The sequence below is a fragment of the Crocodylus siamensis genome, chromosome 12 (genome assembly GCF_052110815.1).
Source record: "Crocodylus siamensis isolate JL-2025a chromosome 12, ASM5211081v1, whole genome shotgun sequence".
In the NCBI taxonomy this organism is placed as follows: Eukaryota; Metazoa; Chordata; order Crocodylia; family Crocodylidae; genus Crocodylus; species Crocodylus siamensis.
The window spans coordinates 29,069,630-29,141,718 of NC_143406.1; positions in this window are offsets into that span (position 1 = coordinate 29,069,630).

Sequence of the window (72,089 nt, forward strand, 5' to 3'; positions counted from 1 at the left end):
ACATATCTTGCTGGTTTGCTCGCATTGAAAGAAGTCCAAGAAACAAAGACTGGGTGGAGAATCTGTTTTAAATCTGAATTTCCTTGCTCTAGTAGTTGAAGCCCAACTTTTCATATTATTTGGTGCAGGTGTTTGTAAGTTAATTATTCATTGTATCAGCTTCATATTTTATGGATTATTCTGCATCAGTCCTGGTAGTTGCCTTATGCATTATGCATGCACCTGAATCTGTTCTGGCAATAGGCATAAAAGACACAAAGGATGTCCCTCACCTGTGTACCTCTGATTAAAAATAAGCCTTTTTGGCCCTGAGATTGAACTGAATTCTAAAGATGTCCTTCTTTGTCCCAAAACAGCAATTTAACAGCCCAAGCAAAAAATAGAATTTCTTTCCGTAGCACACTCCCAAACTCTCTTGCTTCAAGTTATCCTGAAACAATTTTTCTTACAAACCTCATCCTTCTCCATCCAAATAGTACATTACAGCTATGCTGTCTTATAAATAATTTTTACAGGCAAAGCACTTTTAAAAATATGTGTTTGATTATCTCAAAGTTTTGTTAGGCTTTCAGTTTTCAGGACAAAGCATTTTGTAATATTTTGCAACTTTAGTGTAAAAGAAGCCAGAGAAGCCAAGGACATAATTGGTTCTCATTCCTATAAAGCTACTCATGGTATACAAAACATGATAAATAGTTGGTAAATTTAAACTTGTACTTCAAGTGGGGGATTTTTTTTAAGTACTAATTGGCTAATTATACTATAGACTATCTTAGAAATCCTACACTCCTTTGTTCTCATTTAAAATGTAAATTCACAGTCAGATACTCAGTTCTGATGGGCCCTATTTTTTAACAGGCTTCCAGAACAAAAAGTCCTAAAGTCATACTAACCAAGAACAAACCCAAAGTGGAGCAGTGATGACAGTGGCATGAGTAGGCATAGCAAGGGTGCTGTTCCACTGCAGCCCCTCTTGACTGGTAGACACAATCACTTGGGAATTGTTACTATAGAGGTAAGATCAAAATAACCTGATCAAAATAATCTAATTTACACCAGGGAGTGAACTGGCCCCTGTGTGCACACTGGAGCATACAGTGACTTCTGTCACACCATTTGACTTTGCATTTGCCACATGCAGCTCACTCAGAGGGGTTAGAGCATCTAATGCTTTTATTTATGAACAGAACAGACTCAACTGGCTTGTGCAGCAAGGTTTGCTCAAGGCACTTGCCATGGGCTGTTTGCAAGTGTATGAAGTACAACAGTCGCTTTTACTCCTGAGTTTTTTGGATCACCACAATGCATATCTAATTTTTCCAGGCACAGAAGGAACAAGGTAGGAAATCCTGAGAAAGGAGGGCTCTTGAATGAACGTTGCGTTTCTTACTCACATTGATTTCAATTTTTTTCTTTCTTTCGTAAAGCATTCAATATTTTCTCAGTTAGTACAAAAAGTCCTTATGGGCAGAATTTGCAAAAGTGCCTAAATGACTTAGGAGGCTCAATCTCACTGACTGTCAACAGGTCTTGGGCTCCTAATTCACTTTACAAACTGAGAATTACGGTCTTTGACCAGGCATGTACTTTAGAAAATATTACTCATTTCTGTTTAATCAGGCAGTACTGGTATTCTTGCACTGCTGCAGAAGTAATGTTCTCATAGTCCCATAACAACAGAGTTTATACTCCAAAAATATTTCCAAGCACTGTATGACATTTTAAGTCCATTGTTCAGGGACAAAAACAGAGTTTACAACAGTTAATATCACACTCTAAATCAAGCTCAATTTGGGAACAGAAGATTGTCCCAAGTTCCTGCCTAATTTCTAATCCCTTTATATTGTTTCCCATAATTTTAGGTTTGTCTTTAATGAGCTGTGTCTTGCTGACAGAGTTGCATATTGGATTAGTCTTGATTGAACCTTCCTATTTGGAAACAACCAGTTGTGGCACATATCTAAATTCATTCCTGGTTATAGCATCTTCCTCATATCCAGCAACAAAATGTGTGCAGGCAATAATGCATTGTAGCCAACTCTCAGGATATTTGGTATTTTTATTAAATCCCCAGGTCCTGGAGTCACATGATTACTTGAGAATCTCAGTGTGCATTTTTTTAAAATATAATTTGTCTAGCCCTCCTTGTAGCAGTGTAAAGCTTGAAAGCAGGAATTATAAAGGCTCAAACCCCTAATTTCTTATTTTATTATTTCATGATTTTTGAATCTTTGGAGTTCGCAATCTCGGATGGTATTGAAAATAGGCGATCATTTGCTAACTGTAGCCAGCACTAGGCTAGTAGGTTTGGGCTCTGGGAAAGCTGTGTATTTAGCACATCTTTCCTGCAGCCTCTACTTCATACAGCTCTTGTCGGTGTCTTGGCAGAGAGCCCCAAAAGGTATGCATCAATGTAAACACTGCCTGCAGTTCCCCTGGTGCAATGCAGCAAAGTGAATCCATCTTGCAGAGTTCTAGGAAAGAAAAGATTTGCTTTTTTTCCTCTGTGCAAATGCTGGAAAGAGAAGAGACAAGCAGAGGTGTCTCTCCCTTCACAGCACATTCATGCAGGAATTAGAAAGATATTGGTTCTCCTTGACTTTAGGAGAATGGGCTACTGATCACAGAAGTGACCCATAGCCTCAGATGTGCACTTCTTTTGGCATCGTGGTAAGGGGCATGCCCTTTTGTGCAGCGTAGCACATGGCCTTCTAGAATCCCGAGGCACATCTGCCTGCAACTGGACTCCAGTGACAGGATACATCACAGTGTCACTGGCTCCTATCTTGGGTCCTTCCACCCTACAGACAACCAAGATTAGAATGAGTCCCAGTTTTAAAAATCCTATTAAACAGAGTCATGGGGCCCTCCCTAAACTGCATATGTGGATAGAAACTTGAAAGATTTGTCAATAATATTTCTGAAAAATGCAGCAACTATATTTTAAGGGCTAAAAGCAAAGACAGCTTAATCAGGAACTGATCTTTGAAGGGTTCTTCAATCATAAGGAAGTATGATAAAGAAAGATGTAGCAAAACATATATAAAGAGATATAAATAACAGCCTCCTGTGCGCTTAGTAATTGTTTTGCCTCCTACTTCTGCAAACCTGGGTTTAGCAGCATGCAAGAAAAGCGTGAAGTCAATTATAACTATGTGACATCACATCTTGGACCAAGAGGACACAATCAGCTTCCTGCATTGAAACTACTACTTATATTTAACATAGACTGAGCAGAATTTGTTCTGATTTTACCTCCCTTGTCTTTGGCTGAGAAGTTAGTTGTAGGCATTGTGGAACCTGACAAGCTTTCTGCAACATCCAAGAAATTCCACAGACAAGAGCTCTGAGTGTAATGCAACTTGTCACACAACTCTGAAAGGTATAAAGAAACTTGAAGTTAGCCAATACTGTCCAGCTCCATTTTTACTCCATGACCGCCTTAATATACTAAAAATACCCTGTGTGACTGTTTTACCCACGGTCCTTCACTGTTTGTAGGCTGCGACACTTCCTCAAATCAAACTAAGGAGACAAGAACGTAAAAATAAATTTACGCTTTTCCACATGGGGGAGGCATGTACAGTCATAAGGCTTGACTAAATAACCTACCAATGTGGAATCTTAGTGTTAGAAGTACCAGGTGATGTGGTTTACATCTTTTGGTGTTCGATGAACAGAAGATGAACAGATGAGAAAGCAAACGTTTTAGCTCAGCCCTGTGAAAAGGAAGGGAGGGCTGCTCTAGCGCCCCCCCAGCTTTTTAGTCTGAGCCAATGCAGGCATGTGACTGCATTTCCTCAGTCTATGCACTTGCAAATCGGTTCAACCTAGGCAGGTTAGACTAACCTGCAAAGACTGAATCAATTCAGGCTCAGGCTTTTTGAATATCTCTCCCTAGCCTAAGTGAATACTGACAACAGATTTTGGCCACCTGCAGATGGCCTAATGTTGATGGGTGTCTTGGTGCCTCTAATTTCCACAAGCTAACTTTGTCTCAAAATGTCTGAACCAAGGTTTTTTTCCCCACATTCTCTTTGAGCTGAGAAAAGTGCATTTGCCATCTGACAAACATTAAGCATAAGGAAACAGTTTTCATTATGGACCATCTCTTGTTTAAAGTATCCACAGCTCCCCAGTGCATGGGAAAGAAAGTACCATCAGCAAATAAGACTCTGGAGGAAGAAACGTTTTTCATTTGCAAAGTTAATTTTAAACAGCAGTTCCTTAGGGTCAGATTCAGTGGGGCTACTCATGTGAGTATGAACTTCTGACTTCAGTTGCACAGCAAGGGATTCATCATGTGGCCTTAAGCTACAGTTCACCTCTATAAAAGACCTTCTATAAGAAATATTTAATAAGAGGTGACAATGATTCACTGTTCTGGTATTAATAACCCCATTGATATTCTTACTGATATTAACATATAAAAACAATTTCTTTTCCATTTATTTTTTATACAACAAACCTTAGCCCATAATCACACTGTAAATCTATTTTTTTAATTTATATAACTGTAATGTAATTATAGTTGCCTACAGCATTAATTATGCCCTTTTAATTAGTTTGCTGAATGTTCTCAGTCATATCTGTAATCCAATTAGGAAGTTTTCATTTGGAACTGTACACTCATTATCATACAAAGGTGTCTGCACTATTATGGACTGATCCAAAGGATGTTTAAGTTAATGGAAAGGCTCCCATAGGTTTTGGATCAGTTCTTTAAGAAAAAAAGAGAAGAAGAGAAGAAATCACAAGATTTACCTTGTAAAAATCATATTGACTGCTCTCTGCAGCAAAGATGTGTTCTTCTAATATATGCTGCATTTCTCATATCTATATCAAGTCTTGAAAACCTAATTGTCTCATTCAAACACAAAACATATAGGCAACTAGCTTGGGAAGCAATCCCAAAATCAACAGAAGTTTTGCCATTGATTTAAGTGGAGCAAGGCTTTTATACTCATAGGACACGTCCAGACAAATGCACACATGCCTCTTGCCCTGCCTCAAACCCCTTTGAGGTGAGGCAACAGGCACGTGGCGAATTAAAACATATTCCCAGCGCTGCCACGGTTGGTCCCTCCTCCTGCCAACCCCCCCCAAGCCCCCCTGACCCCGCCACAGCCAGCCCCTCCCCCCACCAGCCCCCCCGAGCCCTCCCCAACTCCTGCCCTGGCTGGTCCCATCCCCCCAAGCACCTCCATCCCTGCCCCCTGCCCCATAGTTTAAAGAAACAAATCCCTGCTCCTGGCACTTACCAACTGCCGTGTGGCTGACTAGGGCCCCACCCGCACAGTGTGGGACAGGGTGACAGCCCCAACAGCTCCAGCCTGGGCCAAGTTTGCAGCACGGGGAGAAAATAAGACCCCTGGATATCCAGGGGTCTAAAAACCCCGAAGTTTAAAAAAGCGGGCAGGTCACAGTTCCAGACTGTGCCCTAAGGCAACCAGAGGCTGTGTCCTCCATAGAGACACTCTGGCTGCCAGAGCGACTCTGTGGTTGGCCCCTCACCAAGTGCTGAAACACATGGCCAGTCAAGCTCCACGTTTCAGCAACAGGGCACTGGTGCTGGTAAGTAAGGGGTCAGGGGTGAGAGGGGATCATGGGGGGGACCCCCGATGGCCCTGCCCACTCCCCCAGCTAACCTCTCCAAGCCTCCAACCCCTCATGTAGGCCCCCGCAGTTGGCCCCTTCCCCCACTGACCCCTGCTGTGGCTGGCCCCTCCCACCGCCAGCCCCCCTGAGCCCCCGAACTCCTGCCACAGCTGGCCCCATCCCCCCAAACCCCCCCATCCCTGCCACCCCACCCCATAGTTTAAAGAAACAAACAAAAAATCCCCCAGCACTTACCAACTGCTATGTGGCTGACTAGGGCGCCACCTGCAAAATGTGGGGCAGGGTGACAGCCCCAGTGGCCCCAGCTCAGGCCCTCCTGACCCCCACTGTTCTGTGCTGCCTGGGGAGCTTTGCCAGGAGGCTCTGGAGCCCCCCCCCCCCCACTCCTGCTTCTAAGCCCCTGCTTCTAAGGTAGGCAGAGGCTTTTTTCCCCCCTTTTTTTGTTGGAGGGCTGAACCCATTGTGTGGGGGCCATACCCCTTGTGTAGGGGCTGAACCCCCTGTTGGGGGGCTGAATCCCTTGTATGGGGGCCATCACCCTGCGGGAGGGCAGCAAATTATGTATTCATGAAACATGTATTTACAGCTCACTTTATTATGATAAGAGACTTGCTTTAACACTGTAAGATATATCAATAAAACACTGTCCAGCTGATCACTCTCTCTCTCTCTCTCTCTCTCTCTCTCTCTCTTTATAGTGGTCTTTTGTTTTATTTGTGGAGGAACATGGATTTTGGGGTATTTTACAGAGTGACTTTGGGATTTTTTTTATTAGGGATTTATCAGTTTTCCAATAGGGAACACCAGAATTCCTGACCCAAATGGGGCCAGGAGGACATGCTTTGACAGTTCAAAGCAGGCCACCACACCTGGAACATCTTCTGGGTGATGGCTGCCCAGACGGTCAGGCAGGGGGCACAAATGGCAGTAGTGCTGCACAAAGGCCAACCCTGCAATCGCAGTCCACTGGCAGCTGGCCCAGAAGGGCAGATGCCTCTACTGACTCTGCAGTCCCCATCCAAGTCTGGCAAGTGCACAGCAGGTCACAGCCAGGCAGCAGCCCCTGCTGCCAGACCCCTGCAGTGGCTAGAGGGTGCAGGGAACTCTCAGGGCTGCTTCAGCAGTCCAGCTGGCACAAGGGGTAGTGTCCAGTTCGCTGGGCCCCAGAAGCTCCTGAGAGCAAATAGCCCTGAGCTATTTGTCAGGGTGGCTTTTAATACTGATGGGGCCAGGACAGGGCAGCTTTTTATACTGTTGGGAACAGCACAGGTGCTGGCCCCAGGTTCTAGCTCCCCCTGGCTGAAGATCCAGGAGGAGCCAGGCAGGGTTATTTTGCCCCAAGTGGCACAATTTGCTCCACACCAAAGTGCATGTCCAAGCACGTGCACTAAAGCAAAAAGCCCTGGCTCAAATTTGCACTGCTTCTATTTGAGCTGCTGCAAGTACACATGCTTGCATGTGTGGATGCACCCTTTAGGCACGTCCACACCCCCCCCAACTTGCACCCCCAGGCCCTTATGGCTACCCCCACAACCCCAAGCACTGTCACTTAAAAAAAATGCCAGAAAAAAAACAGAAAAAAAATGGGAAAAAAGCCTCTGCTTACCTTAGAAGCAGGGATGTGTGTGGGGGGGAGGGGCTCCAGGGGCTCCTGACACAGCCCCCCGGGCAGCACAGGACAGTGGGGGGGCAGGAGGCTAGGGCCTCTGGGGCTGTCACCCTGCCCTGCACTGTGCAGGCGGGGCCCCACTCAGTCAGAATGCCGGTAAGTGTCAGGATTTTTGGGGGGGTTAAACTATGGGGGGCAGGGATTGGAGAGGCTTGGGGGGTTGGGGGGGAATTGGGCAAGCCAAGACAGGGGTTAGGGGCCTCAGGCGGGTTGCCAGGGTGTGTGGCCAGCTAAGGCAGGGGTCAGGGGCATCAGGGGAGCTGGTGGAGGTTGGGGCCAACCAGGGCAGGGGTCAGGGGCCTTTGGGTAGGCTGGTGGGTGTGGGGCCAGCCTGAACAGGGGATAAGGGCTTTGCGGGGGCTGGTAGGGGGTGGAGCCAGCCAGGGCAGGGGTCAGGGGGGCTGGGGGAGTTGGCAGGGCTGTCAGAGGTCACCCCCATGGTCACTTCCCCCTTCCTCCAGCCCCTGCAACCCTTTATTCACCAGCACTGGAGCCCTGGTGCCGAACACGTGGCCCAGGGTGAGGGGGTAACCATAGAGAAGCTCTGGCAGCCAAAGCATCTCTGTGGAGGACCCACCCTCCAGTTGCCTTAGGGCATGGTCCAGGACTTTTTTTAAACTTTGATGTTTTTTAGACCCTTGGATATGCAGGAGTCTAATTTTCTCCCCGTGCTACAATTTTGCAGCACAGGGAACATTTTTTTGTTCCCACATGTGCCTACTGCCCTGACTCCATGCCCATAGACTTCTTTTCCAGGACCAAGTCCCAGTGAAGCCAGTGTAAAGACTCTCATTGGTTCCAATGGATTTTAGATAGTGTTACCTGCAGTAATGGTATTTCTTTCATTAAAAATATAAGCTCTACCTCCTTATGCTAGGCAATTTCTGTTCTGGTATCTGGAACTCCCAGTATCTGATCTTTAGGATACTCTGATGAAGTCATTCCTAATCCCTCCACCAAATCAAATAGAGATGAGGGTTGGAATAAATTACATTTGAAATTATACAGTGATTTTCAGCATTGTGAAGTGCCTTGCAGACATAAACTACATAATCATTAAATATTGATATTTGCATGATTAATGTTTTGTTGTTACATTATACAAAAGAGAAAGAGAAAAAACATTGGCAGAAATAATCCACCTTGGAAAGAAGCCGTAGGTTTGTGGATATTTACACTATAATTATTATCAAAGATGTGTGGGTATTAAAAAAACCACCATCTGTTTAGAAATACACCATGTTTAGAAACACTTTACCAACATGGATTAATGTGGTTTCTGAAGGTGAGAATGCTGAATATCATTTTAGAGACACCCTAAATCACTAATTCTGATACTGTTAAAACATCATTATTATGTGGGCCATCTTTGAGAATAAATATGTTTTTAGAAGTCATGTTCCTTATTGGCCTTCCTCTAGGCATCAATGATCCATATGTTGTAAATCAATCTAGTTCCATTGCATTTAGAGATACAGCTTGCCAGCAGTCTATCCATACAACCACTTTGCACAGAAAGTACACAGGATCTTAAGGAAAAGTGACTTCTAGGTAGCTCTAGTTTAACCCCAACAATTTAAATTTTCTCCATTGGTATCTTGTTGCATTCTGTCACTTTGGGAATTACCTTTGTTAGCTCATTCCTATGAAGGCAGAAAAACACCAAGAATATTCAGCCATGAGAAAGATAAATCTTGAAAATTACCAGAGCCAGTACTTAGCTACAGCCATTAGAAAAAGTTTAGTGACTGAGTATTACATTAATTAGTAATTTACAGTAGGTAAGGATATCCTATATATTTCCAACAATGGGGTTGTCTTCTAGCTATACACCTCTGTGATGTCAAGGACGGTAGCTTCTGAAACAGCAAAAGATTCTCTTATCAGACTGATAAAATCATAAGATCATAGAAAAGTAGGGCTGAAAGAGACCATGCAAAGATATCTAGTCTAGCTACCTGTTCAATGCAGGACCATCCCTTACTAAACCATCCCAGCCAAGTGTCAGGCAAATCTGCTTTTGAAAGTTGCCAAGCACGGAGAATCCACAGCTTCTCTACGTAGCCAGTTGCAAGGCCTAACCACTCACATAATCAGAGTCATAGTCTAATCTATCTTTTTACTCCTGATTCTAACTCTTCTCAATATATGCAGTATATTCAGTTAGTTTACAGCTCAAAGAGGCAATTTATACATTTTTATAGTTGTTCTCTTTATAACAGGAGTTTTGATTGTGAAATTGTTTTTTGATTGTGTTGGATTATTTCCACTTGAATGGAGAGAAGTAGATAATTACATAGAGAACCAAACACCCTACTAGAGGCCTTCCAGGTTATTAAGAGGAAAAGAATGAAGGAAAGAGAAAAAATGAAACTCAGAATTGAAATGTATCAAAAGTATGTCAATAACAGCTGAAGGAATGTGTCTTTCTCTGATGCCTGGATTTTTCTGGCTGCACCAAGGCAGTATGTTGCAGTGAGCAGCTTGGCACAGCTGCCTTTACTCTCTTTGTACTTTTCACACAGGTTTTTTTATTTTGCTGATCTCCATTCAAAACTCACCACAGGATTCTGTGAAGTAAGAACATCCCTTTACCACAAAGGATATGTTGGCAGTTCTTTTGTGAGATGGTTACTTTGTTACAGCAAACACTTCCAAGATATGTTTCTGCTACATCCTACTTGTGAGCCCATTAAATCCAGCCTGAAATACCATCCTTAATATTCCCAAGAGTATTTTAGTGCTGCGGATCATATATACATTAAGCTCAATCAATAGGTATAGCTCAGTTCTGCTCAGGAAGGAAGGACTTTTGACTTTTTAATTACTTAATTCAGGGGTTCAGGTATACAACAATGGTGGCCGCTTACAAAGCGAAAACACAAACAACTTACTACCAAACCAAACCAAACCAACCAGCACATCACACCATGACAGACACCTTCGCTCCATTTCACGTCATGTCTTACATGCTAATTATGCGGTCGGCGTGCCAGCCCCACAGCCATAACTATACATATAAACAATTCAGACCCTGATCCATCCCATCATACACGTAACAAAACCTTCAACTTCCACACAAAAAGAAAGCAAAAAGGCAGCCTGGTGAGGGCCCAGGACGCAGCACAAGCTGGAAGTTGCAATTCGACACTGAGCCAGCCTGGTCACCCAGACCAGTCATGACATCAGAGCACGTATTTGAGACAGCTGTCCTCCACCTGGCACAGTGCTCCTTCAAGGGCCCAGTGCGTCTCAAAGGCAGGCACTGCCCGCCGGAGCACAGCATGCTCAAACTCCAGCGAGAAGCGAGCCTGCACCAGGAGGCAGAAAAGCCGCAGGGCATCATCTGAGCCAGTCCCGGCAAGCCGGTTTCGGCGGCTCTTGAAGACGGCCAACTTGGCCTGACCCAGTACAAAGTTGGCCAGGAAGACGGGGCCCTTCTCAGCCGCCTGGTACAGGTAGGAGCACACGTAGGTGGTCTCCGAAAAGCTCCTGCCCAGCGCCTGCAGCAGCGACCCAAGGGTGACAAAGAGCAGCTGCAGGCGGGGGCAGTCCAGGAAAGTGTGAAAGAGGGTCTCCTCAACACCCCCAGGGAAGAAGGGACAGGCCGTCGAGGCGGCTGGGTCCAAGTGGGATGCAAAAGTGCCAGTGGCTAGGATGCCGTGCAGCAACCGCCACTGCAGGTTGCCAGTCTTCTTGGCAATTGGCAGCTTATACAACCTGCGCCACGCCGGGTGGGCTGGTGGGGAACCTAGCAGCCCCAGGCGCCGTCGCCACGGTGTATCGAGGAAGCCCACCAGCACTTGGGCATGGCGGACATGAACCACCCAGGCGTATAAACCTCTACATGACAGAGAAGCAAAAGGACAACCCATGTCACTGTCAGGAGGCACAAGGACCATCAGCAGGGTGCCAGGGCCGCTGACCAGATCACAGGCCACGGCTGGGGTGACTGGTAATGCAGGGAAAGCCTTGCTCAGGGCATCCTCAGTGCAGGGGACCTGGCCAGCCCGGAGATGGTCCTCCAGGGCAGCTGCCGCCTCCAATGGGAGGGCAGCCCGGATGTCACACAGGAGATGGCCTACGCTATGAACGAGCGCATGCCCAGCTGGCTGTTCAAGGCCTTGGGCAAGAGCCAGGCTGACCAAGCGGGGTCAAGGAGGTGACTCAGGCGGAGAACACGCACCTGAATGAGAGCGGCCATGAGACTGGCAGAGGCCAGGCTCAGCACGGGGCGCCTCAGCGCTGGGTTGTGCACCAGGGGTTCCCCCAGCAACTGTGGGAACTGGAGGTGACGGGCCTGGGACTGGAGGTGGAAAGTGGCTTGCCAGGCTTGTACCATGCTATGGTAAAAGGCTGGAAGCACTGCCCAGTTCAAAAGCGTAAGGTCCAACAGGAAGAGTTCCCAGTCAAAGCCGAGGGCCCCCACTGTCTGCAGAAACCGGCATGCCAGGTGTTGCCAAGGTGGGCGCTCCTCGCTGTACAGGAGTTGCTGGAGGGCCTGGAGGCAGAAGGCGACCACCCTGCTCACCAGGTCAACCAAACTGTGGCCCCCCTCAGTCACAGGTAGGTAAAGGACAGGTCATAGGAGCCAGTGGCGCCCGTCCCAGAAGAAGTCAACCAGGAGGTGCTGGAGTCTCTCGAGCAGGTCCTCCAGCGGATCAAGTACGGTGCACCGATGCCACAGGGTCGCCGCCACTAGGTTGTTCATGATGAGGATGCGTCCACAGTAGGAGAGGCTGCGTAGGCGCCAGTGCCACCTTTGTAGGTGGGCCTTCACTCCTTCCTTGAGGCCGTCCCAGTTGTGAGTCATGAAGGTCGGTGGCCCCAGGAACACGCCCAGGATCTTAAGGCCCTCGTGGCACCAGGTGAGGCCCCTGGGCAAGGCCAGGGGGGTCGTAGCAATCCACTCTCCAAGCAGAAGGGCATCACTCTTGGCCCAGTTGATACGGGCCGAAGAGGCGCGTTCATAGGCTCGCTGGCAGGCTGTCAGGGCCTCCACGTCTTCCTGGGTGTTAAGGAAGATGGTCACATCGTCTGCATATGCTGAGAGCCGCAGCAGACCGGCAATGGACGGGCCCACGGCTGGTGGCAAGGCCACACCGCTCAGGTGGCGCCGCAGCGCATGCAGCAGTGGCTCAATGGCCAGGGCATAGAGCATGCCTGACAGGGGGCAGCCCTGACGGATGCCTCTGCATGCGGGGAACGGGGAACAGAGCACCCCATTCACCTCGAGCAGGCTGGAAGTGTCTCAATACAAGACCTGGAGGGCGCCGGTGAAAAGGGGCCCAAAGCCAAAGGCCTCCAGGGTCCAAAAGAGATAGGCGTGGTCCAGCCAGTCAAAGGCTTTCTCCTGGTCCAGAGAGATTAGGCCAATGTCCAGGCCAAAGAGTTCACTGCCTGTAAGTAGGTCACGCAGCAGAAACAGGTTGTCTTGGATGGTTCTGCCCGGCACGCAGTATCTCTGCTCAGGCCCAGTGACGGAGGCCAGGACAGTGCAGAGGCGAGTGGCCAGCGCTTTGGCCAGGATCTTGTAATCCACGCACAGCAGGGAGACCGGCCGCCAGTTTTTAATGCAGCCAAGGTCTCCTTTCTTGGGCAGCAGCATAAGCACTGCACGGCGGTAAGTGATCGGCAAGACCTTGTCGGCAAGACTCTCCTGGAAAACACGCAGGAGGCAGGGGCCGGGAAGAGGCCAGAAAGCCTTGTAGAACTCCGCAGGCAACCCGTTGAGGCCTGGGGCTTTGCCAGAAGCGAGGCCAGCTGCAGCTGCCGCCAGCTCCGCCAGAAACAACTCCTGCTCAAGCTCGCCGGCCTCCAGGGCACCAAGGCGTGGCAGGACCACATGGAGTTCCCACGCGGCGTCAGGGCAGGATGGCTCAGTTGCAAACAGGTCACGATAGAAAGCAACAGCATGCTTATGTACTTCACCTGGGTCAGTGATGACCTGGCCCTCAGAGGTCTTGAGGTGGTCTAAGACTTTGCTCGCTGCCTGCCGTCACTCCAGGTTGAAAAAGAAGCCGGTCGGGGCATCTGTTTCGGCCAGCTCTTGGCAGCGAGCGCGGATCCTCGCTCCACGGGCTGCACTCTCCGCCAAGTCATGCAGGCACTTCTTCCGGAACCAGAGGCTCTCGCACAGCACCACATCACTGCGGGCCACCAGCAGGGCAGCCTCGAGCTCTACCACGTCCTCCTCCAGCTCTCTGATGCAGCAGCACACTTTATTCGTGGCCAGCTGAGTGTACTGCTGGCAAAAGGCCCAGATCTGTGCCTAGCCCACTTCCCACCATAGCTTCCAGGAGGAGTATTTCGGTCTTGTGGCCTCCCAGCCCTGCCAAAAGTTGGCAAAGCAGCCTCGGGAGTAAGAGTCTTGAAGCAGGCTGAAGCTGAAGTACCAATAAGGCGCTCATGCGCAGGTTCTCCCTGGCAGGCTTAGTTCACAAAAAGCCAGGCCATCATCTGACAGGCCCGAGGGAACAATGCAGCCGCTGCGTAGGAGTGGCAGGTGTTGCCTGGTGACATAAATGCGGTGGAGGTGGCCCATAGTGAGACCACCGGCACTCATCCTGTCCCAGGTGTACTGGCGCGTGTCGGGGTGCAGGGCTCGCCAGACGTCAACGAGGCCTGCAGTCTCCAGGATGGACTGCAGCTTACGGGCTGAGGGCAGGTGAGGCTCGGGCCCCGTACGGTTGACCAGGGTATCAGTGGTACAATTAAAGTCCCCACCTACAAGAAGCAGGTCATCATCCTCGCTGACGTCGTGCAAAAGGCCGGCCAAGGTCTCAAAGAAAGTGACCCTCTCCTGGCCATCAGAAGGTGCATAGATGTTGACAAGCAGCAGATGGTGTTGCGCTAGGGTGACGCGGACTGTCAACAGGTGGCCGGGGACAACCTCTCATGCCACCACCGTGTCATGCTGTAGTTGTGACGACAGGAGAATCGCGACACCAGCGCTAAGGTTGGTGCTGTGACTCAAGAACACCTGGCCTTGCCAGGCAGCGTGCCAGGCCAACTGGTTGTGCCTTTCGGAGTGCGTCTCCTGGAGGAAAGCGACAGCCAGCCACTTCTGGTGCAGGAGCTCCAGGACAGTCTCCCACTTCACTGGATCTCAACAGCCATTGATGTTGAAAGTGCCAATAGTTGCGGCTGCCATGGGTGTGAGTATGGGAGAGGAAGAGCGAGGTAAGGCGTAGATAAAGGAGCAAGCTCCCAAGAGCAGAGCAAAGGCAGAGACAGGTCAAAAAAGAAAGGCCTATCGTGCCCTACTCTAATCCAGGGACCCCACCAGGCCCCACTCATCTCTCACCCACTAGGCGAGCTTCTCCAGATGATAGGCCATCTGCCTAGTGCCCAGATCTTGCTGCATGAGCTTGGCCGCAGCCCTGGCAGCCTTGATGAACACTTTAGGGTCCACGCACCATTGAGTGATGTGCGCCGCTATGTTCTTTTGTCCTTTCCTTTGTTTTAGAAAGGTCAAGAGCCCCCCATAGTCAGGACCGACCCAGGGGGGGCTTGCCAACATGGGCTGCACATTTCCCACAGAGGAGCAGCGGGGCCGCACACTGGCTGGGAGTGCTGCGTCCACACCCTCAATATCTAAGCCCATCAACCTCCTCTGATTGTCTAGGTCGAGGTCTGGTTCTTGAAGATCAAGCCCCACCTTCTTGGTGGGGAGAAGTCATCTCGCTCTTGAGGTCACTTGCGACACTCAGAGAGCTGGACTTCCATCTCACAAGCTTCCTCATCTGATTCAGTGGCCTGGGATGTGACCAAGAGGTCAGCAGACTCTTCTGCTGCTCCCTGGGTCAGACCTCCAGAAGCAACACACTGTGCATACGTCTTCTTGCCCCCCATCTCCGAGAGCTGGGAGATGGGCAAGGCGTTAATGACCCTTGTCTTTGCCTCCCCCACCTCCAAACTGCCCTCATCCCTGGTCAGCAGGGTCACTGACGTGACAGCCGGAGCAGGGCTGGGCTCTCCAGCAGGGGCTTCCCCATCACCACCTGAGGAAGGCCTCAGTGGGGATGGGGAGTCCTGAGGGGTCCCTTTTGCTTTCTTCTCCTTGTTGTTGTTGTTTTTCTTCTTCTGCTTTGTGGCAGATGACCCATCCTTTACAGAGGATGGGCCAGACTGTGTCTGGCCTGTCTCCCCAGAGCCAGCCACCTCAGCCAAAGCCATGGTGGAGGGCAACTTGCAGGAGGCCTGAGCCCTGTCGTCTGATGGGGCCTTAATGCCACAATCGCTGACCACCCCAGCCTCAATCGGGGAGGTCAGAGCAGGCAGGGCGGAAGCGGAAGCATCCGCCTCTCCCCCCAGTGGCGTCTCTGCACTGGTGGGGGTGGGCACCGTAGGTGGAATGAGTGGGGGGAGGTTTGGGGCCTAGCCCCAGCCCCTCCGCCGGATGACACTCCCACGCCAGAGACTTCAGCCCCCTCAGATGGAACGGGGCAGGAGGAGGCCAGGAAAGGCTCCTGGCCTCACTGGGTGGGGCCTGCATCCTGGAAGTGGATGGGCAGTCTGTTGGCATCGCTGTAGTCGCCGACGTTTTGGCCAATCCCCCCTGTGGGCATTGAGCTGTTAGGTGGGAAGAGCTCCCACACTGAAAACACGTGGTCTCCCCACAAGAAAAATAAATCACATACCTCCGCCCATTGGACAAGAGGCTCAAGGACTGGGGCAGAGACTGTGACCCCTCCCTAAAGAGCATGAAAACCTGCCTTCAAAAAGACAGGACATGCCTCAGTTTGGGGTTTTTACTCCCTATGGTCAACCGGCAAATGGGACTCGTAAGCACCCCATAGGGCTCGAGTACCCTGGCCAGGTCTCAATCGGTCACGTGCGGGGCCACATTAGAAATCACCACCCTTACTGCTAGGGTGTCTAGGGGGGTGACAAGATAATGTGCGCCCGCAATGTCCAGGCCCTCAACGCACACCCTGTGAACTAGGGTGCGATCGCTCAGGTAGATCATCGGGACCATGTTGACACGACCTACATAACGGATGGTCTGCTGTCCCAAGAGACTAGCCAGAGCATCCACACAGACCTCAACCCCAACGAAGGGAGGGGTGTGCACCCTCAACCCATAGGTAATGGGGAAGTTCTGCGAGGCATCCTCATGCCAGCTGCTGGGTGTAGGAGCAGCCATTCCTGATAGGACAGGGTTAATTCCCAACTCTAAGCAAAGCAACAACAAAAAAAGTTTATAATAACTAAAAAGGATAAGTGTACGGGAAAGCGGCCACAAAACTCTACATGGGAGGGGGCAAGGGGGTGGAGAAAAAAAAAGTAGCTGGGGTTTGAAAAAGCGGAAAAAAAAGAGAAAAACAAAAGGGGGGGGAAGGGGTAATTTAAAGCACCCCACAAAAGGCAAGCTAATGGAAGATAACTCTCCGCTACATGCAAGCAGAAAAGAAAAGAAAAGAGAGAAAGAGCAAGAAAGAGACAGTAAAAAACAAGGCTGCGAAGACAAAGAGACCGGAAGTACGGGGGGTGGGACAAGAGGAGAGAAAAGAAGGAAAAAATGCTACAAAACAGCAAGAAAAGAAAGAGAAAGCAAGATAAACAGGGGCTAGAGACCTTTAGACAGGTGGGAGTGAGAAAGAAAAGAGATAGGAAGCCGGGGAGTCTTACGCTCAGGATCGCCCCACGCGAGCCTGGTCCGGTGCATCCAAAGTGGAAGGAAGGAAGGAATCACGTGAGAAGGAATCAAAGTTAGCTGTGTAACCTCCCCCATCATGTAGTGATGCATTCCCAAGAAAGTCAGTATAGCCTCAGGGTTGTTTTACCTTGCACTTGCAGCAACCATCTCCAACTGTTCTGTAAAGAATAAATGGAAACTGGCTTCACTTTGGCTAGGGACAGAAGTTATATATACATTGGGTTAAGTGATTAGAAATTGGTTTAAAACTCTAACAGAATAGAAGTTTAGCACACATAAACCAGTTTCAAAATAGCCCAAACTAGTTTAAGATAAAACTGGTTGAATACAGTATCAGACTTAACTGATTTGGGTTAAAACAATGTATGGAACTTCTGACCCAGACCTTTGAGTCTTTCCTCAACCATACTCCTGACAAGATCTAAAAGTTGGGACGGGATACTCTAGGGTGGGAATACATAGGGTTGGGCTACATTTTCCAGATTTACATTCTCCTAAGGGGACTCTTGGAGAGCTGGCTCAGGCTAATGTGAAGAGAAGAGAGAGAAAAGAAGCCGTAGCATGGGTTGTAATTTTGGCTTCCCTTGCAGGGGCTTGCTAATCTTTATAACTGTCCCTCTAGTACAGCCTTCTAATCCTCTAGACCTCCAAGATCACTCCACATCTCCCTTTTCTCAATGCACAAGATCAACTCAGTATGTATAAACTATAACTTTTAAAACCATTTTACGTTGTCATACCAACCTAATAATATAGACACACAGACTTTTAAAAAAATATTTTAAAAGCACTTTTTTAAGAAGTCTGCTTAGTCTTCCTGACTGTGTTCTAATTTCTGTAGTGCTTCCTTCTGTAGCTGAGCTTTCCCACAGACTTCCTGGAGAAGGAGATTCATTTTTACTTTCTGACATCATGGGTGCATCCACATGTAAATATTAATGTGATGCAATAAACTCCAACACAATTCATGCCAGTGCTTATTGCTCCTGGACACAGCATTGCATGTGTTCCTGAGACCACAGCATTGAGCTGGGGTGGCGCAGACCTGGCTGGCAGGGAACCCAACTGGTCATCCTGCCACCTCAGGGCTGCTCCGTCCTGCCTCAATGTGTTGAAGAAGGGCTGCTGGGGCTCAAGGATGCTGTAGTGAGGGGTTGCCTGCCAGCAAGCCCTGCCTTGTAGCCCACTCATGCCCCAGCCAGTGCCAGTCACCATCTACGCGTGTGTTGTGGTGGAGTAAATAACTCTGTAGTAGGATAGTACTTGTATCAGGCAGTAATATCCTATGGCATAGTTAATTAGTTTACTCTGGCCTAATAGCTCTACACACGTAAACAGTGATCCTTTACTGTGGAGCCAATTAGACAACATCATAGTAATCATGTAAATGCCCCCCTGTATGTCTCTCTGTCTGATCTTTATGTTAAGGGGGAAGGTACTGAAGGAAGACCCTATGTCTCTACAGAAGGCCTTCTGGAGTTTCCATGAAGTAGGACCTAGGACTACCTATACACTTGGGGGAGGAGGGGGGGTGCATTTTAATTAAAAGGGTTCCCAGACAGCTGCTCTAGTTAAAACAGCTCAGTCATGTGTATTAACGCCCCCTCCTTGCATTTCATAAAGGGTGTGGGGACACTTTAATTAAAGCTCTTTCAATGAGGCTTAGTTAAAGCATCCCTTCACCCATTTTGAAATGCAGGGGGGGACTTAATACATGTGATGTTGAGGCAACACTGGAGCATTCTAATTAGAACGTGGAGCAGACGTGATTAACTGAGTCTGCTTCAATGTGTTCTAATTAGGCAGCCTAGGGGTCTGATTTTGAACACTTCCAAACAGTTGAGAGCTTCTGGCCAAACTTCACCCCCTGGCAGCAGCTTGAGTAGTATTTTTTTTCTATGTCTAGTACTGAAGGGTGGGGGGGTATGCTTTTCTGGGGGGGTTGTTTTGGTTTGCTTCTAAAGTTTTAATTCAGCATCTCATTTCTTAAATTCCTTCAATTCAGGCCATCTAGCATTAAGTAATATTAGTGCTATCGGTAATGGTATCCTATGTGCCCTCGCCATCAGCAGTTCAGCTAGAGAGAACTCCTTCTCTAGTTGGCAATACTAGTAGGGGAACAACCCCTGCATCACATGGGTTGATCACAGCCATCACAAGTTATGACAATTTTTCTCCTCGTCTCCAATTTTCTTTGGTACTGGCAAAACCTTCCTCGGACACCCTCCATGCAGATTGTTATCTGCTTTTTGCAGATCTCCATACCAGGATCATTTATAATCTTTTGCAAGGATTCCAGTATCTATTTTGAATTTAACAATTCAGCCACTGAGATTTATATTTGTGTACATAAAGGTGTTAGCTCTTTTTCTGGGGATAGAGTTCCCCAGACTTGTTGTCTTATGCTAATTTCCCTTTCTGAATTATTTCCAGTGTCCTTTCTTGTAGCATCTCCTACATTCTGCTTTTATTGCTGGATATGGTTGCCAGTTGTGACTTGGTGCTTTGCCAGATGCTCCATGACTTTCGCTGCCTTTACTAGTTACGCTCCTTGAACTTCTATGCATCATTTTTGCTCTGTTCATATGTTTTATCTTAGAATTGGAGAGAGGAGCCTTCCATCTGCCTTGTCTATTAACCACATCAGGATTATCTGATACAGTTTTAGGTTTACTGTTAAACCACTGTTTCTTCATTGTTTCTTTCATCTTAACTTTTGTTAAAGCTTTTGCTAGCGCGGATTCTGGATCTAACTGCAGATGTGCTGATTACTTGGTGTCCCTGATGCTCACAGCAGTCCTGGCTCTTATGAGTTCTTCTTTCACAGCTCCACAATGGCAGTGCTCTGGAAGCGTGCAAACCACAGTAATAAAAAATTTAGCTGTTTCCCCTGCTTCCTAACATCTCACATTACTTTTGGCCCTTTCATTTTGTTTATCTATAAAATAGACATCAAAAGCCTCTTTTACTTTAATCTTCTTTTTCCTCCTCAGTGAGGGAAAAGGCACACAGAATATCATCCACAGCCTCTCTTATGGCAATGATGAGGGTGTTTACCTGGAATGCTTGTGTTGCACTTAGAATCTCTCAAATCACCTGAACCAGTGAATGCCCACAGTTCAACCTCTCTCACCTGCATTATGGCCTGTATAGCTGCACTGGAATTCTAGCCTGTTTCCTCCCTGCTGCAGGCTACACAGCCTCTCTGTTTCTGTCTACCCTTTGGCCATCTGGGGACTTCCTCTCTCTTGTATAGGGGCACGGTTTCAGTCTCCAGCAACATTGTATTGTCTGTCCCTGACAAGTATTTCATGCTTACCCCCTGGGGGTGTGTTCATATGAGCATGCACATGGAGGGGCACCCATTTCCTGTGGCAAAAACAGCAGCAGCACATATTTGTGGCACTGCTTTATGCTCCAGGGCACACCTGTGCATGCACACTCCATTACATGGCAAATTGACCTGGGTGGGGTAAGGAGGCTGGGGCCAGCACCTGTGCTGGCCCTAGCAGCCTTATCTGGGGCCCTGGAGGCCTTCTGGGGGCAGCAGCATCACCGATCCAGCCACACAGAACCTGGCCAGCAACCAAAGTGTGGCTCTAGCCAGCCAGGCTCCATTTCTGGTGATATATGCTGCTGCTGCATTCACCACGCCCCTTTTTTTAGCAGCAGTTTTTTGGACACCAGATCTCCTGGTGTCAAATTTTTGTGCCATGCTGAAAATTAGCGGTGCGGCAAATGGGTGCACATGTGCTACATGTGGTTTGCAGCACCTCAAACCACAAGTGTGCACTCTCCTGGACGTGCCCTCAGAGGGCTACATACCTTTAAAAGTCTCTCTCTATTTAAGGAAAAGGACCAGATTCATTTCTGATGCCATGTAGTGTGAAGGAGTCACAAGCCATGGGTAGCTATCACGTTGGTCATAATTTGGCCTTCATTGCAGGGGCTCTCTAACCTTTATTGTTGTCCCTCTTGTACAGCCTTCTAGTCCTCTCTAATGGGTTTGGAGAGATGAATTTGAGACTTCTTTGAACAGTCACATACGAGCTACTGTAAGGGACCCGGGTTATCAGTTCAGATTCATTATAATAAACTTCCACTGTCAAGAGCAAAAATTGATTTATTCATTATTATGATGCAGCAAATTGACTAAGCCTATTATAGTAAACACCCTCTTTTAATGAACATCTTCATGGTCCTACAGAGATTGTTAAAATGAAGTGATACAATATACTGAAATATTTGACACAATATAATAATGCTAAAAAATCCACCCTTATTTTGATTCTTTGGTTCTCCTATTGTTATTAGCTTAGACATTTAGTCTTCAAAACTAGTTTGGGACTGAATGCTTTTGAAAATGCATGCTTTATTTTTAATGTGTGTTTCATACTTTTTCCTTTAAATATATTAAACTTTTAAAATCAATATGTTTCTAGGCCACCTTCAAATGAAAAATGTTTGCCTCAAGCTATAAATTATTTTTATTAGAATGGTAAACAATAATACACTGATGTGCAAAGGGAAAATACTTAGGCAAAAACTGAAAGAGTCATCCAAAACATGGATGCCTGAATTCCATAAAAATTAATATGCTACATATCTAAATGCTTACCCATTTCTGAATACCTAATAAATATATAGCATCCTTGCAGATGGACATGACACCTATAATTTTAGTTAATATTATGCTGTTAATTATTCTTAATTGATTTAATTAATTTTTTTAATTCTATTAATTATATAATCCTTGTTATAATTATAGCGCTGCTAGCTAATGGATAGACATTGCCATTAGACATAGCCCCAACCACAGGATGGTGTCCAAGTTGTCCTTTCTACCTCTATCTCCCCAGTGCCATCCATAGCTAGATGCAGGTCAGTAATTTGCTGTTTGCCTCTGTTAGCAGGAAACTAGAACTACTAATTTGATGGCAGACAAGGGCAAAGCCCATTTCCACTTCCCCTACACCTACTTTGGGCAGGCATGCAGAAGCCATGTACTCTAAATCCAGAGCCTGTTTAGGAGGTTAAAAGGGATTTTTACTTCCTGAAAGGGAAGTTCCAGACTTCCGTTACATTTCTTGGCAACTCTTGTGGATTATTTCTGGAAATGTGGAGGTGTAGCTCTAGTGCTCAAGAAGACTTATTCCAAGTCAAGACTGAGGACCTGGCTCTTTATACTGAGTAGCTGAACTACAACTATGAACTTCACAGAGCAGTCCTCATGGATAGTCTCTTCCTTGAACTACCCTATGACTTACCGGCCAGGCTGCGGCACGTTGTGGTTTGTTAACACAGACCACTGAATGTATCCTCTCTCATGCAGCCATCTGAAAGCACGGGAACACTGACCAAGGATGGTTTTCACTGAGTGATTCAAAATCATTTCTGTCTACATAATCAGCCATTGTAAACCCTGTTCTAAGCACACGCTGTTAAATGTACCCAGCTCTGCCAAAAGTGATTTAGTTTTGTGATGATGCCTGTTGGGAACTGGCCTAGATTGTATTTGCAAACATAGGACCAGTTTTGCATTTGATAAGCAGGTTTCTAAATGCAAAATAACATCCCAACAGTGACAAGGCAGTTATTTACCCACAAAAGTCCTGAGAACATGGCAATAAGATTCTCCACTGCATGACTACCATGGGACCACCCTGACAACTATTATTATCTAAGTCAAAGTATCCAATTTAAATCGCCCTATGTAATGTATGTCACTACAACATTCCAAAACCAGTAGGTCAGGCTGGTTGTATTTCCATCTGAATAATAAAACATGGACATTTCTTGGCCTTGTCTTGATAGTTATGAATTCTGCTATTGACACTGGGGCAGACTAAATGGGAACAGGCTGGAACTTCTGTAACCAGCAAATAAAAAGCAGAGAAAAGAAAGAGGTGGCAAAATCCCATTTCTTTGTAACATCAAATTGACTTTTGATGGACTGCCTGCAGGGCTAGTATAAACTAACTGTATCTCATACATTGGCATAGTCTTAGGAAAATTGATAGTGGTTTCCTATAATGGGAAAGATTCATCAATGTTCCAGAGTGGGGGGAGCTAACTGAAGAGAGTTAATACTCAGAAGGATAAGGTGCTGCAGTTTGAAAAGTTTAATGAGACTTAGCTGATCACATAGCTCCTTGGGAGACAGTATACAAGGAATGAGAAGCTGGATCCAGGAACAAGGATGTGTCTGATGCCCTTGTCACTTACTGAAATAGGGAAATCTTCTGGGGAATGATTGCTTTACGATTTTGTATTTATTGAATAAAGGAACCATACAGTCTGAAGAAAAGCTCTTTAAAGGGCTCTGGAACTTTATTTCCCTCCCCTATGTGGCAAAGTGGAGACAAAACTCTTGGTGTTACTGTCCCTGCAAGTGTCTCAGATAAGGCACTTCTTCAGTATACAGGTTAAAGCTATTCTGCATGTTTCTTCAAACCCTATATCACTAATACACATTCAGGATATGAATTATCACTACAGCTCAGTGTTACTCTGTAATACTGAAGCACGTAATTAATGAGGCACCAGATGGCATGACAATAAGGTAACATTACAAAGTTTACAAGGAATATAGCTGAAATGTCAATATAGCTCGAATGTCAACAAGTTCTGCTTAAAACCCACATCTAAATGCTCAGTAAGAATGTTTTGATTCACAACAATTAGCATTCATTCACTAACATTCATTGTTTGCAGATATGCATATTATGAAAATTATATACATGAAGGGGCATATAATTGTATTTCATTATGGAAGCCTATTTACAGTAGATACCTACTATTCACTTTAAATTGTTATTGGTACCTTGTTTAAGCTTAGTAGCTCATTACTACTGCACAGCAGCTAGTTACCACTGTGCAGTAGTTGCAGGGCACAAACTGTGATGCAACACTACTGCACAGTAATAACAAGCTACTGCACAGTCAGCTTCACCACAGAGCTGTGTGGGGATGGTAGTCATTTATTACTCTGTGGTTAATGCACAGTCTTTTATTACTTGGATATACAAGTACTAAATGACTGAGCAGAAACAGCTGCAGAGTCAGCATCTCGTGTAGATGCAGCCAGTAGGGCTGTGAGAAATGTCAACGGGTGTTTTGCTTTGAAGCTGTTTCAACGCATTTTGCGCTCAGAACAGTGAAATGAAAATGAAACAAAAGGCTTTGAAACAACTTGTTCAAAATGAAACAAGGGCATTCAAAACATTTTGAAAGTTTCAAAATGTTTCAAGTTTTGAAGTTGGGTTTGCTGCAGCTAAACAGAAACGGAGAGGCAGAGGGGGGAAAGACTGCTCTGGTATTGACATCTAGCTCCCTGCTTGTTTCCTGAGCTCTCTTATCACTTACCCCAGCTCTCTGATCATCTTCCGAGCTCTTCCCAGGGGCACGGCCCCCAATCTGCATGTGGGGTTTGAAACTGCAGTGGCAGCCTGCTGAAACCCAGTGCACAGATCCTGGGGCCCACTCCCCACAGGAGGAGCTGGGGGAAGCAATCAGAGAGCTGGGGGAACGCTCAGGTCCCTGATCATTCTCCCAGTTTCCAGTTGGATTCCTCAGCTCCCCAGTCTTTCCCCCAGCTCTCTGATCACTTCTCCCAGCTCTTCCAGGGGGTACAAGCCCCCGGATGATGCAGGACGACAGCAGGCTGCAGCTGATGGCTGGGACCAGCACTGGGCACAGCCCATGCCAAGTGCTGGGAAGACTGGTGCCGACACTGGCCTGTGCTGGCAGCAGCAGTATGCTGTCATCCTGCGTGCAGCTCTGGGGGCCCGCACCCTCCAGGAGGGCTACAGGGCTGTGCAAGACTCCTCCCGGGGGGCACAGGCCCCTGGATCTGTGCGCGGGATGACAGCAGGCTGCCGCTGCCAGCTGGGACCGGAACTGGGCGCAACCCATGCCAAACACCAGGAAGAGTGGTTTTGCCGCTGGCCCAGCTGGTAGCAGCAGCATGCTGTCATCCTGCATGCAGCTTTGGGGGCCCATGCCCCCTGCGAGGGCTGTGGGGCTGTGCCAGACTCCTCCTGGGGGTGCAGGCCCCCAGATCTGCGCTCAGGATGAAAGCAGGGTGCTGCTGCCAGCTGGAGCCAGTGCCAGCAGTGGTTTCTTCCTGGCACTTGACGCGAGCTGTGCGGGAAAAACTAGTGCTGCCACTGACCTCAGATGGCAGCATGCTGTCATCTTGAGTGCAGTTCTGGGGGCTTGCACCCCCCGGGAGGGCTGCATGGCTGTGCCAGATTCCTCCAGGGGCGTGCAGGCCCCTGGGCCAGCAGCAACACCCGAGTTTGCTTGGCACAGCCCACACCAAGCACCGGGAAGAACCCAGTGCCGGCGCTGACCCTAGCTGGAGCAGCAGCCTGCCTTCATCCCTTGCGCAGATCCAGGTGCCCGTGCCCTGGAGGAGTCTCGCACAGCCCTGTAGTCCTCCCAGGGGGGCATGGGCCCCCAGATCTGTGCACAGGATGACAGCATGCTGCCACTGCTACTGGGGCCAGCAGCTGCACCAGTCTTTCCTGTGCTTGGCATGGGTTGCGCCCAGTGCCAACCAGCAGTGGCAGGTTGCTGTCATCCTGCATGCAGATCCAGGGGCCTGCGCCCTGCAGAAAGAGTCCAGCACAGCCCTCTCGGGGGGGGGCAGCCCTCTCAGGGGGTGCGGGCCCTCAGACCTCCGCACGGGATGACAGCAGGCTGTCGCTGCCAGCATTTTGCTTTGAACAATTTGAGGTGCCATTTCCTAGAAAGCCATACACTTATTTCCTTGAAACTTAGTAGGCTTCATGCCCTCAGCAGGGGCTACCACCCCGGTAATTTTCTTCTGAATCAGGCAAGAAATGACAAACTTATAAGCATTTTCATGATTCCTCATTATAGCCTATGGGTGAAACGTTAAAACGAATCAAAGCAGCATCAAAACAATGAAACAGTTTTGACAAAATTAAATGGGACAGTGCTTTGAAACAGCAAAACAAAACACTGTCCCTTCTAAATGGTGAAATGGAAGTCGAAAAGAAATGGTGCTGTTTTGCAAAGCCCTAGCAGCCAGTGTTACTATACTTTTTTTATAACAAAGAACATAATCAGACATCACAGCTGTGGGAAGCTGGTATATAATCATTAATTTAGCTTGTAACTTCTTATAGAAAGTTCAGAGTATGATAGAGTGATATGTGGACCAGAACTTACTTTCTTCTTTTTAGGTGACTATAATTTTATCCAATGAAAACCTGCTTTTGGACAAAATAAGAGTTTTTAAAGAAAATATTCATTCTGGCCACTTGTTTCATGTTTAACAAAATATTTTCTGTTTTTATATTTCCTAAATGCCTCCCAAAATCACATTTTGGATTTTCATTTAAAAAAAAGTGGGGAGTGCAGTGTAAATTGCAAGGCCTTTGAAAAAAATGACCTTAGTGTGTTAATTTTTAATTCTGCATAAAGAAAATATATCTATATATAATGAACCAACAATTCTAGGGATTACCAGGATTATATAATCAAATTAAAGCACTTTCACACAGCTCAGGTACAACAACAACAGTGGTAGGCATTTTCACATTTCAAAAGGTTTTAAAATATGTATTTTCAATTGGAAATTTTACATTTTACTACATGGGCCAATCACCAGAAGTATCTTAAAAACAGAATATAAATTTTAAAACAACCTATACATTTCTAGAGCAGAGATACAATTCTGGCTTAATTACATCTTGTAAATTGTGGTAATTTTTTATAGACATTTAATCTCATTCTATTAAATATTACATGGTGTAAAAGTTATTTCTTTAGAGCCCTATTTAGTTTATGCATGAAATTGATGCATGTATGGCAAGCTACATTAAAAAGACCGTGCAAAGTCAAGCAATTGAAAGATTTACAGTAGCCCAGGCAATCTTTTTTCTTCCTTTTTGTATGTGTAACCTGGATCCCTGCAAGGATCCTAAAACACAAGAGAATATGATTACATAGGTAAGAAGCACATCACATCTATTTGGAGGAAGATTAACATGGTACAGGCACCTGTAAATCTGATATCTCCTTACTTTAGAGGGTTTGACATTACACCAGAAACACTATTCTTTTAATGAATTTTTCCTTAGGATATTGTGAAAGGTAACCAGTAACTTTAAGATCTATTATGTGCAACTGTAATAAGCCACAAGTCATTTCTCTAAGGTCCTCTGACCCTTTGAAAGTGGTGGAGCCTACCCCACGTGGTGACTTCTGAGGATGGAAGGCCATGTGTTGGGACTGGGCAAGATCCCAGCTGTTCCATCTACACCAGCGGTTTTAAAGCTTCCTGAAGTCACAGAAAACATTCATATCATTTCTGCCACAGAAACCCTACTCCTGGCTCTACAAGCCACATGAGCTGACATAGAGTCATGAGACCCAGCCCAGCAATCATGGTGCACTGCCTCCCAGCCCACTCTGCTAGTACCCCTCAACCCCCTGTGGAACCTCGTCATACACAGAATGCAGTTTGAAAACCACTGATCTACACCATCATTACAGTTGCTCAAACAATTCCCATTGCTCCTGGTAGTGTAGGTTGCTGATGCCATTTTGGCCAAGGAGTAGTTTGGTTCTTCAGCATATTCCTATTCAGTTATTAATTTGGCAGGGCGCCAGAATTTTCCTGGGGAACACAAGCAGCAGAAAGGAAATGACAACATTTAACAGTTTATAATTTAGCTAAACCTAAAAGCACACATGAAACAAAGAAAAGCACTCCTGTAAGTCGCTGAGCTTTCCCCTGCTAAATTAAAAAATAAGCAATGGACGTTCATTTAAAAAAGGTAACAAAAATACTGTATAATAGAAAGTGCTGGGCAATAGGGGTGTGTGAAACAGACCCTATTCAATTTGGATGCGGCCCGAATCGGGGACAGTGATTCAATTTGTTGATTTGGATCATTGTCCCTGATTCAATTTGGCCAAATCTGAATCTGAATATTCAATCCTGATTCGGAGAATCGGTGATTCAGTCATAGACACAGCTTTAAATGTTTTTTCTACATACCTTGAGGTACCAGATGTGCCTAATGAATGCTCTGATGCTGGGGTGGATGTAGTGTCCCACAGGAGCATGGGGACCCCATCGCATGCTCAGCAGCAAACCTGGAAGTGGACCAAAATTTCCGGTCCAATCTTGGGTCCACCAGGGAGCACACGGGGAGCCCCCTGTGCCTCCCTAGCTCGGTGGTTGGCCACAGGGGGATCCCAGGTGCTCCCCCAGACCCAGAAAGCACCAGTCACTGAGCCAGGGGAGGTGGTGGGGGGGGGACCCTGTGCGCTCCCTGGTAGACCCGGAAGTGGACTGGAAGTATTTCTGGTTCACTTCTGGGTCTGCTGCTGAGTGCACTGGGTACCCCTCGCACTCCTGTGGGACACTCCATCCACCCCAGCAACACAGCATTTACGTAGTGCCTTGTACTTTGAGGTATATAGAAAAAATTGTCTGACTCTCCAAATCTTTCTGAATCTCTCTGAATTGATTCAGAAGGTTCCAATTTGATTCAGCGAAATTAAAGGGTCTCCTGATTCAATTCAGATTTGGAGATTCAGCCACCAAATTGGTCCAAATCTCTGCCAAATTGAATCAGCGACTGAAGCTTCGCATAGCCCAACTGGGCAATGCAAATACAAAAACAGTCAGTACCCACAACAGCAAGTGTGCAGAGTATTAATTTGCTCCTTCTCAAATTCTGTGAGCAAGGATCTAGATCTCACTAGGGCCCCACACAAGTATACACTTGTGGAAGCAATGAGAAGCCATAAAAAACAGAGGTGAGAATTCCCAAGACAAAAGACCTACAAATAGAGCATGCTGGGGCAGTCTTGGAGCCAGAAGAGACAAGTTGTGAATAGGTGGAGTTTAATTTTGAATTTTACCTGGGCACCTTACAAAAGCTTGAGATGGCTTTATCTAATACAGTACTGTCGAACTAGAGGCCTGCACATGGCCTGCCCCATGACTCCCATCCGGCCAGCACTCCTCTCATTGCTCTGGCTGCAGCAGCATCTGGGGGCTCCAGGCTCCCCTCTCTCTGGCTTCCCCTTTCTGTCCCTGCCCCTTCCCCATGATGGGGGATGATGCACCACAACATAGCCTGCAATGTTGGTTGAGTCTGCAGTCCCGAGTGCCCAAGTGGCATGATGCAGAATGGGAGCTTGCAGCTTGCAGCTGGAGTGTGCACATGTCTGTGCATGCCTACATGTGCTTGTGCAAGTGCCTGCCACCCTGAAGCCTGATGGAGTTCATGGAAGCTTGCTGGTGTGACAGTCCAGAGGGTGGAGGCAGAGGGAGTCTGCCAGGTGGAGACTGTGGCATATAAGCCTAGAGCAGGACAGAGGCAACCCTCTAAGGGAAGTAGAGAATCTGAGACTGCTTGGAAGAGGAGTTCGCTGCAGAGATGGTGATGATTTCTGCCTGCCACTGGAACCAGCTGTAGACTGTGAAATAAGATAGGCCCTGGCCCTGAGAATAAAAATGTAAGGAGGCATCTACATGTTTATTAATGCACAGTAGTTACTAGGCCTGTGCGAAGTGGCTAGTATTCGCTTCAGATATGGATTCGGTGAATTTGGGGAACAGTGATTCGATTCGGTGATTTGAATCACTGTCCCAAATTGATTCAGCCAAATCCAATTTGGAGATTCAGCTGCTGCCCACTGCCCCATGCTGCATGGGGGGCTCTGCATGAGCACCCCAACCCCACCCTCACTCCTCCAGCTCCCCCATGGGTGCCCCGCCTGGGCCAGCTCCTGCCCTTTAAGAAAAAACCCCCCCAACAAAACCCCTGTACTCACCACTCCTGCCAGCAGGGGTCGATTCCTACTGCTCCCTCCTGCCCTGTGCCATGTGGGGGGCTCTGCACAAGCCCCCTAAAGCCCAGAGGCTGCTGCAGGAGCAGTGAATGTAGGGATTTTCCTGGATTTTTTAAGGACCAGAGCTGGCCTGGGTGAGGCACCTGTGGGGGGGCTGGGGGAGTAAGGGGGTGGCTGGGGGCTTGTGCACAGCCCCCCATGCAGCATGGGGCAGTGGGGGGTAGTGAGGATCATCCCCCCTGTCTGGCAGCACCTGATGAGTGGGGCTTTTCTTTAAAGTACTGGGAGCTGGGGCAGGGGGGCAGCCATGGTTGGGGGGCTAGGGGGTTGGGCAGGGGGAGCAGGGGAGGCTGGCAGAGGTAGATAGATACAGAGAGATAGATACAGAGAGCTTTGAATTGATTTGGACCTTTAAATTGGTCCCCTGATTCAATTCAGATTCAAAGATTCGGCCACCAAGTTGGGCCAAATCTCCTCCGAATTGAATCACAGCCTGAAGCTTCACACAGCCCTAGTAGTTACTGCACATTTAAATTTAGTACTTGTTTAATTAAGTACTAACTAAATGTGCAGTAACTCACACTACTATGTAGTAGCGCTGGCACACAGATTTTCATGATGCTTACTATGCAGTTACCTAATAACACTGCACAGTAGTATATTAGCACGGTTTTTGACTGGCACACTACTGAACATTGTTATTAGGCTACTGCACAGTATATGTCTCAAGTAGATGCACCCACTGCGTTTTTAACCTTTGTTACATTCTCTTTTCCCTAGTCCCATTGTAGTGTTTTCCCTGATTACTAAAGTTGCATTTTTTCTTTTAATTTAGCTGTCCTGTAGTTGATTATCTCAGCTCATGGAAAGCTTGTACCCTCATGGCCTTGACCAACATGGGGTCCCATTACACAGAGTCATTATGGAAAAAAAGAAGATCCTTGGAGTTACAGATAGGAACAAATGTTAAATTAAGATGCAAAAAAATCCCCAAAAAAACATAAGGGTCATCCAGCCCACCCCTTCCCCTCCTAGACTTTCTTCACATTCTCTAATTCTATGCTATTCTATTTTGTGCCATTCAGGGGAAGACAGAAGCCCAAAAGAACTTGGCATGTTGGCACTGAACCTTGAAGGTGACATATCACACGTATATTTTTCATATGTGTACAGAAATATTTCTACAATTTGTTTTCTGCATAAGGACACTGTTCATAATTGCTAAACCACACCCCTCTCCCCTCCCTTAGTACCTGGGTAAGGGCATTTTGGCCTATGTCACTACTGAAACTTTCTACAGAAAAGAAAATTATTCAGCAAAGTATCCCTAGTCAGGACAGCATCCAGATATTTCTTTAGGAGGTGCTTAACCCAATGAAATCAGCAAAACTGTGTTCATTTCCAATGGATAAGGATCTAACCAAGAATGTATGAACAGGACTTCAGAGTTTAACCCATGTAAGAAGAAAAGTGGCAATCAAGGAATTGTATAGACATAGGAGTCCTCATTCTCTTTTGATGCGCACTAGTATAAATCAAGATTTATTATAATGATGACACTAAATACTGGAGCTTACTGGTATAAAACAAGAGTAAGATGAAAATCCAGTAGCTTTAATGTATCCTTCCAGGTCAATAACTGGATGTAAGCTTTTATGAAACTATAAGTTCCAAAAGTGGAGTTAAATTGATTTTCAATGAATGTTTGAAGACACCCAAAGGGAAAATTATGTCACTCTCCCAGTTTTTCCTCATTCTCATGTTGTGTTCACTGCAAGTGTAACAGACTACATCTATGTATTTCACTTTAATGCCAAGATTGGCATTGTTATGCCTGCTGATACCTAATGTGGCCATGATTCAAAAATAGGTTATTAATGTGGCCCAGGAAAAGCAGTATTAGTTTTATAGTGAGCCTAGCAGGAGTTTGTTTGGGAACTGAGATTCATGTCTGCATAATATCAATGGCTGACTTCCTAGCAGTCATCTTTACCACAAATGGAATAAAGTAGAAATCTGAAAATTCCTACATTAAATTGCTGCAAAGAATCTGTGGAATTTTTTTTATGGTTTATCATTATGCTTCTATAAAACTTGATCAATCACTGTAAGGTCAAGTTGTATTTCAACAACTTCTGAATTTTTTTTTGCTTAAAGTCATGCCAGATAACAATTAGGGCTGTGCAAAGCTTCGATTCGGTGGCCGAATCTCCAAATCCAAATTGAATAAGAATCAAATCAGAACCCTCCAAATTGATTTGGAGAGATTCGTAAATTCAGACATAGAGACAGCTTTAAATGGTTTTTCTATATACTTCTAGGTAGCAGGGGCTCATGAGTGCTGTGATCCTGGGGTGCATGGAGTGTCTCACAGAAGCACAGGGGGCTCCCCAACACACTTGGTAGCAAACTCGGAAGTGGACCAGAAGTACTTCTGGTTCACTTGCAGGTTTGCCTCCAATCACATGGAGGGCCCCCCTCACACTCCTGTGGGATGCTCCATGTGCCTCGGCATTAAAGGGTTCACAAGCTATGCTGGTACCTCAAGGTATGTAGAAAAAACATTTAAAGCTGGTCCGGGTCCAAACTGCTGATTCTCCAAGTCAGCATCGAATCTTCAGATTCGGATTCGGCCGAATCAGGGACAGTGATCCGAATCAATGAGTCAAATCATTGTCCATGATTTGGGCTGAATCCAAATTGAATAGGGACTGCTTCACACCCCCCTAATAACAACAATCTGAGCACTTGTGTTTGTACCACCTCGAATTTTCAAAAGCCAATACTAAAAGTTTCCCTTTCACTCACTAAATACACTAAATTATGGACAGCCCATTTAAGAGCATGGATCTTTGATGTGCAGAGCACCCTCAAATCTCTTGAGGGTCTTGTCTAAATTCCAAGGATGGAAATGGAATAATTTCCATTTGTTTCACTGGGCTTTGGATCAGTCACTGTGGGATGGACTGAATGTCTGACAAGGCCAGTGGAGAGACTGCCATTGACTTTAAGGGTCTGCTCTGATACTTTTTGACTTTTTTTATGCAGTAGGTGCAGGAAGCTGGCAGAACTTTGGAAAGATCTGCCAGAAAGGTCTTTACTGCATATGGATAGAAGCCAGTAGTAAAGGCTAGGGCTCAAAATCTGATAGCAATCAGGACTTGACTTGCTGATTCCTGATTCCATACTGAGAAAGGCCCTTCCAGAAACCGGACCTTTCTTCTCTAGTTTGTTAGTCATATTAGATGCTTCATGCATCTTACTGGCAATGTAAGCCAAAAGTGGTAGGTGGCAGGTGTCAAAGTAGAATGAGAAAATCAACTCTAAACTTTTAAAACAAAACACCTTCTTGCACTAGTTCATTCTCTCATTCAAAAAAAAAGCTTGGCATAAATCTATGAAAAAGAGCAAGAAATCAGGCATTAATAGCTTCCTCATATGTATGTGCATGCACACACATGCGCGCGCACACACACACACACGCCCCCACCCTCATCCAAGGGAGTGTTCAAACAGTTTCAGAGTCAGTTAAGGCCATATACTGATGAAACAATTGGACAGCAGTCTTTTAGAGAAAAAGGCTAGAAACAAAATGATCTGAGAAGTATTTCACTCATATGTGCCATCTGCAAAGCTCCCCCAGGTTCACAACTGGGTAAATTTAATCCTCAGTGAAAAGGATAAGATTGCTCTCTAATTTCTAGGTAAATTCACGTAAGAAGACTACTCACTAACAGGAGCAGGTTACAGAAGCCCACTGCAGGCGCAGCAAGTCATGTGTTAGGAAAAGCTCCATACACTTAATTTACTATATGTTAAGTTTGGGATGCTGAGGGATAAACCTACAGCTTGAAAGGCTGTGTTTTATTTATCATAATATTTCAGTTACTGTATTGAATCCAGTTTGCTGTAGCTATTTATTGTGCCTAATTCTGTTTGCTTTATTTAATCTGACAATAAGCAATAGAGCTTTCTTTCAACAATTATATCCCTGTAACTAAAGAAATATAGAATGGAACAAGACTGATAAAATCAGGAAACCACAGGATCTCAAATCAGCAGACCTTGAATTTCCAAACTTGAAAACACACTGTGTTTCTTTCCAGACAAATGGGCACCCTTTGGCAGATAGAGTGAGGGTAGTTACAGAATCCTACTTTTACACTGTTGTATTGATCAAGGTTCAGTACCCGATATGGAATACTGGAAAAATTGATATTATTTTTTGTCCCTAACAAATATCTTTCCTGAAATGGGCCTATACAATACAGCATACATTATGCCCATCTCACAAAAATCCTTTACAACTCTCTTTCTGAAGATTCTGCCTTCTAGGCAGTAATCTATTTTATTGAGACAAGGGTTTCTAGATAAATTCACCTACATACCAAGCAGAAGTGGAGGTAAAATGATCTTGAACATATAAATCAAATGGAACATTACCTACCCTTGAAAAAAGTTACTTCAGGACATAGCCCAAATTACACTACATTTTTGGTGCAAACTGGTAGAAGTCAAGTAATTAATGCTGAGACTGAGCATCTACCCTTATTTTTGGACAATGAGAAACAAACCTGGCACAATGGAGTGTGTTATGAGCCCTTTGAGCTGTATGGTTGCTGAATGAGTAAACTCATTGTTTTGTTCAGTGGCGGCTTCCCTATGGGCTCTGACATCCATCCTCCTAGGTTTTTAAGAAGTTATTCTGACCTGCAATTTATACAAAATCCATAAAATATTTCAAGAACCTTCTTGTTTGTGTGTGAGTGGGGTACTAGCTTTTAAAGGACAGGGGTTTGAAGCACAAAGCATTTTATTTTACATATTCTGAGGCTAGTGATACCACCTATATAGCTCAATAATAAGCTATACTAACCAAACAAAAAAAAATAGTGCTGAAGGTCAGAAACATGGTGCAAAGTAAAAAGCAAGGAAAACATATTTTAAAAATGACAACAACTTAGAGAATCCAGAAGAAAATCACAGACATGCTTCAACACCCCTCCAGCAAGTAAACTCTCCCAGTTGGCTTACTCAGTACAAGTAAAACATACCTCCCACTCACCAAATTAGCCACTGCCTACAAGTTTAACAGCAATTTGTCAACCATTAAGTTGAATTTCTGTTTAATAATAGCACAGCTTTCCCTGTACTAGCTACCTTATCTGCATGATTTCTACCTGTCACTGTGATCTCATCTACATTACGGACTTAGAATGGAGAAAGAGAAAACAGTTCAGAAAACGAGTGACACTTTCACTGAGTTACTTCTGATTCCAGTTTCCTTGCGAACACCCGGTGAACTACTCTTATTCCTTCAATGAGGCCTGAACATGCTTATTGCCGGGCAGAAAAAATGTGGAGACAGGAGTCAGAGTCAAGAAGGCTAAGTGCAGGTCAGGACTGAATACAATACGTGTTAGCCTTCCATAGGGTGGGGCTCAGAGCCTGCCTGCATGGGCCAAGCCTAGCTGGTAAGGGGGGCCTTCACATGTCCCCCAGCATGCTCCGCTGGCCCCTCAGCTGCAAAAGACTCCTGAACAGCTGAGCCAGCCACTGTCTGGCTGCTGGGCATAAGCCACAACGCCCCCAACCCCTGCTGTCATGATGCCTGGAAGTTCCTGGCTACATAGGCAATTAAAAAGGACAGATGGAGTATTGACACAATGCCTGGTGATCCTAAGTCCTCATTTTCTGAAAGGGGAGCTGGCAAATAGGACAACCTGACTCCCTCCATTCACTATGGCTTCGGGAGGGAGGGCCTATTGGTCTCTTGCCTTCCTGTACAGATTTTAAAGCATCTACTGGGTTCAGAAAGGAAAGTAAAATCCCTCCTTCTTTCACAGGCAGCAGATTAGGAAGGCTGGAAAAGAGTTTCCTTTCCTCCCATTGAAGAATGAGAGGGGTTTTCTAAGGGGAACATAATAGCTTCTGTGTCCCAGAGGGTTTTTGTTTTCTTTTCTTTTTTTTTTTTTTTTAATAGCGAGTGGCTCTAAGAAAGAAACACTACATTTAGGCTAGCAAGACCATTGAATATTACTATTCCTATAGCCAGGAAAAGTGACAGCTAAAAAATGGTAACTAATAAAACAAAGAGCATGGGAGCCTGACAAAACCAGAGTTCCTGGAGCTAGCTGCCCTATGTACGCATCTGGGGGACTCCCAGCAGCATACCTCAAATTCTGTAACACTGTCTGAAACTGCTTTGTATCAAGTGCATGTGGTTTCAAACCATTACTCGAATGACCAGAATTATTAGAAATTGGCTCTAAAAAATGAGACCAGAAAAAAACCCTCTCTTCTTCTTTATGGGCTATTGAACGTGACCAAGGTTCCTGGGACTTTGTGTCTCTGAGATGAACCAATGGAGCACCTGTACGTGAGCCCAGAGGCTGCTCTGACACGCTGTAATTATAGTTCATTGAAGCAGACTCGATTAATCAAGTCTTCTGGAGTGAAGTAATTTCCATGCTCCAGCCAGCCTCCACATCTCATGTGCCATCTCATTTGACAAGCCTTAAAAAAAGCATCCTTGCCATCATCTTGAACTGTGGACACTGAAAGAGTGAGCAGACAGGACCTTGGTGGCTGCACAAGGCAGCACGGATCCCCACCCCTGTATGAGGCAGGAGTCCTTGGTGCATGGATTGGTGCACAGGGCTAGAGAGGGTCCAGGAGTGAACAAGACCACAGTGGCTGCACAAGGCAGCACAAGTCCCCAACCCTGAATGAGGCAGGAGCCAGGCCATCGGCACACAGATTGGTGCACAGGACCATGGAGCTGACAGGTTGCTGCAGCTGCACAAGGCAGCATGGGTACCCAACCCTGCATGAGGCAGGAGCCATGCCATCAATATACAGATCTGTGCACAGGGCTATAGAGCTGACTGGTCAGTGCAACTGCATGAGGCAGTGCAGGTCCCCATTCCTGCCCTAAGCAGGTGCCCCTTTGGAGCACAGGGTGGTACACGGGCTGATAGGCCCTGGTGGCTGCACAAAGCAGCTTGGACCTTTCTGCTGCAAGCAGCGACCAGATGGGTCGACCACCCCTGCAAAGGAGAACACTGGGAGTCATGAATTACCCTGGGAAAGGGGATTCCTACGGAGGAGGAGGGGCTCACTGAGGGTGATCAGTGGGAAGCTCTTGAGGAGTGGGGGACGATTCACCCTTGGGCACAGAAAGGAGTCTAGGGCCCCTGTTTGGTAAGAGTGGTGTTATGGTTATGGGTCCCTCCTAGTCGAGTGTCCTAGGAAAGGATCATGATGTCCTATTAGGTAACAGGATCTTTCCCTGGGTTGTCATTTCTTCTTTGGGCACAGCTGTTGTGCCATTGTTGTGATCTGGTTCCTTATGCTGTTGGGATCCCTGTTCTAACCCTGCGTCCTTACTGTTGTATTATAAGCTGTTTTATATCTGACCTCATTCTATGGGTTATCTGTATATATGTCTATCTCCTTTGGTGTTACCTTATTGTGCATGTTCAATCATTGTCTAATCACTGCCAGATATTCTGTTTACTGATTTGCAGTCCAACCTATGCTTTATCATCAAGAGCTCCCTTGCCTGCTGTCTGGAGGTCCCTGTAGAGGGGGGGCAAGGCCACAGACTTATCAGAAAGCCACAGAGGATTAGGCCTGTGGTGGATTAGGCCTGTGCCTAAGTTCAAGGTTAAAAAAAAGAGTTATTGCCTGTGTAAACCTATATCTGTAAATAACATTTGTCTATATCTATTGATCAATCAATCAATCGGTATATTGATATATTGATCGATCTATATGTATGTATTTTCCTGGTTATAAGTTTGATATGATCTGGTATCATTAAATCTGTAAATAGTTAAATATCACTGGGGGTCCTTGGTCTCTGATCTGTTCTGTAGAAAAAGGAGGTGAGCTAGCCTACAGCTAGGCAGCCACACTCCCCACAGGTTGGAGTTGCACCTGCTGAATCCCTTCAATTGGAGAGTAGGTACCTTCCACGTACCACCCGGGTTACGTAGGTATAGGTATGCTCCTGTACATTTTGGGCATTTCAAGTATATTTTTATTGAAATAGGAATTAGGGTTCCTGTCAATGCCAGGGACTCTGTAACAGCATTTGAAAAGCACAATTCAATTAGACAGTGTCACAGAACTACTAAGTACCTTGGTAGGGGCTGGCTTTAGAGGGCATTTTCATCACCAAACTTATCATGATGCCATTCTGAACCATGTTAAATAGCCAGGAGTTAAACAAAATTTCATGCCAAAAGTCTCACGTCCATTAGGGAACTTGCCCACTGCCAGAAATCAGTGCAGATGAATCAGTTCTTAAGACAGGTTAACTGTGAGCAGAGGCAAAATAGAAGCTGACCCACATTCAGCACTTACTCAACTGCACCCATGACAATATATAATAAGAAAAATTCAGAAGTAAGCACTTTTCTTTGTGTGGATGGATCTATGCTAACCAGAGGGAGGACGCAGGCACAGGCAGGCCTAGAGACAAAGTCTTTGCTCACTCTCATCAGGGACAGCCAGGGGTGGGGCCAGCTCGGCACTTGGGCAGACCACATGAGCTCTGGCTAAGGTTAGGCGCCACCCTAGGAGAGCGGTGAGTGGGGTGCTGCAAAGCCCCATGAGTTGCCAGCAGAACGTGACCTACCATGAGTCATGATGGGATGTAGTACAGATATTCATTACGGCACTCTAACCTACTACAGTGGTAAAGTCTGATACCACATCCATCTTGCGTATTTTAGAGAATCAGCTGCCATTTTTATAGCGTTCTATGTGCCCTGACCATCTGTTTGGTTACAGCTGTAGAGCACTTTCTGTGCACTTACTGTACAATAAGTGTAACTTCTATTCCTGATCAAAGTTTGTAACCTAAGGAAATGAAGGGTGAATGTGTCAGTGGTGGTACAGTATAATTCTAAATTTCTCTCCCTGGATGGAGCTAGGAGAGTGTCAAAGGAAGGATTTATTTCCTTCTTAGAGGGACTGTAGTTACCGACATTCCTTGAGGCCAGATAACACTAAGAAGGTGGGGACACCAAAACCTGACTGCTTCCACAGAAACTTATATGTGTCCACTCCTGCCAGAAATGACCAACAGCAGCTAGAGGAGTTTTCCTGTAAATTGGTCTGCTCCATGGTTAATCTGCAGGTAGCAACATACCTGCAGAGTAGTTACTGCATAATAAAGCAAATGTAGATGGATGACTGGGAACAAATTTGCTCCTGATCAGCCAGGCAGCCAGGGGTAGGAGATTGCTCTCCACCCCTGGGTGCTGCCTGCTGTTAGGGTGGACTCCAGTGGTAGATCCCAAGCTGGGACAATGTCCCCCTGCCCCAGCAGCAGGAAGCCCAGCTAGGGGCTCACTGCAGCTGCCCTATTGGTGGGTCAGGTCAGGGGACTGGGACCCAGTCATGGAGCTGGGGCTGGGAGCTCCCTGCTGTCAGAATAAGGGAACATTGTCCTGGCCTGGGCTCTTCTATCAGAGCTCACCCTAGCAGCAGACAGCTCCCAGGGCAGGAAGCAATCTTCCAGCCCCCACCAGGAGATAGCTGTCTCCTGGCTCTGTGCTTCCTTCCAGCCCCTGAGCTAGCACCCAGGGGGAGCCTGGAACTCCCCATGGCTGCTGCAGGAGGGCAGAGCAGGGTAGGAGCGCATCTGCTCCCAAATGCCTGCATGTGTAGATGCCTGCCCAGAGCACGTTTACTCTGCAGTAAATTTCTGCGGAGTAAACCCATCTAGCAGTATTTGCATGCGTAGACACTCCCAGTGTGTACCAGTCACAAACTAAAAAGGTACAGTCCTTTGACTCTTAAGAACAGCGAATGATAGCTGTGATGACTGCTCAGTAAGTGTAAGAATGTGCACACACTCATACATGCCCACAGCTGTTAATCACATAGATGCTCATAAACCACACTTGAGATTGTGCCATGTTGATTTTGCAGGATCAATAAGAGTCCCTGTTGTGCATTAAATATGCTTCCAGGCTTTTTTTTTTTTTACAATACCATGAAGATGCAGCCTCAGTGGAGTCACAGCAATGGGCACAGCAGTCTACCCATGCCCTGTCCCTTGTAGGACTCAAAGGAGATGTACCACTCCACATGAAAAGATTTGTAAATCTAACCCTTCGTTAGTAGATTTTGACACTGACCTTTGACTATATGATTGCAATGGAAAAAAGAGAGCAAGCACACGTTGTCCTTCAGACTCACTCTATTAAGAACACTTTGTCTACATGCAGTGTGAACGTTAATACTCTCCAAATAATTATTTTCCATGGAGGAAAAAAAAAGAAAAAAGAACACTAAACAAAAACCTGGCTAGGTCTTTCTCATGTATAATGAATTAAGTAGCTCTTCTGGGATTAGGGGAGCCAGCTGCTTCAGATACTTTGAACAAGAACATCCTGAGGAGCCTAGAGCTTGGATAGGACAGGCACTCGCTGTGAATGGCACTGCAGTAGCTCAGGTTACAGCTTCTGCCAAGGATAGCCTGTTGTTTCCACCAGGAAGAAAAGACAGCTTGAAAAAACAACCCAAATCTCTACAACATCCTAAAATCCAATTTCACTAAATATTTAAGAGTTTATTTTTATATTGTGTTCTAGCTACATAATTTTATTTTAATATATTTCAGGAGAACGACTGATGCGTCAAGGTGTATGGCACATTCTCCTCTGTACTGAATGCACAAAAGATGATATAGTTCAGGGAGGGCATTTATGTTGGCCTGCAGGCCACATAGATAGTTTTAGGGAACCGTTGTGGGCCAGTCAGCACCCCCAACCAAGAGCCCAGAGCCCACACACCTTGCAGCTTTTCCTCACCACCGCCATCAGAGCCCAGCAGCAGCTGAGTATACAGCTCTGGCCCCATCCTGCCACTTCCTCACCCCGGCCAGAGCAGACCAGCTTCTTGGTCAACCAGGACCTATGCACATAGCCCCTACCCTGGCATGCCTGAAACCTGCTCCAGACAAGCCATCCTATGATAAGTGGCAGCAGCTAGGCGGAAACTTCTGCTGGGGTGGGGAAGCAACCATCTCTCCCTTGCCACTGCCAGGCCCTTCTTGCTGCAGCCACCCAGAGACCATGCCTAGGCTTTCCTATGGCACCTCTCCATTGCCACCACTGGTGCACTGGGTGGCCTGGAGGCAGCACTGGCAGTGGTACTGGCAGCTGTGGAATAGCAGCTGCAGGGCAGCCTGGGCATGAGCTCCTGGCAGTTGCAGCAAGAAGGGCCTGGCAGCGGCATGGGGGAGGTGGCCACTTTCCCCTAATGCCCAACAGCAGCTTCTGCCCGGCCACTGCCGTGGCTGCCACTGCAGCCACTCATTGTGGGTGCGTGGGTCCAGAGCGGGTATGGGGCAGCCCAGGACTGGTCCAGAGCTGGTCTGCTGTGATTGGGGCAAGTCTGGAACAGGTGTGAGGTGGGGCAGTCCAAGCCAAGGCCAGAGCTGTGCTCAAGTCCCCATCAGTCTCCATGAGGCTGGGAGTCAACAGTGGTAGCAAGCAGAAGGAGCTGCTGCCACCTAGGCTTCCTAAAAATGGAGTCCAGCTGCAGACCCGCCCCAGCCCCGCTTTATGCCCTGGGGTGGCGGGATGACACCTGGGCCAGGCAGAACTGAGGGACTCACCACAGGCTGGACAAAGCTCCTCCATGGGCCAGATCCAGCCCTGGGTCTGCATTTTGTCCACCATGATATACCTCATAGCTGCAGAGCCTAGCACTTTGTAAAGACTTTTGCTTTCAGCGGTGGAACTTCGTGGTACAAGTTCCAGGATGTTGACCATCACAAACAGCTAATAGTAAAACTGTTCTCCTTTGACACTCCACTGTCCAGGCTGTCCCTCGGGGGCATAAGAGTCCAGGAAGGTTGCTAGTCCACCTGGGAGCAGTGCCTTCTAGGATACTGGAGGACTGCAAATTGGTTGTTTTATGTCAGTGAAAAAGTCTGATGTAGCACAGCTCAAAAATAATCCTTGCCCAAAGTGGTGTAACTTTAAGAACTCTAGAAGGCACTTAATACTTGTTAATGAATCCTAAAGTGTTGGCCTTTGCATTTTAAGTGTCCGTCACAGTCTAATTGTAAAGTGTAACCTCACCCTTAGTATAGGAAGATTTAGGGTATGTTCCTGCTTCTGCCTCTAGGGGCTCCTAAAATATAAATATTAGCAGCCAAAATCAAAGTCGAGGGAGATCATAATCCAAACTCAAGATGATTTCTAGCTTTACTTTATCATTTAATAAGGGTTTCCTCTTCATATTAATCCTGTTGTGTTTGCTAAGTATTATGTGTTCACTCATCTTATCCATCTGTGGTAAACTGCCACCTTGAAAAAAACTAGAGGAGATAGTAGAAAGTCTATTCCTCCCGCCTGGACCTGACTTATACCTGCCTATAATGTTGAAAAGGCATTTTGCTGCCCCTTCCACTCCTCCACAGCTGCACAGGGAAAGGTTTAACCTTAAATGTAAAAAAAAATGTTTTAATGGGGAATACAAAATAAGTAAAACAGAAATACTAACATTACTAAAAATAGAAGCTAAGGATTGGTATCAGCAAACAATTTAAATCATCAATATCAGATCATTCAATTCAATTAGACTTTCCTATTAAAGTGCTTCAGTACAATTTACTATTCATTTTATAGCACCTAGACTATAGCATAGTTTCTATTTTCTAGATTTACATTTTCAATCCACACTGCAAAGTAACCAGCTTTGAAATATGAATTTAATAAATGTTAACACCCACTTGATTTTCTTAAAGGGGTTTCAAACCAACCTAGTCAGTTGTGGACCCAAAATTATAGGTAAAGATTAAGTAGAGAAACGCCCCCCCCCCCCCCCAAAGGCAGAAGCACTCTAGATTCAGTTGGAAGCGGACAAAACACATGCACACTGTTCAAGGGGGACAGTGCAGTGACTCACACCAGCAGGCTGGGGGCACTTCTGCATGCCTCCCAGGAGGCTACAGAGAATGCTGAGCCCAGCTGAGCAGCTGGCCACCCCTGACTGGCCAATGGACCCCTCCCCACCAGCAGCTGGCTGCTGTCAGCACCAGTGGCTGGGGGTGGGGAGGTGGAGTGAGGAGGAGGAAGGAGCCCCTCTGCCATGGAGACCTCCCTAGATTGTGGGCTTGGGTCTTTGTGGGTGCTGGGCCAAGAAGCTCTGTTTCCCCAGCTGCAGAGAAGCTCTGTTCCTGCAGGTACAGCCAGGAGTGGCACCTTTTGCCATGCCAGGAATTGTAGCAGAGGAGAGGGCTTGAGACAAGGTCACCTCCCGCCTGGACCTGGCTCAACCCCCACCAAGACCCAAGGCCACAAGCTGGGAGGGAGGGAGGTCTGCATGGCAGAGAAGCTCCATTCCCCCCTTTCCTCCAAGCCACTGTTCCTGGAACAGTGAAAATCAGTGCAGCTCCCGGCTGCAGCTGGGGAAATGGAGCATACCTGGAGGGGGATCTGCACCAGCATAGAGGCTCTGGTCCCCCACCTCCCGGCCTAGCCACAAAGAGAGGAGACTGAGCCTTTTCTGCCTCCTCTCTGTGACATCAGGGGGCGGGGGGGAGGAGGCAATGCTTACCTGGAGCAAACAAACATTGCCTGTGGCTAGCAAGCCGCTCAGCAAAGGGTCCCTGGGATGCTGGCAAAGTGCAACCTACTTTAAGTCACAATGGGATGTGGTATTTGATAAGGCACTCTAACCTAACATGCTTTAATCTGATACCACTTCCATCCAGGGTTACCTAGAGTGGGATCCACCATTTTTTAAGTGCTCCATGTGCCATGAACATATGTTTGTTTATGGCTTTAGGGTGCTTTCTGTGCAATAAGTATAACTTTTGTTTAGGCTCAAAATTATTTGTAGTCCGTGGGCTGTATTTGCAGTCAGGACATTAGATTGCTGCTGTTTGCTTATGCCATTGCTATTTCTTTTAATTTTTTTGCACAAATAAAGAGAGACAATTTAAGAAAAATATATTAAAATATTGGAGCATGTGTTAAGGAATTTTATAATGTATTAAACCTACTGACTTTAATGTAAGTATACCAGCTTATACCAAAGTTTAACATACTGTTCTTGTGCACTTAGCTATCAGTCAAGGACCAAAATTAGTTCCAAAGGCTGTGTGTTTACTCAAAGCTTGCTTAGAGTTATCTGAATTTCCCTTTGTTTGTTAACTTACTGAAAGAAGGCAACAGAAAAGAAATTTCATGATGTGCTTGCCTAAGACAACAGGAAAATGGACTCAATGACCCAAGAGATCCCTTGCAGTTCTGTTATGTTCCTATGTAAATTAATGTGCATTCTGTTTTCTTCTAACTTATTGTTGTCAGTAAACATATCAATCAATTCCACATCAGCACTCTGATTGCAGCAAACTTCTTCTTTTAACATAATCAGTTTTCATTTTCATCACAATCAGATACTTGTAATAAAAATGCCTTATGAAATTACATAATCAATCTCACAAATGTTAATGGATTGTTCCTCTGTTTCTTTTACTTAATGAGCATCTGATCTTTTGCAGATCTTTTCAGTGCAAGAATGAGCATACTCAGTCCAGTGTACCCGCTCTACAAGAAATCCACAGAAAGGAACTATTATATCAAGAAGGTCAGGCAACTGTGAATATGAAATTTTAGACTCCCACTAACAGAGGAAGACAATGAGAGTTTTTCTTCATGTAACTGGGTAATTCTATATTGAATCCTCCAGCCCTGATTTAAATTAAATAGGATGTATGTGGGAATGTTCAATGCAGTTGCCAAAACAAAAAATAAAATGGTTCAGTTCATCTCATAATGATTCAGTTTAGGTCAAACAAAACATTTAATTTGACACTCAGAGCCCATGGTACATTTATCCCACGTACTGTTCATGCCAATGCATGCTTACTTTTCTTAGGCTGTGTGTAGATGAAAGAAGAGACATGTGTGCATGACACTTTAAAGCAGGCTAAATGTTTTTGCACTGCTTTAATGGTGTCAGTGTTTGCACACCTTGGCAGCATACTGTGCATTAATTCCAGCTGCTGTAGGAAATTTGGCGGTGCAATGTGCCTTAAATGACTTGGGACACAGCAAACTAAAACTCCTTTGAGGAGTTTTAGTTTGCTGCCCCTACAGCCGTGGAGTGAAGCACTGGGCTCCGTGCAGCTCAGGGGCTCTATAGGAAGCCCTGCAGGCAGCCTGGCAGCAGCCCAGGAAAGCAGGCTCCACCCAAGAAAAGCAACAAGCTGGGTTTTTCTTTCCCCCCTCTGGAGCCTGCCTGCCTGCTTGAGCTATGTGGGGGCCCAGTGCATCCCTGCGCAGCTGTGGTGGCCCCAGGACCGCCTGAGCCAGGTGCCTGTGGGTGGGTGCCACCTGGGTGGCGGGTGGGGAGGGGTGCCACTGTCACAGAGTGAAACACCAGCCCTGCCATACGCCACAGCCCAGGGACTGCTCCACCCGCTGGCAGGTCACCCTCCTCTCCCTGTTGGACAGGCAGGTAAGTCAGGAGGATGTGTGCACAATACAGGGCTTTAATCAGCTCTAAGTTGAAGCAGTATTTTTTAAAACCCACCACTTCAATTTAGGGTCCCTGTTTTGTCTACACACACCCTGAATTTGTAATGCATTATACTTAATCCCATGTACTGCTCATGCCAATACATGCTTATTTTTCTTAATTTGTAATTCATTATACTTTCAGAAATGCTCATTTTATACAGTTTTAATGATAACTATTTATCTGTAACAAAAGAGGTTGGGCTACCAGCCATTGTATCCTGGCAATCAAAGATGTGCTTTGGTTTAGAACCAAACTCATTTTCTTGATTCCAAACTGACATTTGCCCAGAAAGCATTACGACACGTTACATAGTGTGTTATGATTGACACTGTACTATGTTCTGCCACCACAGTGGATATGTGGGAGCTCACTTATAATGTGGGTAGGTTACCATGGCACCCTGGGGTGCTTAAGAACCTTTCAAGGGTGCCATCAGGTGCCATGCAAAGTTAGCACCTTTAGGTGTGCAAACATAATTCACAAGATAAACCCAGAGATTTCAGATAGGAATCCATAGTATTAAAAACAGGGTGACCTTCTATGATCCTTCAGAGTTCTTTGCGCCAGAAAAATTGTGGTATTGTTTTTCGGTAGTGAAAAAATGAATGAAAACTAAGATCTGGCGGTTTTTTGAGAGGTGTCTCGTGTCTAAAAAGTTTGAAAACCACTGATTTAGAGTTGGTGATAAACTGCAAACTTTGATAACTTCTGAAGGCAAAAATGCCAAATTTTGGATAATGATGAAATTACCCTATTAGTAGTTGCATGGATTTTAATGGCAAATACTAAGAGCAGTCTACTGCTACTGCAAATACTAAGAGCAGTAAGGTACACACATTACACTTCTACCAGTATAAGTGATCAAAAATCTTGTCTATACAGGTAACAGAAGTTTGATACACAAAACTTGTCTGTACCCATAAAAGAGCAGAAGTTTGGTGCATAGACTAGTTTAAAAATGGCAGAGCCTGGTCTAAGATTTGTACGCCCTCCCACCAAAGGGTGAAAGTGTGTTGTGTACATTACCTATGTATACTACACCACTTACAAAAAACCATGCAACTTTGATTCTGCTTCAGGATTCTTAAATGTCTGTACTAAGCCTAAGTGACAGGCATTGCTCAGTACTGTCAATAGATGGTACTGTGTTTGCTGAGATGAGTTGCCTCAGTCTGGTTCATTTGTGTGTGTGTGTGTGTGTGTGTGTGTGTGTGTGTTTGTGCATATGCATATGTTTAATTTGAGTTATTCTAAATGGTTGTATAGTTTAATCCCTTTAGTAGAATACAATAATTTAGAAACCATAATACACAAAAGCACATGGTGACAAGCTACGATTACTCTGTACCTCTTTCAAACAATGGATTAGATCCTGTTTCTCCAAGTAATTAAAGAGGACGAAGATCAGGCAACCTTATAGACAGATGTTCTGCAGGGAAACAGAGACACAGACACAGGATGTATCTTTTCTTCATAATTAAAGGAATTTCAATGGTAGAAAACAGGTACTGTATATGTGATTATGTATTATTTTCATATAACAGTGGGAACATTTCAAGGGCCTACTGATTGTATGTCAGGTCACAGAACCAAACTTGACTCATAAGATTCAGAAGCAATCAGTGAAAAAAGGATATAATAAAAAAGATTTGGGTGTTTTTTAAAAAACATTTTTAAAAATAACATTAAAAAAACATTTAAGAGTCCCTTAATTGCTCCTGTATTATTTATTTTGGATTGGAAAGTGCCATTAATGTTTCTGGGTGGGATCATTAAAAGTGCTGAAGTAAGCAAGGAGTGCAAGTCAAAGAAATTGGTACAGAAATTTTTTTAAAATGCCTAAGACCCATTCTCAAAATTACCCAGTATGTACCCCTCTATACCAATTACTGTTGAAAAACTGGGAAAATGTGCAGGTGTTCATTACATTTCTATAAAAACTCAAAATAAATAAATAGGTCTCAAGTAAAAAATTATGCTTATCTACCTCCACTTATTCTTTTAGCAGATACTTAGTACTGTAAAAGTCATTAAGTCTATATCCCATACATATAAAAAAGTATTCTTCTTTTAACTAGTGGTAATTTTTTTTTTTAATAAAACCAAACCATGAATATTTAAAACAGCTGAAAAACTTGGGCTCCTTGGATTTTTCAATCTCATATCGCATTATAACGATTAAAATCTTTCTGAATCAGTAACTCTAATCTCAGTTTTAGAGCACAGATGTCCTCTAATACATCAATGGAACTAAATTTGCAACTATTCCAAGATGTTGACACACTTCACCCTAGGGCAAACTCCGAAAGAAATAACTGCACATTTTAATACACTGGCATATTAAGCATCATTTGTGCTCCCTGATTGATTTTATTTATTTTTATTATGTTATTCTAATGTTTGTTTTATTATATTATAAAGAAAAATAATTTAAAACATCAAATTATATTTAAGCATGTCACAGCTTCAATAGAAACCAGCAATAGCTCAGTAATTCAACATTAAAGTTGCCACTTCATCTGTACTTCTAAATTCATGAGGCTACATTATGTATCTATTTCAATTTTTAAAAAATAATATATTCAGCATTTCCATTTCCTACAATTGGCACTCTAAATTTGCCTGAACAGTTTAATGGTTGGAGTTCAAAAGTCTATCTCTTCCCCCTACACTGGAATTTCATCAAGTGGCAATTCATAATGCTTGATTTTAGTAGGAACAATTAAGCTAAAGCTGAGTCCTTTTGAAAAGTTTATTTTAACTTACTGTGAGTATTAAACTATGTGCTGTTCAAGAAGAAAGGATTCCCAGGGCCCTAAAGACAGCACTTAAACAGAAATAATTAAGAAAAGTAACCTTTGGGTGTTTAAGTGGTACTACAGGCACAATATGTATTAAGATTTTTCTCAGTGTTTGGTTTGTTCCATTACAAAACGTAGTAGTGTAAGAGTGATGTAGCCATAATGCTCCAGAAAGCATGCAACAGGCAAGGATTTCTTAGGGTGGTATCTGCCATTGGACCAACTATATAGTCGGGATAGAGTTAGATAAGCTTTTAAATGCAAGATAGTCTCCATCAGAGGCCTTCATCCAAAGGCAGGTCCAGAGGGGGTACAGCATTGCAGTCGCACCCCACTTTGATTCTTTGGCTCATACCCAACGTTTAAAGCCTGGCAGTGGCAGCAGAATTTTCTATTATGGCAGCAGTGAGAAAGTCACTTGACTTCATGGTTCCTTACAATCAACCCGCTTCCTTCTAAACTCCTCATTCCACTAGTGTTAACAACCCTCTCTTTTTAATGACTCCATAGCCACGCTATTCTTTCTTCTGCACTTCGGCTGTCTGATAGTTGTTCCTGATGAAGTAGCTCTTATTTCACAGCCCTGGGGTGCATCTATACATGCAATTAATGCATGAATAAACTCTGGAGCTTATTGCTCTGGAGCTTACTGCTCTCAGGCACATCATTTGAATGTTTGCCTGGGAGCAATAAACTCTAGAGCAATAAGCTCGGAAGTTTATTCATGCTCAGCACACTGAGCCAGGTTGGAGCAGCCTTAGCTGGCAAGGAGCCTGGGGGGGTCAGCCTGCCAGCCTAGGGCTGCTCTACCCAGCTCAACATGATGCGAAGGGCTGACTTGGTGCTTCAGCACAGGCACAGCTGGCAGGGCAGTGTCTACACATCCATTGCTGAGGGCATTTTTTACTCTACAGCAGGATTTATATTTGTAAGTACTACCTTGCTGCAGAGTAAATTAGTTTACCCAGGCCTGACAGGGGTGCACATGTGGATGTGAGACATTTACTGCACAGCTAATTAGTCAAATGCACAGTAAACATCTCGTGTAGATGTGCCCCTGAAGACTGTTTTAAAATATTCACTCAAGTGTGAAAAAAAAATTCAGGTGAGCATCAACTCAGGTACAGAAATAACTTTCAGGGAAGCATTGGATGTACTGTCAAAGGCTAGGGACAGACATTCAAAAACTCTGAGCCTGAACTGATTCAATCTTTGTGGGTTGATTTCGGATGGCCCATTTCATTTTGGAGCCGTTTCAGAGCCCTGAGTTTCATTTTAAATTTGGTGTTTCAACCGTCGAAACATCCAAATCTGAAACGAAACAGCTGCCAAAATTTCGCACAGCGCTACTAAAAATCCTTTACTGTTGATATGACCAATAAACATTATCTCTATTTTTTTTTACTGTCCTAATTGTGGACCTATGCACAACATTGTTATAGATTCATGATCTGATTTATCACCATATTTGTATTTGATTATGTTAATTCTAGGAGTAGGAATAACTCTAGGATCTAGACTGTGCCAGGACAAGAAATATATCTGCCAACACATCTCTACCACCCCTACAATAACTACACCCCACAACAGAACCCCCACCATTCCTGTCTCCTACATGTGCACCTCCAGAAATGTAATATATCTCATCCAGTGCACCAAATGCCCTGATAGAAAATATGTAGGAGAAACCAAAGGACATCTGCACACCAGAGTGAACTCACACCCAAAAATCTATCAAAGACAAAAATACCCAACTACCTGTGGGAGCATACTTCTTACAGGACAGTCACTCCTTCTCTGATCTCTCAGTTCTAACCCTCAAAAGGAACTTGCAACACACCTGTTGTAGACAAGCCTATGAACTTCACTTCATCAACCTACTGGATACTAAAAATAATGGACTCAATATAGACATTGGATTTATAACATATTACAACCTGCCTGATATCTGATTCACATGGTACCTACCTGACCTGACCTCTTACATTCCTTTCCCACACCCTTTTCTCTCCTCCCATCTCCCACTTTTCTGGCCTGTTTCTTCCTGGTTTCCTATCATTTCCTTTTTATTGGTAGCCTCTTTTTTACCTTGTATTATTATCACTGTAGCGTTTTTCCTTTGGCCTTTTATGTCCCCTGTTTTCTTCCCCCTCCTTTCCCTGTTTTACCTTTTGTTTTCCTGCTTCTACCCTTTTATATTTTCACTGACATCTTGTCACACTTTTAGCTTCTCCCATTCCTGCTTTCCTGATCTCCAACTATTCCCTTTTTCACAGACTGCCTCTTTTCCACCTTGTATTTTATCTCTGTTGTCTCCTTCTGACATTGCCCCCCTGCTCTCTTCCCCTTTCCTATCCTGCTTTTCTTTTTGTCTTGCTTATCTCTACCTATTTACATTTTCACTGACATCCTACCACACTTTTAGCTTCTCTCATTCCTTGGAGTCTCAGACCAGCAGAGACTTCCTATTCCTGACAAAGGAAGGTGACTGCACTTGAAAGTTTGTTAAGAACTTTTTTCCAACTACTCAGTTGGTCTAATAAAAGATATCACATCTACCCAAAAGATACCACATCTACCCCAAGAACCTTGTCTGCCAGGAGTAGGAATAATGCTTTTATAATGGTTGGCCTAATTTTATTATTATGTTTGCATTTCTGTTATTTTTGTTTAAATTTATATTATGGTTGTATATCTGTTATGTTGTTTTGGGAGCATGACTTTCAGCCAGAATCCTTAATAAATTGAAATCGCCTGGTTAGTTGTGGTTTTATACATAATATAGCAAATGAATGCACCTTCTAATACTGTTTCTTTTCTTTAATCTTAAATGAAATAATGTAAGCCTTAGCCTCTATCATGTTAGTAAAGCTGCTGGTTTCTCTTGCCTAGAGAAAAATGTGCTGCATTATATGTGAGGATACACCACCCCATGTACACCCCACTTTTCAAGATCCTAAATCTATCCATACTTTCATCAGACCTGCTAATGCTCTAAGGCTTCTAATGAAGCATTTAAAATAGTTTAATTCTATCCCAACTATACAGTTAGTTCAATAAAATACTATAGTTTAATTCTATCCCAACTATACAGTTAGTTCAATAAAATATATCGCCTTATGAAGTCTTACCTCCTTTCAAAACTTCCAAGACAAACAACCTTTACTAAGAAATGGTTGTTGAACAGTAGTGTCTATACATTGAATGCTACAGTGGTCCTAGCGATTACTTTGGTGACACTTCACAGCTTAGAAAGTTTCACTTACAAAAGCACGAAATAAGAATTGTTTTACCCCTCATGTTTAATGCTACAAAGAAGAGACTTCCTTCCCTGAACTACATCTTCATAAAATGATTACTTCTTCAAATGACATCACAAGAAAATATTTTGTTTCCCCAAAAAATCAGAAAGAAAAATTAATCCTTATGGAAATACTGTTTTCTCTTAAATTCTTTATTTTAAAATAAAATGTAGTCTAATTTGACAAATTCCTACTAAACATTTCAATGCCAATAAAATGGCATTTTCCATTTTTTCCAATGGAAACTTTTCAAGCATCACCTGTCAAAAGTGCCTACATTTAATTAAAAGGACTTTGGCATTGTCATGTAATCTAGTGGTTTTAAAACTTCCTAAAGTCATGGAACCCTTTCATATCATTTGTGCTACCCCAATCAGCTTACAACTGACACCAAGGAAAAAGCTAACCTCCTCGGCGATTCCTTTGTGTCAGTTTTCCACCAGCCCAAGGGGATCACCCTGCCTAACAGGACACAGGACTACCAGGGTAAAGGCAATCATACACTTATAATTGGTGAAGATCTTGTGAAGGAACACCTTGAGAGGCAGGATAGCCATAAGTCAGTTGGCCTGAATGGAATGCACCCAACAGTGCTAAAAGAGTTGGCTGACATCATAGTATGAACAACGGCAAGGATATTTGAGAACTTGTGGCGTTCAAAAGAGGTCCCTGAAGATTGGAAGAGGACAATCAGTTTGACCTTAATCCCCGGAAAGATCTCCGAAAAAACTATCAAAGAATTCATCAACAACAAGCTAATGGAAGGCAACATTCTGAGAGATAGCCAACATGGCTTCGTTGCAGGTAGGTCTTCCCTGAACAACCTCATTTCCTTCTACAACCAGGTGACATCACCTGGACAAAGGAAAAGAGGTTGATGTCATATATTTGAACTTCAAAAAAGCCTTTGACTTGGTCTCCTATGATATCATCATGGTAAAAGTGGGGAACTGTGGCCTTGACAACCTTCTGATGGCTGGGGAACTGGATCTGTAGTTGGACCCAGAGATTGACAGTTGATGAAACCTAGTCAACATGATGCATGGTGACCAGTGGCATCCCCCAGGGCTCAGTACTCAGATCAGTATTCTTTAATATATTCATAAATGATCAGATTTGGGTGTCAGAAGCAGAGTGGCTAAATTCGCTGATGACACCAAATTATGGGGAAGTGCAGTCATGCCAGAGGATAGGCTGATGATTCAGGCCAACCTGGTTAGGCTCACAAGGTGGGCAAATCAAAACCTGATGACATTCAACACAGAGAAATGCAAGGTGTTCCAACTCAAGAGAAAGAACCCACATCATACGTACAGGCTCGGCAGTGCTACACTCACTAGCACCATGACTGAAAGAGACTTCAGGGACATGACTGATCACAAGATGAACATGAGCCAGCAATGTTATTCTGCAGCTGGCAAAGCAAATCAAACTCTGGCTTACATCTATCGATGCATATCAAGCAAGACACAAGAAGTCATCCTCCCACATTACTCAGCTTTGGTGAGGCCACAGCTGGAATAGTGCATATAATTTTGGTCTCCACACTTCAGAAAAAACCCGGAGAAGCTTGGACATGAAGAGTCCAAAGGAGACCCATGTGCATAATTAGAGGTCAGGCCTTATGAGGACAGGCTGAGAGGCATGGGATTCTTCAGCCTGAAGAAGAAAAGGCTCAGGGGGGACTTGATGGCAGCCTATAAGTACATAAGGGGTGTACATCAGAAACTGGGAGAATATCTGTTCACCAGGGCACCCCAAAGGAAGACAAGGACTAATGGTCACAAACTGCTGGAAGACCATTTTATACTGGACATAAGGAAAAACCTCTTTACTGTTCAAGTCTCCAGAGTCTGGAACAGACTCCCCCCAGAAGTGGTGCAAACACCTACTTTGGATACCTTCAAGAAACACCTGGATGCTTATCTTGCTGGGATCATCTGACCCCAGATGACTATCTGGCCTTTGGACAGGGGGCTGGACCTGATGATATCTCAAGGTCCTTTCCAGCCCTAATGTCTATGACAGGGGTGTCCAGAGTTACTCAACCTGGGAGCCACATCCAATCCTCCACCAAAGTTCCAGAGCAGACAGCAGGTGTGGGGTGCTGAGAGACCCAGGTTGGAGGCACCCACCCTCCTCCTCCCCAACACCCCTGCCCTGTATCACTGAGCTGTTCTGGCTTTCCCCATGGGGAACGTGTCCCAGAGTAAGTGGTGCAGCTGTGGCCCCTGCCCCAGCAGCCCAGCATCTGAGCTAGGAGTCCCAGAGGGAGAGAAGTAGGGAGGATAGTGGGCTTGGGATGTACTCTCTGTGGGGAAAGCCGAAGCACTAGGAGGTACTGGGCTGCACTGTTTGCCTGAGCTGCCTTGGGGAGAAGTAGGCAGGGCTTAGGCCAATTTCTAGAGAACTGCAAATGCCATGCCAGCAAACCGCATGCAGCTCACAAGCTGTAGTTTGGCCACTACTGGTCTATGAAATCTATGAAATCATGAAGACTGATAAGAGCCAGGCAACCTGGCCCAGCAGTGGTGGTGCACTGCCTCGTGGCTCATTCTGCCATTACCCCCAGTCTGATGACTTATTGCAGAACCCCAGGTTTCTGTGGAATATGGTTTGAAAAACAGTTGTAGCCTACATATGAAGCATAGGCCTAACAATCCTGGATGTCTACTGGTCATCGTGCAATTAATTAATTAAAATAATATTTAAAAAATCCTGGCTCCAATATGTCATTGAACAAATTCAAATGTATACATTTCTTTGAATAACCTTATTTGTGTGGGTGGAAAGACTCCCACTGATTTCACTTGTCTTTGGGTCAGTTCTAAGAAGAGCTTATAACAATGGAGATACAGGGAAGGGTGTTGGGGGAATCATTTCTGCTTTTCACCTTAGGTTCTTCAAGTAATTTTTTAGCCAAATGCATTAGACTTGTTAGGAAAATCAACCCAAAATTTTATCATTCCAAAGGGAACAGCTAGGTCTATGAAATCTTGTGTTGTCTCCACTGTGGTTCACCTAAAGTGACTGTCTGAGTGACATGCTTGAAGATAAGTATGTGCCCAAGCACATTCCTGAGTAAAGTTGAGTTCATTATCAGTACTGAATATGTGAAATCCATATGGGGTGTGTGTGTGTGTGTGTGTGTGTGTGTGTGTGTATTTCAGTAGCACCAAAATAGCCCTGTTAAGCTTGTGACCTCAATGGGTATGTGTTGTACAAACATATAATACAAGAATGTCCCTGCCCTAGGAGCCTTTCATTTGAACAGATAGGAGACAAAGGTATTGTATTATTCCCTATTAAATAAATAGGGAACTGAGGCACAGAGAGACTAATTAAAGATCCCAGGGTCTCACAGAATCTGCAAAAACCTCCCTTAACCTGAAGAAAACACAGATTACCCAAATCCCAATCACTGTTTTAATAATAAGCCTGCTCTTTTGTATTTCTGGTTTATTTAATTCCCTTAACATAAAAAGGCAAAAGGTGGAATTTGAATTACTATAAGAGCTAGCTATTATTGATCCTTTAAATCCTTGTACATGGGTGTTAAATGTGAAGTATGAATGACTTTTTCTAAACTGTTACTAATGAGAAAAACAATAATTTGTGCCATGTAAAACAATTGGCTGAAGAAGAAGGACTCTCATAAACTTGCCTTTCAGTCTACAGGATTTACTTTAATATAAGATAACACCCCCCACCACCACCAATAATTAGATTCTATATATGGAAACTATATAAATTTGATATAATTTTCCAGGTATAGAATCTAATTATTGGAGGTTTGCCTTGAATTTGTCCCCCTCCTACTGCTACAGCAGGAAAATTCATGGAGGGGGTCAGGTAGCCCCCTTGCCCTCTCCCCCTACAACTTCTCCCTGCAGCCTCTATCCCTTACTTTTCTTATGATCAGATCCTGCTTTCCCTGAATACACAGAAGTTAGGGATAATTTGGAGAAGCAGCTCATGAAATAAACATTGCAACAGGTACCCATAGGTTTAAGTAATTTAGAATTGATGCATTTTACCTTTGTTGAAACTGTTGCAAGTTTTAGCACAGGTACTCATAAGCATACTTTTAAGAAGAAATTTTCTACCGTTTAAATACAGTACAAACTGAGCAAGCCTACATGCGATGTTTAACATGAAGTTGCCTATTTTTTTTTTCTTAAAGAGATGGAGCTGGCCCTAGTGGGGCAGCCATGGAGGGGCTGGGGAACAAGGGGGGGTTGGGGAACTCATGGCAGAACCCCCCCATACAGCATGGGGTAGTGGCGGGTAGCAGGGATCACCCCTCCCTCCCACCCAGCAGCACCCAGTGACCATGGGGGGCGGTTAAATGCCTGAGCTGGGGCTGGTGGGACAGCTGTGGGGGGGGCTGGGAGGGCCTGGGGGAGCAGGCAGGGGATGGGGGCTGGAAGTGGTCCCCTCATGGTTCCCTCCTCCACCCCTAATATTTACCAGCTCCAAGTCAGCTGCAGCTCCCTGCACTGGGGACTGCCTGAATTATCAAAGCTCTCTGAATCTCTTCCAAAGACCCAGAGAGCTTTGAATCAATCTGGACCTTTTAATTGGTCCCGATTCAATTCGGATTTGGAGATTCAGCCACCAAATTGGGCCGAATCTCCTCCAAATAGAATCACCACCCGAAGCTTTGCACAGCCCTACTAATTAGCTCCGCAGTAAAACATTGCTTTCCACACATGCCCTGCTATTAGGCTAGAGCAAACTAATTAACTCTGCTATAGGTTAGTATTTGTAAACACAAGTACTAGCCTGCAGCTGCATTATTTACTCCACAGTAACACAGGTATAGACGCTGATGGATCTGGCTGGGGCATGAGGGTGTTTCAGTGCTGGGGCTGCCTGCTAGCTAACCCCACACCAGAGCACCTTTGTGCCCCAACCATCCCTCCAAGCATGCTGAGCTGGGGAAGAGTAGTTCCAGGCTGGTACACTCCTGGGGGTCATCCTGCCAGGCAGGCTGCTCTAACCTGGCTCCATATGCTGTGGTCCTGGACACATGTATAAACAAGGCACCTGGGATCAATAAACTCCAGCATGAACTGCACCAGAACTCACTGCTCTGCATTAATTGCATGCGTAGACACACATTATGCACGATATTAATCCAAAGACAAAAGGCTTTGATTTACCATATAGTTCACTGAGCTTGGACCCCAGAATCCGTGTTTCAGGCCATGGTGACACCACACTTTAGCACTGCTCAGTATGTGTGTGTACTCCAGATACCACCCCAACAAGGGATTCATGTGCTAATTAGCATCCCACTCATGACTGGAACTGGGTGTTCTTGTCATGGTTCTTGGGATCCTACAAAAATGTATATGCAAATACGGTGCAAGGCAACCTGGTCCAGCTCCACCTCATGGAGCGTGGGGCCACACTAATCATATGCGACAGACTGAGAGAGGGGATGACAAAGGGATTCTGGGTGAACTTTTTGAGGTCCTGTTTGGTGATGTTTGTCAGATGGTTAAAGCTGGTGAAGAAACAGGAGTCATTGGAAAAGGGAAATAAAGGCACAGTTCAGCTGTGGGAGTGAAGAGAAAGTAAAAAATGTATGCAGCGTAGTGGTTCAGCATGAGCTGAAAAAAAAACAGTGAGGGAAATTGCACAAAATGGGTAATAGCAAGTATTTTATTTAGATGTGGTGCACTAACCTAGGCAATGGTGGTGGGTACATAAGAGGACTAAAATAGTTTAACTGTTAAAGTATGCTTTGATCTACCAAGTAGTCACTTGACAGGATGTTTAGAGGTACAGTTATATATCTATATTATCTATATATAGATATAGATATAGTTATATATCTATACACACATATACATACAATGGTGATACAGCAAAGACTTTGTTATCCGGCATCCATGGGAAACGAGGGGTGCCAGATAACAAAATATGCCAGTTAACTGAGAGTCTTGAACAGGCATTTTTGCCCCGAGGGACAGGGAGGGAGGCCCCACAGAGGCTGCTATTCCCCAGGCCATAGGGGTTTGGGCACTTCTGGTTTTGCTTTTACCTTACAAGCCAGCATGCTGGTTAATAGAGCATGCTGGCTTGTAAGGTGCTGGATAACACAGCTTTTGGAGAGAGAGACAGAGAGAGAGAGAGAGAGAGTGCGTGTGTGTCTCACACACACACACACACACACCACCACCACCACCACCACTGGCTAGGCTAGGCAGACAGACATATTTTTGCAAAACCTATCCCCCCAAACCCAGTATGTTTGCCCAATATGGGTCATGTGTTTTGTAATGGGTGCTTAATGTTGGCTGCACTTAATCCACTTCATAGTTGGTTTCTATTGCAGAGAATATGCTGTTTTTGGAAGTTGTTTAATGATAGACCATGTATTAATGAAGTTTCCTTGAATGCTTATGGAAGAAGAGGGTCTTTTTATCCCATGCTGATTGGAGTAAAAAATAATCTCACCTAGTATTTGAGTAAACATGATTTTTTTCATTTCATCATCTGTGCTCCCCAGCCTGGCCCAAAGTTTTGAGCCTGAAGCTGGGGACAACTGCTTGAACAAAGGGATTCACTTTGTAAGTGGTTGACCTACTAATATGCGGCATGAAAGAACAGTTCACACCAGACCTTTATATTCCTGATGTTTTCTCACTTTAATTAGTTGTGGATGAAGTAAATTATTCAATACTTTGTCTTCACAAACATGACACTCAAAGGAAAAATGGCCCTGAAGTTAAGTTAGAACACTACCACTGAGAACAATCAACTAAAAGCCTTACACGACCATACATCTAGATGTCTGCAGTTTTATCATGAACGGTGTGGCAAGTAGGTCTTTGATATGGTAATAGAGGCAGCAACAAAAGCAAAGGTGCCAAAATTAATCTTCTTAATAAAACCATTTTTCCCCACAAATGTGAAATAAGATGTACTTCCCAATCTTGCCAGAATTACAGGATATTAATGATCTCTTCTTGACCATTTCTCTATCACCAGAGTACTCAACTGCCAGTAGGTTATTAAGCAGTGAAAACTACAATGTCACATATTTGATCTCTCATGTTCTCCTGGGATGGGAGACTTTGTGCAATGGAGTGAGTGTTCAGCTTTGGATATTTTTAAAATGGTGCACATACTACTATATGCTTATGTTAAGGAGTACTAATCAAAGAGACATATCTTGAAGGTGACGACATTCATGATGTTGCCTTGTTCCTTTGGAAGTGCATTTTACAATCTCAGGGTGATCCCTAGGGATGCTGTTTACTGCAGAAATGAGTTTTCACCTCACTGCAGATAGTCCCATTATGCCAGGAGTCAACCATGCTTTTCATTCAAGAATTTGGGATGATCTTGGGAAAAAAGTGGGTATGCTCTGCAATGAAAAAAAAAAAGGAGTCAAAACAGATCTCATACCTATTGCAAAACAGCAACTAAAGAAACAAAGTGTTCTGTTATATAACCCAACAGTAGGGGGGGAATGTAGGAAATGTGATGAAAGAAGAAATCAAATTGTCTAATGTGCTCTTAAAAATCCACAGCGCTAACTGGTTTAGCCCTAGTTTAATTTCGTTAACTGTGAAAAACCAGGGGTAAACTTTCATTAAATTTAACACCTTTGAAAATCAAAGCAAGTGCCTTTAGGTATAGTGACACATATTTAGAGGTGAAACACTGACTCTTATTTCAGTCCATGGGAGCCAGGGCTTCATCCTTGGGCTGACTGTAGGCACAAAATTTGCAGATTTTGACTTTAGATTCTTGAAGTCATACAGAGGAGCTTTGCAAGTTGCCTTTTCTTCATTAAATTCCATTAACCCATAGCACAGCCAACTTGACTAAGGGTAAGACCTCCAAAAATCTCTCCTCCTTAATTTTACCCCTTTTTTCTGACATCTTTTGTGCCTCCACCATTTCCATAATTCTGGGATAATTCCTTTCAAATTCTACTCCTTCTTTATTATACTGAATTCCTCTTTTTTGACCCACCTATTTTCTCTTTCTAATTAACTTTAATTTTAGAAAGAATGACTTTGAGAGGTTAATTGTATCAAGATCACCATTAAAATTTTGAATTAAAGACAGCAGAACAGTAGCTTTCTCCATTTGGCAGATGAACCAAAAAACTGGGAAAATGAGCAAAAAAAGTTGTTTTGTTTTGAGTCAACCACAAATATTACCTTTGATCTAAAATGTTTCATTTCGTTTTTATGGTTTTTTACACTTTAAGAAACTAAAATGTAAGGCATTTAAAAAACCCAAGAAAAATACTGTATTCAAATGAAAAGTCCAGAGGAGATTCATTTTTGAAAATGTCAAAATAAAATGCTTTAACATATTAAAATCCCTCCACTCCACAATTGACTGAAACTATTTGCTTATTTTGACCCCAGTTCACAATTAGTTTTAGTCCATTTGAGACTCAATTACTTGCTAAATTTATTATTTTTCAAAACAAGTTCACCCGGTTCTATTTTCTCTCTATTATAATAGAGAACAATCCATCTTTCTGGGGTCATGTGATCCCAGCAGTTTTTCCTGCCCAAGTGCAGGGGGGCTGGACCCAATGATCTGTAAGGTCCCTTTCAGCCTCTAACATCTATGAAACTATGAAAAAATGCAGTAATGTAGCGGAATAAATTAAAGGAACTTATTTGGGAAGACTCAACTTTCAGTTAATACTGCTTTTCCTTGTCCAATATGTGGACCCAATAAGCAATAGAGGCCAACAGACTGTGGCTAGCATATTTGCCTTTGCCTCAGGCTCCAGTCGGTTTGTTCCCTCCACAGTGTGTCTGCAGGCTTGTTTCATGAAGATATCACCTTTCTGAAAAGACACAGAAAAGCCATTTGTCATCCCAGCGGGGTCTATAGTATCTAGGACTTTTCTCTCACTGCTATTAGATCCTAGATTAAATGCAAGTTATCAGCTGCCAGGAATGATTTTTTCTTCTCAATCTGTAAAGAGATTCTGTCTTCCCAAAGCACTTTGAAATGGATCAGGATTCTTTCTGCAGCTCTTCATTCGAGCAACTGTAAAAGGAATTGGCGTCAGGATGCTCTTGGCCTCTTATGGTTGTAGGTTCCTTCATCTTTGCAGAGCCATAAATGCATTTACCCTCAGATTTGTAGAACAGCTCCTTACCATGTTCATTTGTAGTGATATTGCTCAATTTGTTCTTTTGCCAAGGATGGATGAGAGCAAAAGCATTCTATTAATTTCACAAGTTTTTAGCTTTCCCCCTCTTCACCTGGCAATTTGATAGTGAAGCATGAGCCTGAAAAGGTTCTGAAAACCAGTTCATTTATGATAAGCATCTGTATACCTCTTCACCACACTTCTTGAGTTTCTCCCCAAAACAAATCCCTCTGCCCCTGCCATCCTTGATTGACAGTTTTCATTAGTGGTGGAAAATCCCATTCCCTGCCACCCTCCATCCATTCTTAAAATGTGTGCTCATTATTTGGAGACAATATGGATAACTCTTGTACTGCTTTGACACAGCAGGGCTTTTTATACTAGGTGCCTTAGATTGCAATGGTAGTGCCCAAATCCCAAAGTATATAGAATTCCAGGCATACTCCCCTGGCTACTAATTGAGTACAAGAGCAGAGGTATTATGCTTTCAGGGTCAGCAAGTGAAATGCATGACCAACAAGTGAATGCCTGAATATAACCGACATATGATGACTATTGGATGGTTGCCTGACTCGATTACCACAACAAAAATGTGAATCAATGAAACAGCTTTAAAATTCCTGGCCAAAACTGTACTGGTTCAGCAGCATCTCCAGTCTTAACATGAAAGACAGAAGAGTCTCCAGAACCTTACATAAGAGCCCTAATTTGAGGATTATTGTCAGGGGAGGGGGAAAGGAAGAGCAGAGTGGGATGTAATATTTGTTTCAAAAGGGTAGGGGTGAGTCCCCACTACCTTCCTTTCCACCTGATTGGGAATCTTCACCTGAAAACCTGGCTGGCAGCACTAGTAATACTGGACTGACAGGATCACCGAGAAGAACGTGACTATTAGTTCCATACAACTTCACAAAGTAGAACAGAGATAGGCAAAATACAGCCCACAGGCTGCATCTGGCCCACCAGACACTTTCATCCGGCCTGCGGTGCCCCACAACAAATTGTGCCCTGCCCAGCCCTTCCTCCCATGAGGATGGAGCAAGGTGCCTACACTTGCCCCCAACATATCCTATTATGCTGCGCTCCCACCCTTGAAGGCAGAAGGGCTGGCCCCACTAGCACGGGGTGGAGCTGCTGCTGCAGGCTTCCCCAGTGTCTGGCTCCCTCTTGGCAGCAGGCAGGAAAGCGGGGAGCGGAGCTGCTGTTGGCTGGATGGGCAGAGCACGGGGCTGGGGCTGCGGCTGGCTGGGAGTCCTCACCTAGGGGGGTGGCAGCAGCGCAGAGCTCTGGTGGGCAGGGTATGGGTGTGAAGGCAGGGTAGGGGGACCCCCCCCCATACTCCCTAACTAGTGCACAGCCATGACAGACAATGGGAGGCAGCAACAGTAGCAGGGTATGAGGTGCTGTGCTTGGCGCTGGTGCCTGGCTGCTGACTGCTGGCTCCTGGCTTCGGCCAGTGCTGCAAGGAGCGCAGCCCTCGCCAGGCCATTTGTTTCCCCAGCACTCCCTGTACTTGTTGGGCACAGGAGGGAAACCTCAGGCACTAGAGCCCACTGCTTTCCCCTCCTTATTCTGCTTCAGTGCCTGGGGCTTCCCTCCTGTGCCCCGCGAGTACAGGGAGCACCAGGGAAACAGTCCAGCGGGGGCTGCACTTCTTACTGTTACATGCAGCACTGACCAGAGCCAGGTACCAGCACCCCCACCTGCTGCTGATCCTCCACACCCCTCCCATCCTCCCTCACACCCCACAGTCCACCCGCACAGATACCCCTTCCCCCCCACAGTGTTGCCTGTGTTGACTGCAGGAACATACAGTGTGTTCCAGAGCTATATACCCACACCCCACAAACACCACACAACCCCTCCCAACATACCTTATGACTGCCCCCACACAGCCACAGCCCCTCACAAACTCCCCTCACACCCTTCCACAACCCACCACACACACATCCCCACACCCCATCCTAGACACCCCCCACACTTGCACACCCCCCCACCATACACACACACCCCCAACCACCTCCCTACAATATAAAAGCCTGAGAATTTATTTGGAATTATTATGCTGTCACCTCTATATACAGTACACAAATACAAATCACGACAAAAATATTTTTTGTAATTAAATTAAAATGTGTTACAGTAGATGTTTGAGTTTTTGTGTATGATTTGTTTTTTCCTGGTTCTAAGATGGATGCCACCCCCAGCATTTCTGGGGGGTAAAGGGGGGCACTTCTGGTGGCACAGGTCAGGAGCTAGGGGTGGGACTTCCAGTCCCAAGATGGTAGCCAGGGGATGGGGCATCTGTCAAGGAGCGGGGCTACCCATGCAGCCCTCAACACCTTACCAAACCTTATTAAATGGCTCTCCACCCAAAATAATTACCCACCCCTGGATTAGAGCATGTTAGACTGCACTTGTTTCTAAATATAGGCAACAGATTCTGTCTGAGGTGACAAAGTTTATGACTTCGTGGGAGAATATTGGTCAAAGAGATAACTGACAGAAAAGGGGAAAGTTAGATGTTCAATCAGTCAGGTATTTTAAACTTTGCAGTTGAACAGAGTCTAATCTGAATTGGATTCCCTTGTACATGCACAGTCAGGCTCCCATGAGAAGCCTCATTTACTAATACTGCTGGCTAAGTAAAGTTAATGTTAGATGGCAAAAAATGTATATTTCTTCTAGCTAATGAAATGCTCCTTGAAGGCAAAACTGTTAAATTATTGTCGATTATTATTTATGGTAGGAATTGGAGAGCAGCCTGTATTACTATACCCTTGAATCTATTATGAAAAATGATTATCCATTTATGATCCAAATGGTTAGAGGCCTAATTAAATTAGCAGTTTCTCTTAGCTGACATTCAGTGCAAAGAAGTTAAGCCAGACTAAAAGGAGTGGTTAAGTAAAGAAATCATCTCGTTGCCAAAAGGTCACACTGTTCAGCAGGTTTGTGCTCTATATTTTTATTCAGGAGCAATGTTCTGAACTGCTGTTGTGCACCTTTTTTTTTTTCTTTTTTTTCCAATAGAGCCAACTCATTAGATTACCTGTGATTTGTGTTTTAAATAGTCTTCCCATAGTGGGATGCTAAATGTAGCTTGGCTTGCATTTGCATTCCTTTGAGAAAAAGAAGGAGACAGGAAGAAGAAAAAAATTAAATATCAATGGACTAATTCTCTTTTATTTATGCCCACTAACCCCCACCAAATGTAGAGAGGTGGAATCCAGCATGTAAGTCAGGGTAGGATTTATTCCATGGCACTTAATTCTCTGAGATACCATTCTCTGGGTTTAAAATAGAGAAGAGAGAAGATTAGGGACTGATTCAAGTTAAATTAAAAGGCATCCATTTTCTTCAGTGAGATTTGTAAAAACATAAAAGGAGAAGGGGTTCTGCACTGGAAGTTTCATAAAGGAAATATCTTTTTACTCTCCGCAGAAATGAATTACTGACATGGGAGAGGAGATGGGCCACTTTAGGTGGGACTGGCCACAAAACAAAAACCTTTCAAGGTTTTGACATTTATTTCTGTACTACAAGACTTTTTTCTTCCTCAAATGGGTGAGATAGAAACCACACGATAGCCAAGAGGCCATGGCATTTGGATGAGACTCAAATCAGGGACTTGAGGTGAGGCCTATCATACCCCAGGTGATGGCCCTGCTCACCAACATATGACAACTACTTTGGGGGCACTCATTTGCTTTCACTATACTGGCAAAAGTGTTGGCTTTGATGAACTGGCATTTTCCTATAGAAATCAAAATTCCATAGAGTTATCCTCTACAAGCTGAGTTTAAAAACAGCTTCACGGTATATTACAACACCTAATTATCATCCAGGCATTTCTAATATGTCCATCATTAGAATCTAGATGCCATAGGGAATGATTACAACCCAATTTCAGAAGTGATGACAGATCTTCCCATACAGCGCTAAGGGACTCAAGGGTATGTTTCTAAAGCTGTGGTTCTTTACCTGAAAGTTATGGAGTAGGGAGGATTGGATGAACAGCTGCAGATTTATGAGCCATATCAGATTATGAGGGGGTTGATTTGAGACTAGTACTGCAATTTCTTTGCTCAATGTTTCTTTGTAGCAAAATGGATTCAAAGATATTCTGTAGGGGAGAAGATGACAAAGATGAACTCTGTATTATAAAAGGGCAGGGTGGCACCCTAGAGATGAATTCATTCAGAAAATCGTAAGATTTTGTAGGTGAGAATCTACTTTGTCAGATGCTATACTGTGAGGCGTATGCCTTTCTGAATGAGTTAGTCTCTAGCGGTGCCCATACATGAGCATGGAGGTTGCTCTAAAGTACTGTGATTACAGCATGTCGGAGCAGACTTTACAGCATGTTCCAGCAGCCTCCCATGTCTTGTGCATCAGCATCCCTGCACTTCAAAAGGGCGGTGGGGGCACTTGAACTAAAGCCTGTTCAACAAGCCTTAGTTCAAGTGCCCCTGCCACCATTTTGAAGTGTGGGGATGCTGGTACATGAAACACTACAGGGCTTTAATTGGAGTGGCTCTCAGAGATAGGGAAATCACTGTTTGGAGCCAACTCCAGATGCATCCTGGTCACGAGAAATAGGTAGGATTTCTTTCACGTTGCAGAACTTCCACTGGAATTCAGAACTCAGTAAGAACAGAATAGATACTTCAAGATTTCACCAAAAGAAAATCTGTCAAAACAAAGAAGACCTTTAAATTCTGAAGGGTTTGCAAATGTAATGGAGTGAAGCCAGTAATAAAATAGCTGATGAACTGAATATAGTGTAGGACACAGTCCTCCCTAGCCAGTTTGCATACTGATACAACAGCTCTCCCACAGTCCCTTTCATGTCTATCCTATCCATCCATCCATCCATCACATCCCCACCCGCTTCCCACATCATCAGGAGCTCTGAGTTCACAAGTTGATAGCTGTGGGACCTTGCTTTTCACTCAGCTTCAGAGGCCAGGGGGTAAGCACCACTTCCATAACCTGTCCTGTCTTTTCCTCTCTGCTGAATTCATCAAGGGGGAAGGAGGGAGGATGAATAGTAGGAGCACTTGCTGTTCTTAGTGATGCAAACACTTCTGACAAGACCCCACACCAATCAGCTCACGAACTCTGTGCTCACGGCCCAGGTGGAACTTAAAAGCAGGAATTGTGCTGACATGCCAGTGAGCCCAGAAAAGTCACTGTGCATGCACCACATAGCCAATGGAGGGGTGGTTGGACTTCACACAGCACCTGCCATGGATCTGCCCCATCAGTAAGTTGCAAATACCTAGTGTTTGCTTTATACCAAGGGGGAAAAAAAAGTACTGCACTCAGCACTTTCAAACGGTGTTGCCAGGATCTTTGATAGTAGAAAAAGGACGAAAACATTGATCTACCATTATCTTTTCACTTTATTTGTCTGAAGGCAAGAAAGAAAATGAACTGAAATTAGGGAGACACAACAGAGAACCTAGCAGCAACAGTTACAAAAAATAGGACAAGTCACAGAAAATGCCAGTGCTCTGAATGTGCTGTCAAAATACACTACAAACCATACAGGTTTTGTCAAGAGATCCTTGCAACTAGCACCAAAAAAGCAACACGGCTTCCCACATGCACGTAATAGATTCAGTGATATCAGCAGTAGGGTCCTGTTTCTGGGATTTACATTAGGAGTGGCTTCAGATATTACATGCAGAGCTTTCAGCAAGTCGTTCTTTTTTCTCTCTTGCTCCCTTTCTCTTACCGTTCCTTCCTAAAAAAAGCCCAGATACATCAAACTGTCAGCATTCCATATGAAAATAATTCAGTAGAAGGGGATATTTATTGTCATTATTTTCTGCTGGGTGAAGTGTAAAAATCAATGTTAAGAACGGGGTTAAAAGAATAAAAATGTGTCTCCCTTTAATATTTGCATATAGTATAAGAATGAGAGTCAGGAACATGACAAATGTGCAGCAATACCTTAGTTATGCCTTTTGATATACTAGAATTGGCAGGGAGTCTTGTATAGCCTGATATAACAAGCTATATGGTTTGAAGTTCCCAAGTATGAAAATACAGGATCAAACCCCCAAAATAAACAGCCACAGACCGTCAGTAGGAACAGAGCATAGAGGAAAGATGTAAGAGCTTTGCAGTAGGATCAACCAGAAAGAGATGCTGTGCTGTGAACAAAAGGGAGAAGCCCTTGTTCTAACACAGATTTGGAATAATAGTCAAAGGAACACAAAAACGGACTGGCTTTTCTCCCAGTTCAACCCAGTGCATAAGTAGCCCCCTAAGCAAGATTTAGAGAAAGGTATGATTAGAGAAGTTTGCTTATTTTACAGTAGCAGAGAGTTCACATGGTGACACAGCTCTAGGAACATTTGAAGACCTGACAAAATTTTGATGTAGCAATGAAAGCAGCTGACTATTCTGAATCCCCTGAATGACAAAAAAAAAAAAATCCTGTTAAATTGTACATTCATTATTTTTATTTATAACATATATTAGTGCGCATGACTCAGTACCACATCCAAGATACTCCCCTGCTTAATATTTTTGATAGTATATCTTTATCACTGAAGAACTACCTAAAAGCCCCCTGGCATGATTGGATTGCTGACTCAAAACTGAACCATCATAATAATATTTGCCTCTTACCTGCTGTCATGGTATATAGTTAATGAACCTAGGAAAACTCTCATGGCACCTTTATTCACCTAAGTTAGCTTAACCAGTCTGTATGCTGTATGGATGCATTGCCTTCCTCCCAAGTACACACTAACTCCAACCCAAAAATTTGGGAGTGAAAGTTTAAAAGAGTTGGGGGGAAAGGTACTTTATTTAAAATGTACACTTTTCCAAACTCCAGCTGAAGCATTCTTCCCTTCCAGTGATGCACTATCCTGTCCCAAAGTTTTACAAGCTGGACCCTCCTCACCCCACCTATCATTATCACTAAAAAAAAAAGTCACATTTTTGCTCAAACTTTCTTTGATTATACCCCCTGCCATCAGTTGGTCCTTTATCTAACCTGGGAAGGTGTGTCTTACACTTTTGGGAAGTACTACGACATAGGAGGATAAAGAAAGGGGATGATTCCCGTGACATCCTACCAGTCTTTCTACAATACTGGAACCCCATTTGGACTCCCTGTAGTATGCTCTTGTTCAGGCTGCTACAACCAGTTTAAGTGATCCTTCCCCACCTTCTTCCCCCCCAAATTAGAATGAGAACTTTATTGTTTTTATTCAGCAAGGTATGCAAATCCTTGAGAGATTCATAAAGACTAAACACTTCTGCTGTATGCAACATTTTGACTGGAGGTCAAAACACAGCAGTTTGGCCAGCATAGCAAAAAGTACTGCAAAATGAAGTTTACAAATTAGAACAGTACTGGGTTTTTACATAGAGGAGTTTTTACACAGAGGAAAGAAGGGAATGAAAACTGTTCATGAAAGTCAAGTAAAATGAAATGATATTCCTGCTGTAGATTTTGTGATGTTTACTACAGGCAAAATTTTCTTATTAAAATTATACACAACTTTTATCAGAAAGGGATTTTGAAAGTAGGCCAGTAACAGACATTAGAATCATTAAGCTTACTCTTTATACCTAAGAACTGAACTGTCAGTAAACAGAACTCATGATTAAAGGCATGGAGGTTACAGGGACACCTGGGAGATAGTTAGATTACACTTTCTTTTCATTAAAACTGTGTGAATGCTAGCTGTACCAAGGGAGCCATTTCTTTTAATTTCTTTTAGCATATGTCTGTACCAGATAAGAGGATCATTACCATAATCAGAAAAGGTACAGCATAGATTTGGTAGGAACATCTGAATTTTGTTTCTCTAAAGCCACTATATGTATTGCATTCAGCATTAGTGTTCAGAATCATAACAGGTGCAAACAAACACTGTGTAAAATTACTTTTGTGACTGTAGACATAAGTCTTTTGAACTATATCCACAGTCACAGAAACCCATGACCAATCATAGATGGGCGTTAAGGGTGTGCAAAATGAGCCATATTTGATTTGCATTTGGCCCAAATCTGGGACAGTGATTCAGTTTGCTGATTTGGATCACTGTCCCTAATTCAATTCGGCCAAATCCAAATCTGAAGATTAGTTGTCGATTTGGAGAATCAGTGATTCAGTCATAGACACAGCTTGAAATGTTTTTTCTACATACCTCGAGGTACCAGATGCTGCTCACAAATGCTGGGGTGCTGGGGCGGATGGAGCATCCCACAGGAGTGCGGTGGGGCCCCCCGCATGCTCAGTGGCAAACCTGGAAGTACTTCTGGTCCACTTCCAGGTCTGCTGCCGAGCACACTGGTAAGCCCCCTGCGCTCCAGTGGGATGCTTCATCCACCCAGTATCACAGTGTTGATGAGCTGCCTGGGACCTTGAGGTATGTAGAAAAAACATTTAATGTGCCTATATCCACATCTTTCTGAGTCTCTCCAGATTGATTCAGAGAGTTCCAGTTTGATTCAGGCAGGTTAAAGGGTTTCCTGATTCGATCTGGATTCAGAGATTTGGCCACCAAATTGGGCCGAATCGAATCAGGGACTACAGTTTCGCATCGCCCTAATGCGCATTGTCTCTGCTGCTAAATACTGAGCAGATATGAGGGGCATGCAGATATATATCAGTGTCTAGTGCCACATGCTAATACACCAATCAACTCATGCACATTCTTACCCTTTTTCCCTTCTTCATCTGCAACCATTCCTCAAGTCAGTGCTATCATAAAACAGACATTACAGAAACAAATGGTGCCAGGGAATCAGTGTTTCTGTCACTCCAAAAGTATTTCCTGGAAGTATGGAGTCTTTTAAATGACAGAAAGAAGCAGATGGTAATCCCTTTTCCCAGCAGGAAGGGAACAGGGCAAGTGCTTGAACGTGCACCCTGACCCATGGGGCAGCAAAAGCTCTTTAGCTCAACCTTCTCTGCATCTCTACATGGCCAAAGAAACAAGTAAATATTCAAGCAAAACAAAATCATCTGGTATTAGTATTCCAGGGATCTCCAGAGCTGAACTATTTATTACATGATCAGAAGCTCATAGCGCAGGTTTCCTCACACTGGTGATTACAAGATTTGTATCAGTGAGGAATATGTTTTTAAATGCAATAATATGATGTTTGCTGCATTTCTACAGATTTTTTTTCATTGAAAGACCAACAGCACAATGCTGTGATAAGGTGAAGAATCATTACCCTTTCCAAAAGATGGGTAAAATGCAAAATTAAGTGATGTGCCCAAGACCACACAGCAAGTCTGTGGCAGATAAACTGGGTACTCCTGCTTCACAGATCTATGTCTACCTGAGAGTACATTTTTCATATCAAAATGAAAATTAACAAACTTAAAATCAACTTAACCAAATAATTAAAATTTATTTGACAGCTATGCAGAGAGATGATCTCACCACTCTGTAAAGGTAGCATTGACAGTTCCAGGCAGACATTTCCAAAATTCCCAGCCTGGCTTGCTGCTGGAGTTTGACCTCCTCATCCTCACTTCCAGGCTCTGGGTCCTACACCCGCATGGTTTTTTTCCTGCCATGACTTGATGTTATAGGTTCATAGGGAAACTGCCCCAGGAGGCAGATACAGGACTTGGGGTATGATCATATCTGAACTCAGGCCCTTCTGCAGCCTGGGGTCCACCACACCAGGACCCTAGGTTCTTAAGCCCCAGCTCCAGCTTAGCTCTCTGCAGGCTCTGGGCCATTTGGCCCCAAAGTGTGACCCCTTTATGAGCACAGGGTTAGGGCTAGGCTCCCTCTCCCGCCTCAGTAATGGGGCAGGGGGTCTGTTAGCTGCATGAAAAGTAAAGAATATTTTCTTCAAGTCAAATGCAACCATCAGGCAATAAAGGAATAAAAATTAAAATCAGAATAATAAGTTACAATTACCCACGCTTTTGTGAAAAGTAGGGATCAGATTTATAGTGAATGCCAGTGCTCAGAAGCTCCACCAGCTGCTTTTTTCAATGCCCTGTTACAGAATACGAGCATGTGATCTAGATCATGATTCAAAGAGAAGTGCAACTATCATCTTAAGCACCATGACATTCTTTCATGGTCTCCCATCCACTCATTGTATTAGCCTTGCTGAACTTGTTAGATCAGGCAATATACAGAACAAGGAAGGATAACACTAAGTCATTTCTATGGGATTTTTTTCCACTGTAAAATAAGGGTATAAGAGGCTTCATTCTAATATATTTCTCCACAAAAAATCACGAAGTTTGCTGGCCTCAGGCAAAACCCCAGACTTTCATTTTGAGAGCACAGAGGCTTTTATTTGTCATGTTTGAAATTTGACCTGGGTTAGAACTAACACATCCCTATAACCAAAGGTGTAAGAACATACTGTGGACAGCTGTCTGAGCTGGGAATCCTGCCCCTAAAAAACACACAAAATGCACATGAATAGTGCTTTGGCTGCCTACAGTCATGCCCATCTGTTTGTATGGCATTGTGCCCCTCTAGTAACAACTTAGTCAAATTCTTACCAGGGGACACAATTGCAAGGCTATTGAAGGGCTACAATAAGAACTTGCATTAGATGTCTGTGGCACTTCTATTAAATGGTGATTTGTTTTTTGTGCCCAGAATCAGGTTATAGCACCATGTCACAAAGTTTTTCATACCTGTGGTTTAACTCAAAAAGAGCTACAACCCAATGGGTACAGAGATCACGACTACTTTTGGTTGCCAGCAAGACAGCTTGCATTGCATCAGATGACTGAAGAACCCATGAGTGTCAAATAATTTGGTTATGTGAAGCTCAACAGTAGTGAGAAACACAGCAGAAAAGCCTACAGCAGAAAATTTCATCACAGGATATAAACAAACAGAGCCAAAAAGAAATATTCAGCAGACAAGATGTATGTTGGCTGTTCTGATACTTAATAGGAAAAATGCAGGGGGAGTGGAGATAGTACTTGCTGTCAAGTTGAAACAGCATTCTTGATCACAGATGAGGAGAGGGACACAAAACCAGTACAACCATGGCTAAAAGTAATAGTTTTTCAAGAATGGCACTTGCTATACTTTCCCCAGACTTATTACAGGAATTCGCTGCTGCATTGCAGATACATTACAGTCCAGTACCTATTGAAACCAATGGGAATCATGGAGTATACAGCCCTTAGCATGAGTTTTTCAAACACCTCATTAGTTGAGGCCTACTGTGCAACAACAGCTACTAAAAGCTGACTCATTAATGGTGCCCACTAAATATCAACTCTTATCTCCATGTAGCCCTCAGCTAGAAACCACAAGCATAATTGTCTGGGACTTACAGGGCATGAACAGTAAAAAGAAAAGCAAATTAATAAAGATCTGTAAGGACAAGAGTAGAATAAGTAAATGTATTTGTTCCCTTATAAATCTGCTTGTATGTCTACCCCTAAAGCACCTTCTCCATGTGTTGGCATTAGTGTTCACCCTGACCTCAATTTAGTGTAAAACTGAAGTAGATG